This window comes from Cyprinus carpio, chromosome B3 (assembly GCF_018340385.1).
Source record: "Cyprinus carpio isolate SPL01 chromosome B3, ASM1834038v1, whole genome shotgun sequence".
Classification (NCBI taxonomy): Eukaryota; Metazoa; Chordata; class Actinopteri; order Cypriniformes; family Cyprinidae; genus Cyprinus; species Cyprinus carpio.
Genome location: NC_056599.1, coordinates 41,315,043 through 41,387,131, shown reverse-complemented (window position 1 = coordinate 41,387,131; position 72,089 = coordinate 41,315,043). Strand labels below are relative to the sequence as shown.

Here is a 72,089-nt window from a genome sequence, read left to right as displayed (position 1 = left end):
ATTATGCCATATGACTCCTCCAGTAATAATCATTATTGAATGCATTGATTAGTCTGCTAAATTGGAACAACTAATTTTGTAATTAATGCACTTTAATTGTGCAGAAGTAGTGCTAAAGTACTATTAAAGATATACTGCGGTATATGTGATTGTGCTAAAGTGGAACTATTGCAAGTACACTTCAGGTACACTTGAAATATTTTGCATTTAAAGTCTGATATTACTCAAAGATCATACAATCCTCATCGAAAGTGACATTAAAACACATTTTAACTGCATCGGTATCATCCTCGGACTCGTATTGACAAGGTAATATCAATGCCATTTTTTAACCTCATTGCATATTTGTTCATCATTAACCCTCCGACACGCATTGTATATGGAAAGACCAATCACAACAGACTTGGCTAGCTGACCAATCAGAGCAGAGAAGGCTTATGGAAGGGAGGGGTTTATAAACCTTAAGCTCAGAACTGCTTCAAACTACTCATTTCGAAATCATTGAGAAATGACTCTAATATTAAACATATATTCTGAGAAAGTTACAATGTTTTCTGAGTTTAGATGCATTTAAACCTGTTGTAGGGGACTCTAACACAATATTAGGACACTTAAAAATACCATATGACCTGCTCTTTAGGTTGATGAGCTAACCTGCGTCCTCTGAAGTAAGTGTTAGCTAGTTGGACTAATATTCCTAATGAGTCTTATGAGTGTTGAAGAGATTACATGAGTTACTAAACTGATCAGATAACAGGTATTATGATTCTGTCCATGATGGAGCGAGTCTATTATTATTTAGCCACCAATTAACGGTAACCTATTTCAAGCGTGAAATCAGGTAACGATTTCTCCTATTAGAGTTTACGGGGCATAAAAAGCACTAATTGATCATTTACTATCAGTTACTTAGTGAATCATAGGGCTATTTAAATAAATCTCAATAAAACGATTAGATCCTAATGGTGTTAAGGTAAGGTATGCATTAAAATATTTCACCTTTGACTTTTTTTCTGCATGTAGTTAGGTTTCTGGCATGTCTGCCAGCTCAGAAAAGCTGACAAGAAAAGACGCAATCAGTTTGTTATGGGCTGTCTGAGTCTGAAACTGTGTCATCCAGTGAGCTGTTTTAATTTGCAGCCGGTGTCTGCGTATAGAGCTACTGTAGCTATTTGAATAAGACCACCTCTGAGCCATATACAAAATATATTCACCTGTATATATATAAATTAAAAATTGCGACAACCTCATTTTTATATGGTGAAAATTTTATGTGGTGTAATTATTCTGACTGTTTAAGTTTTATTAAAATTAACCATTGTTCTTCCATAGTAGCATACATTTAGATCACGATAACCAGAGTTAAAACCACACATACAGCACCTCAATACCATGGTAAAAATGCAACTTAAAAAAGTCTTATATTTAGTTGTATCAAATGTAAGGCCTTAAAAAGTCTTAAACTGTACAGGAAAGTCTTAATTATGATATCAAGAGGTCTTAAATTTGGCGACGGAGAAAAACAGAATTGCGATATTGTTGAATGTGACGATTAAACTTCAAAAGGCTAAGGTTATGATTTCATTAAATAAACATGAGGGCTGCACATTGAAAGTCTGGTGCTGTGCTGCTTTGTGTACAGCTGTTATTGGGGAAACAGTTATATTCTACCAAACACTCCACCACTATGTGCTATTTGATATTATCCAGTATATCGCAGATAGCAAACAAAACACCTACAGAGTGTGCGCATACATAGTGCGCATTTATAGTGCGTTTTTTCCACTGCATGAATCAGTCTATTAAAATGCATTTAGAATTATCACATACACACACATATACAGAAAATGTATATATTTATATCTTTTTAATATATTTAATGTTACATATCACCGATCACACGGAGTGTGCCATTTTTTCTCCAAAATTCAGCATGATTACAAATGTGATATTGATTTTATACAGCAGTTCAATAAACAAGAAGTTAATATTAAGAGACTTACGTTTTAGACACCGGTTTTTGCTCTATTTCTTCAACAAAAATCATTCCAACACAGCCACATGACGGTGTTTCGTTCTTGAATGAATCGCCCATGTAAATGATTCAGTTCAAACACAATGACTCATGAACAGTGACTTGCTGCCACCTACTGGTGGCTTTAATTTCACATTTAAGGTACATTTTCATTTTTTAAAAATTTAAACATAGGTTTTCAATGTTTTATGTTTAAAATATCAAAACATTATTTATGTATTAAAAGTTATAGTATTCCACGTCGCTCAGAGCTGCATTAAACAGTGTGTCGATGCATCTAAATGACACTTCTAATGCAGATTCTGTGTTTCCTCTGAATTGCAAAGATCAATTTTACTGATACTGATTTCATCTGCTTGGTAAAAGCCCAAATGCAAGACTGAAAAGATGGGGTACAATTTTAGAAAAAAATGGCTTAAAGGTAAAAATGGCCATAAAACTTGTTGGAAATGATTAATTTCTATTACTGCTGTGAACTGACCACACAGAAGAATATCAAGAAATTCAGGAGTCAGCTGTCCACTGTAGTCCTTGAGTTTATTAGCACAATAACACACTCAGCAAAATATTATCTAATTACCGTTATTGATAAAATCACAGAAAATTATCAAGATATAATTTTTTTGTTGATATCACACACCCCTTATTTATTTTATTTAATTGATATAGTATTTTATTGATAATAATTTCTTAAAAATGGTTTATAGGCTGAAATGTAAAGTTTAACTAAAACTATAAACGTTTAACTATAAACTATAAACGTTTTGTTTTTGTGAAAACTTGTATCTAAACTTCAAATGAATACAGTAATTTTACAGTTTAATATGGTACTATGGACACTGCCCTACCCCACTCATATGGTATTAATTTTATTTGTGCAGGTCTTATAAAGGTCTAAAATTTGAGCTTAAAAATCCTACAGAAACCCTCTTTCTAGGTATTTGTGTGAAAAACAGTAGTCTAAATACATTTAGTATAAATGCACAAACACTATAGCTTAACCACAAAAATACTGAAGCATTATAATATGACAATCAAGTATTATTTAATGATAGAACTATAGCAATTAGAATTAAAACTTGGTAACCATGTATGAATGCATATTAGTCATTCTAACTGAACTTAGGACTAGTGGTGGTGCTTTTTTGGTCATACAGTGTTTCTGTAAAAAATGGGAAAAAACTAACAAAAATACTGATGATAATAATAATAATAATAATATAAAATGCACTAAGGATTAATGAGCTGCTGGATTCATGAATATTTATCATGTTGCCTGCGTTCGCTTGAACTGATTTGCTAAAAACAAAACAGGGACGATAATAGGTGAACGCCAGCCAATGAAATTGCCGTTTCCACATTAGCTCCACCCACTACGGAAAACCCGGCAGTTCTTAAAAGCTGAAGAATATTAAGCGATAACCTCCCGCTCTCTCTTGTGAAGCCAACAAGGAAGTGACTAAAACTGCAATTCATCACTCCAAAAGGGGTCAGTCCCATAGACTCCTCATGTTAAAATACCCAACTTTACAGCAGAAAAAACATGTTTACAGCCTGGTACAAAAAATGATTTTGGTCTATACAGCTAATTTTGCCCTTTATGACAACTGTGAGGGGGGTGAATTTTTTTTTATAACGCATCCATTTAAATTATATTAAGCCTTAAAGTTCTCCATAATTAAGGGCGTGGCCACTTGAGTGACAGGTGGATTGCCGCTGACACTGATGTCGAGCTTAGTGGGTGTGGCTTCAGCAACCAGCTCCCGCCTTTTTGCCTATTTTCGATTATCTGGGACAGTGACATGCTGCCAAGATGGCGATGGCCTGCTCCGCCCACTTTGAACTTCAAAAATGCTCTTCAGAAAACGGGTGACGTCACGGACACTACGTCCATGTTTTTATACAGTTTATAAGGTATTCCTAAAGAACTCTCTTATTTTGACGGGAAAATAAAACAAAGAATATCATTTACATTTAGTGTGTCAATTCTACATGTTATGTAAGACTCTCTCGCTCTGTCTTTTTCTATGCATGTGTGTGATATAAAGCGACGGCGAGTTGTGCGCCTTCACACTAGAGTTTACGGTACGTCAAATACGGTGCGCTGCACATCCATTGAGATGAACTGAAAAACATCATAGATTGATTGACGGAGAGTGAAATTCTGAAGCGCTCAGTCATAGAGAGTTCTGTGAGTGATAATATATCTGTGCTAAAATTATACTTAGCCTCCCAACTCACACACTGGTGAGCAAAATCTAAGAATTTATTAGCCAGTGGCTAATATTAGACATCATTTAGTCACCCAGACTGAAGATTTAGTTGCATTATGTGAGTGATTTACTCGCAATGTAGAGGCTTGTCTGACATTGCCTCTATTTTTTCCAGCTTCGTTCACTTTCTAAAATAAAACATATTTTGTCGAAGTCAAAATACTTTTACTTTTTGTAAAAGTCTTTCGAGACAATTATCCATGCTTTTATAACTATGCATTTGTATTATTGCAATTCTGTTTCACAGTGTCTCCAAGTCTCAGGTAGCTCTTAAAAATGGTTGCAAATATGACCACGTCACCCCCATTCTGCGAGCCCTCCATTGGCTTTAAAATTCTTCTATTTGTGTATGAATGTCTACATAATCTTGCTCCAAAATACATGTCTGGTTTACTGTTTCCCTATAACCCTCCTAAAAGTTTAAGATCTGGCAGTCTTAACTTATTAACAATCCCTTGCTCAAGGCTGAAACACAGAGGGGATCGAGCCTTTTCGGTGGGTCCTTCCTTGGCTGTGTTTTCCATGAAAATCAACAATTAACACACGTTGAAGGCTGTTTCAAATTTGGTGTGTGTGTATTCTGCTCATGAATATTATTATATCGCACTTGTTACTTTGCTCATGTACAGCAAATTGATCAGCTTCTAGGCTATGTTAAAAGTGCTTTAATTAGGTTTGGAGCTAAACTGCAGGATGATGGCCATCCTTGAGGTGTGTTTTTAACACAGTTCCCTACCACAACCATTGCTCTATACAATGAAGTGTAAACAGAGCCTTCAATTGATCCATTTTTAAATTGAAGAACCACTTAAAAGTCTTTCCACATAGAGAACAAATATAGGATCCTCCTGTGGTACTTAAGGGTCTCTATACTTTTTTAACGGCTTCTCTCCTGTGGAAGTCTTCACGTGAGCCTTAAGATTTCCTTTTTGTGTGAAGCTCTTTCCACACAGTTTGCAGGTGAAAGGCTTCTCTCCGGTGTGAAGTTTCATCTGAGTACTAAGGCTACTTTTATGACTGAAGCTCTTTGCACACTGATGACACATAAAACAGTTCTCTCCCGAGTGAATCCTCAAGTGGGAATTGAGGGTCACCTTGCGTGTGAAACCCTTACTGCACTGATCACATGTGAAAGGTTTGTCTTTAGTGAATGGTTTCTCTCCCGCGTGAATGTTCATGTGATACCTCAGGTTCAGTTCTGTCGTGAAGCTCTGTCCACACTGATCACATAAGAACGGCTTCACTCCAGAGTGCATTCTCATGTGGGAACTAAGGGTGTTATGGTGTGTAAAACTCTGTCCACACTGAGAGCAAGTATAAGGCTTTTCTCCAGAGTGAATTCTCATGTGGACTTCAAGGTTTCCTTTCTGATTGAAACTCTTTCCACACTCTTGGCATGTGAAAGAGATTTCTCCAGTGTGAATCCTCATGTGGACGTTAAGGTTTTGTTTTTGAGTGAAACACTTTCCACACTGTTGACAGGTGAAAGAAATTTCTCCGGAGTGAATTCTCATGTGGACGTTAAGGTTTTGAGCTTGAGTGAAACCTTTCCCACACTGCTCACAGGTGAAAGGCTTCTCTCCAGTGTGAACTCTCATGTGGACCTCAAGGTTTCGTTTTCGACTGAAACTCTTTCCACACTCATGGCAGGTTAAATGACTGTCAGATTTGTTCATCTGAGCTCTGTTTTGTGAGGAAGTCTCTTCAGTCTTTGTGGACTTTTCTCCAGTTATGAAATCATAATGTTTCTCATGCTGATCTTTCTCTTTTTTCATATTGTTCAGTTGTCGTCTCTCCTCTTTCAGCGCCATTAGGTCTAAAGCGAAAAAAGACATATGGGTCATTCCTGTTATACAATGACTTTTATGTCCCAATGATTTATTTACTCATATTTTCTCTAAAATGAGTCAGATATTTATAAGAAATGGCTTAAATTGTATATTTAGGTCTTCTTTATCACTTAAACAGAGATAATATACATTATAAATACATTTTTGTATTTTACACACCTTTTTATTGATAGATGCATTCAATTTTATTATGTCCTCAAAATATGTTTTAATTATGTTATAGACTAGGCTAAACTGCCTCTAATCATATATATAAATCATGTGGAAATATAGTTATTGTTTTTTTTCAATTTTCTTCAATTACCATGTCCCTGAAGTCATCTTCCACCCTGTTAGTACATACTTTCTCGCCTTCCAAAACCGACTGCAATTTCACTGAAACCATTTTCAAGAAGTGACATCATTTATTTGTCCCACTGTAATTCAACTGTACAAACTGAGGTAAGCTTCAACTCCCACTCCTAGCTTTTTTTTTAAGTTTTTGAAATGTTATCTTGCTTGTCCCACCCTTAAAGTTCCACCCTGTTAGGCTATATTATGGAGAATGTTTATCATATCAAAAAATGTAAAAACAAATCTGACATAGTTATAAAAGTTCTGTTAATCTGTAGAAGGGTAGCTAGCTAAATGTTGATCACTCAAACAGCTATGGCTAACTTAGCTCAAACTTTTCCACGCTGTTAGATTCCACCCTGTTAGGTCTATAAACAGGGTGGAATATGAAACTAACAGGGTGGAAATTTCTAATAGAATAAATGGCCCCACAAGGACCCAGCAGCAGTATTTAGTGTATATAGCAAATTCTATATGTGTATGGCCCCATATATATATATATATATATATATATATATATATATATATATATATATATCTGTGCAGAACCCTTAAGCTCCCAGGTCACTCACTGGTAGAGAACTTGAGCTTGGTGGTAAAAAAAAAAAACAATAAAAAAGACCACCCACTAGGCTGAGCGGGGAAATATTACAATATTTAATACAATTAACGCAGCATCCATTTTTTCCATCATAATTATCATCATAATAAAAACCACAAAAAATGGCATCACTGTCTATTACTGTTCCTTCTTGTGATGGTTTTTGTGTTTGTTTGTTAATTTAGTTAATCCAAATTAATTATTACATCTTTATTTTTAATCAAATATGAATAAAAAATAATTTATGTCTGTCCTCTATAATTTGTAATTATTTCTCTAGCCATCTGAACAGAGAACTGTTTTGCCACCATGATTGATTGTGATAAGGAAGCACTTAGCTATTCTTGTGTCCCTCCCCCAAAAGGAAATCTGGATTTTTTTTTTATTTTTTTTTTTGGTATTGTTTTGAAACAATATTATATAGGTGCAGTTCCACATATTACAGACAGGAAACCATACAGGACAATGACGGAAAGCTTGTCCACCGTTAGAACCTGTTAACACTGGTGTTCAACCCTGTTATGCTCCTTTCCACCCTGTTAGACAAGTCATTTTAAATAATAATTTGACAGCAACGTTAAATGTTTGGCATACTTTGGTCTTATTTTGTGAGGTGAGGAGCACTAACACTAACTAACAGCATATATATGTTTTTGAGCAAAATATTTTTATTATTTTCCAACCTATTGGCAAAAATTGATACAAAAAAGTACCTGTTCTTAATAATTAAGACATTTTATTTCTTTAATAATTGTTTTATTATTGTTTTTAAAATAAAAAAAATAATAATTAGATGGCATAAGGGGCATATACTATCCAAGAAAAGCTCATTATTGTTTAAAATTTACATTATTAACATGTTGTGATAACTATCTATATGTTCCTAACAGGGTGGAATATTTTCATGGCCAGTCTCTGACCAATCTACCTATAATTATTATTTTTTGAGTCCCCGAGCTTGACCAATATGTATTCCTAATAGTTAAACATGTCACTATTTTGGTAGTAGAATGCAAAAAAAAATAAAAAATCATATACCTTTTTTTTTCCAACACACTTGTGAAGCCAAATGTTACCGCATACCAGGAATGACCCATATACAAGTTAACACCATTTTGATGGCACAAAACAAAACCTACTGACCAGAGAGGTTTCAAACACAAACTGAGCAGGGAAGTGGTTTATTATCAGGGTTCAGAAAGGCACCATTTCATTAAAATCCAAGATTTTCAAGCACTTTTTCCAGCACCTTTTTTTTTTTCTTCTTCCTTCATAGAATATAAACACAATATGTGACCCTGGACCAGTCTTAAGTCTCTGGGGTATATTTATAGCAATAGCCAACAATAAATTTTTTGGGTCAAAATAATTGATTTTTCTTTTATGCTAAAAATCATTAGGATGTTAAGTAAAGATCATGTGCTATTAAGATATTTAGTAAATTTCCTACCATAAATATATCAAAACTTAATTTTAGATTAGTAATATGCATTGCTAAGAATTCATTTGGACAAGTTTAAAAGTGATTTTCTCAATATTTTGATTTTTTTGCACCCTCAGATTCCAGATTTTCAAATAATTATTTCTCAGCAAAATATTGTTCTATCATAAAAACTATACATCAATGGAAAGCTTATTTATTCAGCTTCCAGGTTATATATAAATCTCAATTTTAATTTTTTTTAATTTATGACTGGTTTTGTGGTCCAGGGTCGCATATAAACGACACAAAGAGAATGCAGCATGTGGGCAGAATATAAACTAATTACAAAATTAGACATTCAACTATTAAATTAAATAAAAACAACCTGTAGGTGGCAGCCTTGAACATTCTGTAGTGACGACAAACACTGAACCCTTCAAAATAGTAGTCTTCGAATGATTCAGTGTTCTACAGTGAAGTGAATTCTTTCATTATAAACTATTATTAACCTTCTGTCTTTTAAACACTGGTTTCATTATGCATTGCTTAAGTGAATTCACACTGAGCATTTATAGCACATTATCACCAAGTTTAATACGTACTAACACTTGATTCATTGTCTTTGCAAATGAAAGTAGTAATATTACTTTTATGTTGCGGATATTTGCAAAATCACTCAAGTGTTAGTCACTCTATGCATTATTATTCATTATTTATGTTAAAATTGGTAACTGGTAATGCGGTCAAGAGTAATAGAGAAAATAAGAGAAAAGAAAAAAATAACCGAGAAAATAACCGCACACCTCAGATCATTCGACAGCCAATCAGATTCAAGCATTCAACAGCCCTGTAGTATACGTTGTAATAATGAACGCCAGCTTTGAGAATGAAACCCACCCTGTGTGTTCCTCAGTATCTTCTTGTTTGACTCTGAAAGTGTCTTCAATCTTCATGTCTTCACTCTCCTCTTTAATAACTGCCATCTTTATAACAGGATCTCAGCAGGAGTCTCTCCTCTGTTTAACACACATGATTAAGAGATTAATTAACAGAAAGACAGTCTAAACTGGATCTCTGGATGAGTCACAATCAGCTCCATAGTTCAGTGATCTGTGGAGAGTCTTTACAGATGTTTGTGTCTGTTATTGTCGTTTTGTCCAGCATGTGTGTCGTTAGCGCGAAGTGATTCAGAACAGAGAGTCATTTGATTAAATTGACTCGGAGCTTCAGAAAGCTCCGTTTCCCCCTTCACTGTTTGCCAGCGACTGAATTCGGGTTTATAATGAACTGATTCGTGATATAGAGAGAGATGAGACGCAGCTTTTCTGTTAACTTACTCACGTGCGCCTTACTTTCACAAAACAATACAAGTCACTAAACCATTTACATCGATTTAAACAGTTGAAATGAATTAAGATTCAAACCGTTCTTCAGCCGAATCACAGACGCAGAAGCGCGGCGCTGCCGTATGACGTCACACCAACACGCCAAAATAAAAGTCCCTAAGCACATTCCGTCGCTCTTGTTCTTCACAGTCTCTCGGAGTGACTAGAGTAGCTTCAAACTGGAAATATAACACAACATATTGCTTGTAGGGACTAAAGAGAAACATCTTATTATTCTGAACCCTAAACAAACTTATCCAATGTCAAAATGACTACTGAGTTTATTTACAATAGGCCTACACAACAGATATAAAAAACAATATTTACTTGACAAAAAACGTCCATGGTGTTATTTCATATTAATTTAATAATACTAATAAAACGATGATTCCTTGGACTGAAACAAAATATTTGATCAATTACCAATTTAGTGTTTTATCTATTTTCATAGATTTAAAATAGATTTAATCATTTAGATGTGATTGTGTGAATTTACACTATTGTTACTTTATTCTACAGCTATAACGTGAGGAAAACTTTAAGGATATATATATATATATGTATATATTATTTTTAGGATTTGAACCCTATATGGCACTTCATAGTCTAGTTATGCAGAATAAAGAATGAAATATAAGTCATGCAGGGTGTGATTTGTTCTGGTCTATACATCCCTGCCTCTGCTGAATAATTATATATATATATATTATTTTAATATATTCTCCAGGTGATGCTCCTCCATCAACCACCAACAGAGCATATAAAATACCTAAAATAAAATTATATTTTAAAACGTTAGCAAGTAAAATACTGCAACATGACGATACAAACAATAAAATCAGAAAGCGTCTGGGTTTCGTGAGCTGCAGATAATAACCTGACACATAAGTTATGTATTATGAGACAGAACGTATTATGATCAACACAATATAACTGATGGATCGGCAGAGGATCGTCTTTCTGCGAGTCATTAAGAAATCATGCTTCTGTTGAAAGAAATATGAGGTAAGCGTGTGAATAAATAATATGTAGTATTAGCATATGTAATAGTTTGTATGTTGTGTAGCGAAGCGCTGATCAAAAATAAATGGATTGAATTATGTACAAGTTTGAAATAAGAATAGTGTCACTGTAACCAAATATGATCATAAATAGTGGTCAAGTAGTGGTAACCTGATTAAAAATATTTATTGTGAATATGTTACCAGTCAGACATTTGAATTAGGATTATTTAAAATGCTTTTGAGAGGAGTCTTTTCTGCTCACCAAGGCTGCATTTATTTCATCAAAACTATAATAAAACAGTAATATTGTCAAATATTATTACCATTTACAACAGCTGTTTTCTATGTGAATATGTGTTAAACTGTCATTTATTCCTGTGATCAAAGCTGTATTTTCAGCATCAGTCTTCAGTGTCACATGATCTTCAGAAATCATGTCCCATGGAAACTGTGATTAAAATACCATTTAAAAATTTATGGTGAGCAAGAATGAATACTACGCAGCTCGCTCTGTTCGCTCATCAGACACAAGATGACCTTGTCCTGACCTGCACCCATAATGCACTGCAGCTGTGTGAAGAGAGCTGCTTATGTTCTGTGATAACCATAACGTTTTACACTGCAATAAAAAAGATTTTCTAATTTAATATTTTTGTCTTGTTTTCCAGTACAAATATATCAACATCTTTAAATCAAGATGCATTTAATTGGGAAGCGACTAAAAATATTGAGCCTTGTTTTGTTGTTTCTTCAAAATGAAGTGAGTTCATGATTAAAATGAAATGAAGGGAAAACAATTATTTTTGTTATATTTGTTTTAAGCACAAACTCACTTGATTTTGATAGATTTCTCAGAAAGTGGGACTTGTCCAGTAAATGTGCCTTGATTTATGAATTTGTGGAAAACAAGACAAAAATGTTGAGGAAACAAATCAGTTTTTCAATGTAGTAATGAGTTCCCAAAGCTTTAAAGGGACAGTTCAACCCAAAAAATGAATCATCATTTACTTCCTCTCATGTTGCTACAAACCTGTGTATCTTTCTTCTGTTAAACACAAAAGAAGATATTTTGAAGAACGTAGGTAACCAAACGGTTGCTGGTCTCCTTTAGTATGGAGACAAATTCTTATGGAAGTCAATGGAGAGCAGAAACTGTATCGGGATTTACTTTTTTCACACTTAAAAGGTGAAAATGTGTGTCTGCATTGGCCGGGAATCGAACCCCGGTCTGCCGCGCGGGAGCCGAAAATAGTTAAGCTTAACTTCCCTTAACTTTTCCCATTCATTCTCTATGGTAGTGCTTATCACTACGGATGCAATATATGTGTGGCCACGCGTAGATTTCGTGGCGCTGTTTCGCCTCTTCCGTGGCGGGGAATTCAAACAGCGGACAGTCATCTGGGGGCCAGTCGCGGATAGGTGTAGAACGCTGACTAGCCAATAGGAACGAAGGAAATTCCAGGGAGGCGGGACGAGTAAAATACACACAATTAGAGGTTCGAATCCCGCCTCGGCCACAAATACCATAAAACGAATTTGTATTCGTTTTTCCGATTAACATATAATAAACGAACTTTGTGAACAAAGAAAAAACGAATCTTGTAACAATTGTTCATTTGTAGGATGTACAAAATGTGCAACGATCTTAAACATTTACATTATAATAGGGAATAGTTATTTTTAATATAGAAAAAAATTGAATAATTAAAAAGAACATTTTGATAATGTTTCAGGCCTTTATATTTTAAAGAGAGACATCTTCATTTTACCTTATTTGTATAACATTTTGTGTACAGAAAACCCATATGGTATGTTAAAATAAATATAACTAAAACTCACAAAAAGTAAGTTTTTCATTTTATTTTTATAGTAAAAAATTTAATATACTTATAAAAAAAAAAAACCTAACCAAAAATATATAATTAAATGCTGAAAAATCAAATATACATAAAAAAATTATAAATTAAACAACAACAACAAATATAATACAAATAAAGATGTGGAGAACTAAGAAAAAAGAAACAAGAAAAATATTTGTGACATTAAATAATTATGTATGTTTAATAGTAACAGTTATTAACATTTTGTGTTTACAAATCTGAGCAAGATATTAATGCAAGTCAATAAAATGCAATATCAATAAAAAAATAATCAACAAAATGTATACATGTTTCAATCAATAATAATAAAAAACTTACACAGTTCAATACAGTTCAAACAAGGCCAAATACTTTTGGTATTTTAATTAACAAAGGGAAATAAATGAAACTATTTAAATGTATAGATTCAACAACAGCAACAACAACTACAATAATAAAATGTAAAGTTGTGGAGAACACAGAAAAAAAAAAAAAAAAAACAAGAATCAATGTACACTACCAGTTAAATGTTTTTGAACAGTAAGAATTTTAATGCTCACCAAGCCTGCCTTTATTTGATCCAAAATACAGTAAAAGCAATAATATTGTGAAATATTTTTACTATTTAAAATAACAGCTTTCTATTTGAATATATTGTAAAATGTAATTTATTTCTGTGATGTGCAGCTGTATTTTCAGCATCATTACTCCAGTCTTCAGTGTCACATGATCTTCAGAAATCATTCTAATATGATGATTTGCTGCTCAAGTAACATTTATTATTATTATTATTATTATTATTATTATTATTAAGAAGAGACTTCTTTAAAAAAAAACATTAAAATCTTACTGCTGAAAAACATTTGACTGGTAGAGTATTTTAAATTAAATAATTATTTACAGAGTTTAATAATAGCAGTTACTAACATTTAGTGTTTACAAAACTGAGCAAGATAAAATAACAATGCAAGTCAATACAATTAATTTAAAATATAGTGTTTAAGTACAGTGCAAATAATACTTATGGTATTTAAATTAACAAATTGGTTGAAATAAATTAATTTAAAATTTTAGATTAAACAACAACAACAACAACTACAATAATAGTAAAAATAAAACAATTTAAAGTTATAGAGAACACAGGAAGAAGAAAAAAAAACAACAAGCCATCCACCTGTTTAAGAAGATCCTTGCTCCCATGGTGTGTTACCAAGTGATGATCATGGGCAGTTCTCATCAGATCTGTCCATTTATGGTCCAACACAAAGGCCACCCGTTCTGAGGGGTCCAGTGCAAGCTGAATGGGGGGACGCAGCTATGGCCAATGGTGTTGTGTTCTACATAAGATTAACATGATTACTTGAATTATTTGTCTTTGTGTTGTGTGCACATATGAGACTGACAGTTTACACACATTAGTGTCTGTATGCATCTGGAAGTAACACTTCTTACCTTTGATCCTTCACTGTCAAAGTGCCTGGTGTGATGTTATGGTGAAGTGAGACAGTCTTTTTTTTTCCTTTGCTTTTGTGGGATGCTTCTTCTTGTCAGAGCATTAACATTCCTGAAATATAGATTCAAATAAAATATATCAAATGTATTGTTATATCTCATAATATATAATATATATATATATATATATATATATAATATATAGCATTGTAATATTATATTTCTAGGAATATATATGCAACTGTGCAATGCATTTTTTTATTTTCAATTTTAATGAATGAATACCTTTACATTTCAATATATTTCCTAATTATCGTAATTTATTCCTGTGATGCAAAGCTGAATTTTCAGCATTATTACTCCAGTTTTCAGCATCACGTGATCCTTCAGAAAATAATGTGCTTTCATCCTTGTAGTGGCAATGATAATATCAACATTGATAAATGTTTTGTGAGCAAGTAATCATATAAATAATGATTTCTGAAGGATCATATGACACTGAAGACTGGAGTATAAATTATGCTGATAATTCAGCTTTTCATCACAGGATAAAGTTCATTCAACATAGGGAAACAGTTATTTTAAATTGTACCACACAGTAAATGTTGAAAATAATATATAATATATATACAATAATATAAATAATATATAATATATATACACACACACGTTATTTTTATAGAACAGCACATATGGTTAAATTAACTGAAGAATCATTAACTACACACTACATATTATAGATATAGCAAGACATCTATGAACATTCATCTTTAAAAACAAAGATATTACAATAAAGTACAGCAGTTGCATTTTTTATAAAGAATTTGGTCTACGTGGTGTACAGTATTTGCACTAAAGACTTGAAAATCACATAACATTCAAAACAATTGCTATAATTAATCATATAAATATGATTATAGGATAATATAATAAGTAATTATTTTTTTTAAGTTTTTTAAAAGAAGCACAGAATTTGCTTGTGTGAGAGTATCGCGCTGATCTCTGAGGTAAAAAAACAAACAAACAAACAAAAAACACATATTGAGGTATAATCCTAAGACTTCTTGCAACAAATAACATATCAATTACGTAATAGTTAAAGCCGAGGTAGTTTAGCAGCGTATGTTGTTCAAACAAAACAATTTTGTGAAGAAATCTCCGCTCGTAAGACGCGTCTCCTCTCCTTCACAGCGAATGATTGACAGATGACTGTCCGCTGTTTGAATTCCCCGCCACGGAAACGGCGAAACAGCGCCACGAAATCTACGCGTGGCCACACATATATTGCATCCGTAGTGATAAGCACTACCATAGAGAATGAATGGGAAAAGTTAAGGGAAGTTAAGCTTAACTATTTTCGGCTCCCGCGCGGGAGGCCCGGGTTCGATTCCCGGCCAATGCAGACACACATTTTCACCTTTTAAGTGTGAAAAAAGTAAATCCCGATACAGTTTCTGCTCTCCATTGACTTCCATAAGAATTTGTCTCCATACTAAAGGAGACCAGCAACCGTTTGGTTACCTACGTTCTTCAAAATATCTTCTTTTGTGTTTAACAGAAGAAAGATACACGTTTTTTTAGCAACATGAGAGGAAGTAAATGATGATTCATTTTTTGGGTTGAACTGTCCCTTTAAAGCTTTGGGAACTCATTACTACATTGAAAAACTGATTTGTTTCCTCAACATTTTTGTCTTGTTTTCCACAAATTCATAAATCAAGGCACATTTACTGGACAAGTCCCACTTTCTGAGAAATCTATCAAAATCAAGTGAGTTTGTGCTTAAAACAAATATAACAAAAATAATTGTTTTCCCTTCATTTCATTTTAATCATGAACTCACTTCATTTTGAAGAAACAACAAAACAAGGCTCAATATTTTTAGTCGCTTCCCAATTAAATGCATCTTGATTTAAAGATGTTGATATATTTGTACTGGAAAACCAAGACAAAAAATATTAAATTAGAAAATCTTTTTTTATTGCAGTGTAAAACGTTATGGTTATCACAGAACATAAGCAGCTCTCTTCACACAGCTGCAGTGCATTATGGGTGCAGGTCAGGACAAGGTCATCTTGTGTCTGATGAGCGAACAGAGCGAGCTGCGTAGTATTCATTCTTGCTCACCATAAATTTTTAAATGGTATTTTAATCACAGTTTCCATGGGGACATGATTTCTGAAGATCATGTGACACTGAAGACTGATGCTGAAAATACAGCTTTGATCACAGGAATAAAATGACAGTTTAACACATATTCACATAGAAAACAGCTGTTTTAAATGGTAATAATATTTGACAATATTACTGTTTTATTATAGTTTTGATGAAATAAATGCAGCCTTGGTGAGCAGAAAAGACTCCTCTCAAAAGCATTTTAAATAATCCTAATTCAAATGTCTGACTGGTAACATATTCACAATAAATATTTTTAATCAGGTTACCACTATTTGACCACTATTTATGATCATATTTGGTTACAGTGACACTATTCTTATTTCAAACTTGTACATAATTCAATCCATTTATTTTTGATCAGCGCTTCGCTACACAACATACAAACTATTACATATGCTAATACTACATATTATTTATTCACACGCTTACCTCATATTTCTTTCAACAGAAGCATGATTTCTTAATGACTCGCAGAAAGACGATCCTCTGCCGATCCATCAGTTATATTGTGTTGATCATAATACGTTCTGTCTCATAATACATAACTTATGTGTCAGGTTATTATCTGCAGCTCACGAAACCCAGACGCTTTCTGATTTTATTGTTTGTATCGTCATGTTGCAGTATTTTACTTGCTAACGTTTTAAAATATAATTTTATTTTAGGTATTTTATATGCTCTGTTGGTGGTTGATGGAGGAGCATCACCTGGAGAATATATTAAAATAATATATATATATATATAATTATTCAGCAGAGGCAGGGATGTATAGACCAGAACAAATCACACCCTGCATGACTTATATTTCATTCTTTATTCTGCATAACTAGACTATGAAGTGCCATATAGGGTTCAAATCCTAAAAATAATATATACATATATATATATATATCCTTAAAGTTTTCCTCACGTTATAGCTGTAGAATAAAGTAACAATAGTGTAAATTCACACAATCACATCTAAATGATTAAATCTATTTTAAATCTATGAAAATAGATAAAACACTAAATTGGTAATTGATCAAATATTTTGTTTCAGTCCAAGGAATCATCGTTTTATTAGTATTATTAAATTAATATGAAATAACACCATGGACGTTTTTTTTGTCAAGTAAATATGTGTTTTTTATATCTGTTGTGTAGGCCTATTGTAAATAAACTCAGTAGTTCATTTTGACATTGGATAAGTTTGTTTAGGGTTCAGAATAATAAGATGTTTCTCTTTAGTCCCTACAAGCAATATGTGTGTGTTATATTTCCAGTTTGAAGCTACTCTAGTCACTCCGAGAGACTGTGAAGAACAAGAGCGACGGAATGTGCTTAGGGACTTTTATTTTGGCGTGTTGGTGTGACGTCATACGGCAGCGCCGCGCTTCTGCGTCTGTGATTCGGCTGAAGAACGGTTTGAATCTTAATTCATTTCAACTGTTTAAATCGATGTAAATGGTTTAGTGACTTGTATTGTTTTGTGAAAGTAAGGCGCACGTGAGTAAGTTAACAGAAAAGCTGCGTCTCATCTCTCTCTATATCACGAATCAGTTCATTATAAACCCGAATTCAGTCGCTGGCAAACAGTGAAGGGGGAAACGGAGCTTTCTGAAGCTCCGAGTCAATTGAATCAAATGACTCTCTGTTCTGAATCACTTCGCGCTAACGACACACATGCTGGACAAAACGACAATAACAGACACAAACATCTGTAAAGACTCTCCACAGATCACTGAACTATGGAGCTGATTGTGACTCATCCAGAGATCCAGTTTAGACTGTCTTTCTGTTAATTAATCTCTTAATCATGTGTGTAAACAGAGGAGAGACTCCTGCTGAGATCCTGTTATAAAGATGGCAGTTATTAAAGAGGAGAGTGAAGACGTGAAGATTGAAGACACTTTCAGAGTCAAACAAGAAGATACTGAGGAACACACAGGGTGGGTTTCATTCTCAAAGCTGGCGTTCATTATTACAACGTATACTACAGGGCTGTTGAATGCTTGAATCTGATTGGCTGTCGAATGATCTGAGGTGTGTGCGGTTATTTTCTCGGTTATTTTTTCTTTTTCTCTTATTTTCTCTATTACTCTTGACCGCATTACCAGTTACCAATTTTAACATAAATAATGAATAATAATGCATAGAGTGACTAACACTTGAGTGATTTTGCAAATATCCGCAACATAAAAGTAATATTACTACTTTCATTTGCAAAAGACAATGAATCAAGTGTTAGTACGTATTAAACTTGGTGATAATGTGCTATAAATGCTCAGTGTGAATTCACTTTAGCAATGCATAATGAAACCAGTGTTTAAAAGACAGAAGGTTAATAATAGTTTATAATGAAAGAATTCACTTCACTGTAGAACACTGAATCATTCGAAGACTACTATTTTGAAGGGTTCAGTGTTTGTCGTCACTACAGAATGTTCAAGGCTGCCACCTACAGGTTGTTTTTATTTAATTTAATAGTTTAATGTCTAATTTTGTAATTGGTTTTTATTTTGCCCATATGCTGCATTCTCTTTGTGTCGTTTATATGCGACCCTGGACCACAAAACCAGTCATAAATTAAAAAAAATTAAAATTGAGATTTATATATAACCTGGAAGCTTAATAAATAAGCTTTCCATTGATGTATAGTTTTTATGATAGAACAATATTTTGCTGAGAAATAATTATTTGAAAATCTGGAATCTGAGGGTGCAAAAAAATCAAAATATTGAGAAAATCACTTTTAAACTTGTCCAAATGAATTCTTAGCAATGCATATTACTAATCTAAAATTAAGTTTTGATATATTTATGGTAGGAAATTTACTAAATATCTTAATAGCACATGATCTTTACTTAACATCCTAATGATTTTTTAGCATAAAAGAAAAATCAATTATTTTGACCCAAAAAATGTATTGTTGGCTATTGCTATAAATATACCCCAGAGACTTAAGACTGGTCCAGGGTCACATATTGTGTTTATATTCTATGAAGGAAGAAGAAGAAAAAAAAGGTGCTGGAAAAAGTGCTTGAAAATCTTGGATTTTAATGAAATGGTGCCTTTCTGAACCCTGGTAATAAACCACTTCCCTGCTCAGTTTGTGTTTGAAACCTCTCTGTTCAGTAGGTTTTGTTTTGTGCCATCAAAATGGTGTTAACTTGTATATGGGTCATTCCTGGTATGCGGTAACATTTTGGCTTCACAAGTGTTGGAAAAAAAGGTATATGATTTTTTTTTTTTTTTGCATTCTACCAAAATAGTGACATGTTTAACTATTAGGAATACATATTGGTCAAGCTCGGGGACTCAAAAAATAATAATTATAGGTAGATTGGTCAGAGACTGGCCATGAAAATATTCCACCCTGTTAGGAACATATAGATAGTTATCACAACATGTTAATACTCACGTGCTGAGTGTGTGCTCTAATCAACTAGGAGAACTGTTGAATTGTTTGTTGTTGCTGTGGAGAAAACGATGTCATGCCGCCTAAAAAGTATCCAGCGCATGCCGAGGAGGTTGACGATTTCTGTTGTAAGACAACAACAGAAAACCATCATGAGCTTGGTGGAGGAAATTAAAGCTCTCAGGCTTCAAAACATTGAAAAAGAAAAGCGGATAATATCACTGGAAAACCGAGTGGCCGATCTGGAACAATATACCAGAATGAATGACATTATACTCACTGGGTTGGAAATCAAACCTCGCTCTTATGCAGGAGCGGTGGCGACACGGAATGAAGGAGAGACGAGTGATCAAGACGCTGCATCGGTGGAGCAGCAGGTGACGGCGTTCCTCCACTCATCGAGGATTGAGTTGGACAGGGACAACATTGACGCTTGTCATACTCTCCCACGGAGAAATAAGATGGACAAACCAGCCATAATAATTCGGTTCACTAACAGGAAACATAAGATGGAACTGTTGAAACAAGGAAGAAGGCTGAAGGGCACGGATGTGTATCTGAATGAACACTTGACAAAGAAAAACGCTGACATTGCCAGTAAGGCCCGTCTCCTTAGAAGACAGAAAAAAATACAATCCACATGGACATCCAATTATAAAATATTCATCAAGACGAGTGGAACACCAGTGCAAGCCAAAGTGCAAGTTATTAGGGATCTGGAGAAATATCAGTAAGGAAAAGGAGACAAGGTAATGCAAATTACCCAGGAGTAAAGAAAGAATGAAAAGATCATAAAATGACAACTATGTCAGCTGTTGAAAATAAAAAGTTAGGTACATTGGGATTAGAAAATTTTGTATATACTGAGTATAAAATGCAAGATATAACATTAAACCGGAAAATAACTTACTTATTAATATTAATAACAGTTGTAGATATTATACAGATGAGCAATTCAATATAAACTTCCAACTAGAGCAAGATATTTCAATAATCCACTTTAATAGTAGAAGTCTATATGCCAATTTCCAAAGCATTAAAGATTATTTAAGACAATTAAAGTTTTAAAGAATTTATTCAGCATCATAGCGATTTCAGAGACATGGCTTAGTGATGAAAAAGGGGTGGACTTTGAGATTGAGGACTATGAATTGAATTATAGAAATAGAGTGAATAGAAGTGGAGGAGGTGTGGCAGTATATGTGCATAATAGTCTGAAGTATAAGGTGGTGGAGGGTATGACAGTAATTGTCGATGACTTGTTGGAATGCATTACAATAGAAATTTGTAGGGAAAAGTCAAAAAACATTGTTGTGAGTTGTATATACAGAACCCCTGGATCAAACATTGTATTATTTAATGATTGGATGGAAAAACTATGCACAAAAACATCGCAAAAGACTATGTTCATATGTGGATACTTTAATGTAGATTTATTAAATTCAAAAAAGCACAAATTGACAGAAGATTTTATTAATATAATGTATAGCATGGGTTTGTATCCAACAGTCAGTAGACCCAGTAGAATCACATCTCATAGTGCCACATTAATTGATAATATATTTACAAATAGTATGGATAACAATATAGAGAGTGGACTATTGTATAATGACATTAGTGATCATTTTACCTGTTTTTATTGTTTATCATTGTAAGTATAGAAAACCTAATGATATTAGTTATGTCACATCATACAAAAGAGCAAGAACGGTAGAAAACATAAATGCGTTCAAGAGTGAATTAATGGAACAAAATTGGAATATAGTATATGAAGAAGATGACATTGATAAAGCGTATAATGAATTTCTAAATATTTTTACATCATTGTATGTTAAATATTGTCGTTTAAAAGTTTTTAGTAGGATGATTAGTTGTGAGAATGATAGTCAATGGATCACAAAAGGTTTATTAAATGCCTGTAAGAAGAAAAACACACTTTATAGACATTTTATTAAATACCGCACCCAAGAAGCTGAGAATAAATATAAAAAGTATAAGAATAAATTAATTAGTATTATGAGGAGGTGTAAAAAAGAATATTATAATAAAATATTAGAGATTAATACAAATAATATGAAAGGTTTATGGAACATCCTAAATGGTATAATTAGAAATGATACAAAAAATATAAATATAAGTTATCCGGATTATTTTGTTGATAATGATAAGATAATAAAAAACAAAGAAGATGTGGTTAATGGTTTCAATTATTTTTTTGTAAATGTGGGACCAAATTTAGCAAAAATAATAAATGATTCAGAAACTACAGCAGGGGTGGTGGAGGATCTTTAGGATAGAAACCCAAGCTCTATTTTTCTAAGAGAAGTGGAAAGGAACGAGATAGTAGTCATTGTAAGAAAGTGCAAAAATAAATCTTCTGTGGATTGGAATAATATTGATATGAGTTTAGTAAAAAAAGTGATTGAAGAAATTTCAGAACCATTAACTCATATTGCTAATTTGTCTTTTCAACTTGGTAAATTTCCAGCCAAAATGAAAGTAGCGAAAGTAATACCATTATATAAAACAGGAGATAAACACCTTTTCACAAATTACAGGCCCGTTTCTATACTTCCACAGTTCTCTAAAATCCTAGAAAAACTGTTTAAAGAAAGATTAGATTATTTTATTGAAACACACAAATTGCTTGACGAGAGTCAATACAGATTCCGGACAAACAGATCAACATCTTTAGCTTTAATGGAATTAATTGAGGAAATTACAAATTGTATAGATACTAAAAAATATGTGTTAGGAATATTTATAATTTAAAGAAAGCATTTGATACCATAAATCATGATATTTTAATACATAAATTAGAGAGGTATGGTATCAGAGTAGTTGGGATTGAACTGGGTGAGTAGCTATTTGAGAAGCAGGAAACAATTTGTGGATTGCTTGAGGAGAGTCAATACGGATTCCGGACAAACAGATCAACATCTTTAGAGATCGGTCCTTGGCCCAAAACTCTTCATAATGTATATTAATGATATTTGTAGAGTATCAAATATATTAAAATTTATCTTGTTTGCTGATGATACAAATATTTTTTGTTCAGGGGATAACTTACAGCAGCTTTTGAATGCAATAGCAAATGAAATGATTAAATTAAAACGCTGTTTTGATGTAAATAAATTATCACTAAATATAGCTAAAACAAAGATTATGTTATTTGGAAATTATATTAAACCTGAAATAGAATTGAAAATTAATATTATTAGTATAGAAAGAGTTTACGAAAATAAATTTCTTGGTGTTATTTTAGACCACAAAATTAGCTGGAAACCACATATAAAACACATTGAAGCAAAACTGGTAAAGACTATAGAAATATTAAATAAAACAAGATATATTTTGAATAATAAATCACTCTATATTCTGTATAATACATTATAGTGCCTTACTTAAGTTATTGTGTGGAAATCTGGGGAAATACCTACAAAACCAACCTACAGTTGTTATGCACATTACAAAAGAGAGCAATCAGAATTATAAATAATGTAGGATATCTTGAACACACAAATTCACTATTCTTGAAATCATATATACTAAAGTTTATTGATTTGGTTAAATTTAAAATGGTACAAGTCATGTTTAAAGCAAGAAATAATTTACTTCCGGGAAATATACAAAAAATGTTTATGGAGAGGCAGGGTGGGTATAATTTGAGAGATGAATTAAACTTTAAAAAGTTCAATATAAGAACTACTCTGAAAAGTATGTGCATCACTATATGTGGGGGTTGTGGAATAAGTTGGAACAGGTGTTAAATTACTGTACAAACTTTAAACAGTTTAAAAAGTTGTATAATATTGAGTTACTAAAAGGTTATGAGGTGGAACAAGAATAATGAGGGTGGGTTAAAAGATTGATTATAAGATATTTTTTCTAATGTTTTATTTATTTAATGTATTTGTTTAATGGTTGTTGTGCAATAAGGATGTGTTGTATGTGGTGGGATAATTCATATATGATGGAATTTTGTATGGTTATATAAGGGGTGGGAAAATAACAAGCTTTTTGCTTCAGCCCGCTCCTTTTCGAACACATGTAATTTTATTTTTGATATTGCATTTATGTGGTAACACAATTGTTGTATGTTCATATTTTACTTTATTTTTTTATTTTATTGGTTGTTGTTCGAAATAAAAAATAAAGAAAGAAAGAAAATAAAGAAAGAATAATGAAAATGTTAAACAATAATGAGCTTTTCTTGGATAGTATATGTCCCTTATGCAATATTATTATTTTTTTGTTTTCAAAATAATAACGAAACAATTATTAAAGAAATAAAATGTCTTAATTATTAAGAACAGGTACTTTTTGTACCCATTTTTGCCAATAGGTTGGAAAAAAAAAATTGCTCAAAAACATATATATGCTGTTAGTTAGTGTTAGTGCTTCTAGAGTGACAGAATGAGAGGGAAGTGTGCCAAACATTTAACGTTGCTGTCAAATTATTATTTAAAATGACTTGTCTAAATGTACAGTACATACATACAGAGAATTGAAATTAATTGTTTTAAGGTTCTAACGGTGGACAAGCTTTCCGTCATTGTCCTGTATGGTTTCCTGTCTGTAATGTGTGGAACTGCACCTATATAATATTGTTTCAAAACAATACCAAAAAAATTTATTAAAAAAATCCAGATTTCCTGTGTGGAGGGACACAAAAAATAGCTAAGTGCTTCCTTATCACAATCAATCATGGTGGCAAAACAGTTCTCTGTTCACATGGCTAAAGAAATAATTACAAATTATAGAGGACAGACATAATAAATGATTTTTTATTTATATTTGATTAAAAATAAAGATGTAATAATTAATTTGGATTAACTAGATTAACAAACACAAAAACCATCACAAGAAGGATCAGTAATGGACAGTGATGCCATTTTTTGTGGTTTTTATTTTGATGATAATTATGATGGAAAAAATGGATTCTGCGTTAATTGTATTAAATATTTTAATATTTCCCCGCTCAGCCTAGTGGGTGGTCTTTTTAATTTTTATTTTATTTTATTTTACCTCCAAGCTCAAGTTCTCTACCAGTGAGTGACCTGGGAGCTTAAGGGTTCTGCACAGTTATATATATATAGAATTTGCTATATACTCTAAATACTATTTATTCTATTATTCTATTCTTTATTATTATTTATTCTATTAGAATTTCCACCCTGTTAGTTTCACATTCCACCCTGTTTATAGACCTAACAGGGTGGAATCTAACAGCGTGGAAAAGTTTGAGCTAAGTTAGCCATAGCTGTTTGAGTGATCAACGTTTAGCTAGCTACTCTTCTACAGATTAACAGAACTTTTATAACTATGTCAGATTTGTTTTTACATTTTTTGATAGGACAAACATTCTCCATAATATAGCCTAACAGGGTGGAACTTTAAGGGTGGGACAAGCAAGATAACATTTAAAAAACTAAAAAAAAAGCTAGGAGTGGGAGTTGAAGCTTACCTCAGTTTGTACAGTTGAATTCCAGTGGGACAAATAAATGATGTCACTTCTTGAAAATGGTTTCAGTGAAATTGCAGTCGGTTTTGGAAGGCGAGAAAGTATGTACTAACAGGGTGGAAGATGACTTCAGGGACATGGTAATTGAAGAAAATTGAAAAAAACAATAACTATATTTTCACATGATTTATATATATGATTAGAGGCAGTTTAGCCTAGTCTATAACATAATTAAAACATATTTTGAGGACATAATAAAATTGAAAAAAGGTGTGTAAAATACAAAATAGTATTTATAATGTATATTATCTCTGTTTAAGTGATAAAGAAGACCTAAATATACAATTTAAGCCATTTCTTATAAATATCTGACTCATTTTAGAGAAAATATGAGTAAATAAATCATTGGGACATAAAAGTCATTGTATAACAGGAATGACCCATATGTCTTTTTTCGCTTTAGACCTAATGGCGCTGAAAGAGGAGAGACGACAACTGAACAATATGAAAAAAGAGAAAGATCAGCATGAGAAACATTATGATTTCATAACTGGAGAAAAGTCCACAAAGACTGAAGAGACTTCCTCACAAAACAGAGCTCAGATTAACAAATCTGACAGTCATTTAACCTGCCATCAGTGTGGAAAGAGTTTCAGTCGAAAACGAAACCTTGAGGTCCACATGAGAGTTCACACTGGAGAGAAGCCTTTCACCTGTGAGCAGTGTGGGAAAGGTTTCACTCAAGCTCAAAGCCTCAAAGGCCACATGAGGATTCACACGATTCACACTGGAGAAATCTCTTTCACATGCCAAGAGTGTGGAAAGAGTCAATCAGAAAGGAAACCTTGAAGTCCACATGAGAATTCACTCTGGAGAAAAGCCTTATACTTGCTCTCAGTGTGGACAGAGTTTTACACACCATCACACCCTTAGTTCCCACATGAGAATGCACTCTGGAGTGAAGCCGTTCTTATGTGATCAGTGTGGACAGAGCTTCACGACAGAACTGAACCTGAGGTATCACATGAACATTCACGCCGGAGAGAAACCATTCACTAAAGACAAACCTTTCACATGTGATCAGTGCGGAAAGGGTTTCACACGCAAGGTGACCCTCAATTCCCACTTGAGGATTCACTCGGGAGAGAACTGTTTTATGTGTCATCAGTGTGCAAAGAGCTTCAGTCATAAAAGTAGCCTTAGTACTCAGATGAAACTTCACACCGGAGAGAAGCCTTTCACCTGCAAACTGTGTGGAAAGAGCTTCACACAAAAAGGAAATTTTAAGGCTCACGTGAAGACTTGCACAGGAGAGAAGCCGTTAAAAAAGTATAGAGACCCTTAAGTACCACAGGAGGATCCTATATTTGTTCTCTATGTGGAAAGACTTTTAAGTGGTTCTTCAGTTTAAAAATTGATCAGTTGAAGGCTCTGTTTACACTTCATTGTATAGAGCAATGGTTGTGGTAGGGAACTGTGTTAAAAACGCACCTCAAGGAGGGCCACTGTCCTCCAAACCTAATTAAAGCACTTTTAACATAGCCTAGAGGCTGACCGAAGTGCTGTACATGAGCAAAGTTACAAGTGCAATATAAAAATAATCATGAGCAGAATACACACACACCAAATTTGAAACAGAAATAAAAATCAACAATTAACACACATTGAAGGCTAAGGAAAACAAATGAGTTTTAAGAAGAGATTTAAAAACTGGGAAAGGTAAGCTATTCCACAGTCGACCCACCACCGAAAAGGCTCGACCCCCTCTGTGTTTCAGCCTTGAGCAAGGGATTGTCAATAAGTTAAGACTGCCAGATCTTAAACTTCTAGGAGGGTTATAGGGACACAGTAAACCAGACACATATTTCAGAGCAAGATTATGTAGACATTTATACACAAATAGCTGAATTTTAAAGCCAATGGAGGGCTCGCAAAATGTGGGTGACGTGGTAATATTTGCAACCATTTTTAAGAGATATAGCCACAGCATTTTGAATCAGTTTTAGTCGAGCTACCTGAGACTTGGAGATACTGTGAAACAGAATTGCAATAATCCAAAGTTATAAAAGCATGGATAATTGTCTCAAGAGACTTTTTTTTTTAGACGAAATATGTTTTATTTAAGAAAGTGAACGAAGCTGGAAAAAAAAACTAGAGGCAACGACAGACAACCCTTTATCACTCACATATGTGACTAAATCTTCAGTCTGGGTGACTAAATGATGTCTAATATTAGCCAATGGCTAATAAATTCTCAGATTTTGCTAACCAGTGTGTGAGTTGGAGGCTAAGTATAAGTTAAGCACAGATATATTTTCACTCACAGAACTCTCTATGACTGAGCGCTTCAGAGTTTCACTCTCCGTCAATCAATCTATGATGTTTTTCAGTTCATCTCAATGGATGTGCAGCGCACCGTATTTGACGTACCGTAAACTCTAGTGTGAAGGCGCACAACTCGCCGTCGCTTTATATCACACACATGCATAGAAAAAGACAGAGCGAGAGTCTTGCATAACATGTAGAATTGACGCACTTAGTGTAAATTATATTCTTTGTTGTATTTTCCTGTCAAAATAACAGAGTTCCTTTGGAATTCTTCATAGACTGTATAAAAACATGGACGTAGTGTCCGTGACGTCACCCGTTGTTTTCTGAAGAGCATTTTTGAAGCTCAAAGTGGGCGGAGCAGGCCATCGCCATTTTGGCAGTGCGTCACCACACGTCACTCCCAGATAATCGAAAATGGGCAAAAAGGCGGGAGCTGGTTGCTGAAGCCACGCCCACCTAGCTTGACATCAGTGTCAGCAGCGGCAATCCACCTGTCACTCAAGTGGCCATGCCCTTAATTATGCAGAACTTTAAGGCTTAATATAATTTAAATGGATGAGTTATAAAAAAAAATCACCCCCCTCACAGTTGTCATGAAGGGCAAAATTAGCTGTATAGACCAAAATCATTTTTTGACCAGGCTGTAAACATGTTTTTTTTTATGCTGTAAAGTTGGGTATTTTAACATGAGGAGTCTATGGGACTGACCCCTTTTGGAGTGATGAATTGCAGTTTTAGTCACTTCCTTGTTGGCTTCACGAGAGAGAGCGGGAGGTTATCACTTAATATTCTTCAGCTTTTAAGAACTGCCAGGTTTTCCTTAGTGGGCGGAGCAAATGCGGAAACGGCAGTCTCATTGGCTGGCTGACCTATTATCGTCCCTGTTTTGTTTTTAGCAAATCAGTTCAAGCATACGCAGGCAACATGATAAATATTCATGAATCCAGCAGCTCATTAATCCTTAGTGCATTTTATATTATTATTATTATTATCATCATCATCAGTATTTTTGTTAGTTTTTTCCCATTTTTTACAGAAACACTGTATGACCAAAAAAGCACCACCACTAGTCCTAAGTTCAGTTAAAATGACTAATATGCATTCATACATGGTTACCAAGTTTTAATTCTAATTGCTATAGTTCTATCATTAAATAATACTTGATTTTCATATTATAATGCTTCAGTATTTTTGTGGTTAAGCTATAGTGTTTGTGCATTTATACTAAATGTATTTAGACTACTGTTTTTCACACAAATACCTAGAAACAGGGTTTCTGCAGGATTTTTAAGCTCAAATTTTAAACCTTTTTAAGACCTGCACAAATAAAATTAATACCATATGAGTGGGGTAGGGCAGTGTCCATAGTACCATATTAAACTGTAAAATTACTGTATTCATTTGCAGTTTAGATACAAGTTTTCACAAAAACAAAACGTTTTATAAAATGTTAAACTTTACATTTCAGCCTTTAAACCATTTTTAAGAAAATGGATGAGTCAAAAGTATTAATTACTATATTAATTTAAACAATTATTATCAATAAAATATTATATCAATTAAATAAAATAAATAAGGAGTGTGTGATATCAACAAAAAATTATATCTTGATAATTTTCTGGGATTTTATCAATAACAGTGTGTTATTGTGCTGATAACTCAAGGACTACCGTGGACAGCTGACTCCTGAATTTCTTGATATTCTTCTGTGTGGTCAGTTCACAGCAGTAATAGAAATTAATCATTTCCAACAAGTTTTATGGCCATTTTTACCTTTAAGCCATTTTTTCTAAAATTGTACCCCATCTTTTGAGTCTTGCATTTGGGCTTTTACCAAGCAGATGAAATCAGTATCAGTAAAATTGATCTTTGCAATTCAGAGGAAACACAGAATCTGCATTAGAAGTGTCATTTAGATGCATCGACACACTGTTTAATGCAGCTCTGAGCGACGTGGAATACTTTAACTTTTAATACATAAATAATGTTTTGATATTTTAAACATAAAACATTGAAAACCTATGTTTAAATTTAAAAAAAAATGAAAATGTACCTTAAATGTGAAATTAAAACCATCAGTAGGTGGCAGCAAGTCACTGTTCATGAGTCATTGTGTTTGAACTGAATCATTTACATGGGCGATTCATTCAAGAACGAAACACCGTCATGTGGCTGTGTTGGAATGATTTTTGTTGAAGAAATAGAGCAAAAACAGGAAATACGGTGTCTAAAACGTAAGTCTCTTAATATTAACTTCTTGTTTATTGAACTGCTGTATAAAATCAATATCACATTTGTAATTATGCTGACTTTTGGAGAAAAAAATGGCACACTCCGTGTGATATTAACTATATAAAAAGATATAAATATATAAATTTTCTGTATATCTGTGTGTATGTGATAATTCTAAATGCATTTTAATAGACTGATTCATGCAGTGGAAAAAACGCACTATAAATGCGCACTATGTATGCGCACACTCTGTAGGTGTTTTGTTTGCTTTCCGCGATATACTGGATAATATCAAATAGCACATAGTGGTGGAGTGTTTGGTAGAATATAACTGTTTCCCCAATAACAGCTGTACACAAAGCAGCACAGCACCAGACTTTGAATGTGCAGCCCTCATGTTTATTTAATGAAATAATAACCTTAGCCTTTTGAAGTTTAATCGTCACATTCAACCATATCGCAATTCTGGTCTCTCCGTCCCTAAATTTAAGACCTCTTGATATCATAATTAAGACTTTCCTGTACAGTTTAAGAGTTTTTAAGTCCTTACTTTTGATACAACTAAATTTAAGACTTTTTTTAAGACCCCTAGAAACCATGTAGTTGCATTTTTACCATGGTATTGAGGTGCTGTATGTGTGGTTTTAACTCTAATCTAATCTAAATGTATGCTACTATGGAAGAACAATGGTTAATTTTAATAAAACCTAAACGGTCAGAATAATTACACCACATAAAATTTTCACCATATAAAAATGAGGTTGTCGCAATTTTTTATTTATATATATATATATATATATATATATATATATATACTGGCGAATATATTCTGTATATGACTCAGAGGTGGTCTTATTCAAATAGCTACAAGTCAAGTCAAGTCATGTCATCTTTATTTATATAGCGCTTTAAACAAAAAAGATTGCGTCAAAGCAACTGAACAACATTAATTAGGAAAACAGTGTCAATAATGCAAAATGACAGTTAAAGGCAGTTCATCATTGAATTCAGTGATGTCATCATGCAGCTCAGTTCAGTTTAAATAGTATCTGTGCAATAATTTGCAATCAAGTCAACGATATCGCTGTAAATGAAGTGTCCCCAACTAAGCAAGCCAGAGGCGACAGCGGCAAGGAACCAAAACTCCATCGGTCACAGAATGGAGAAAAAAACCTTGGGAGAAACCAGGCTCAGTTGGGGGGCCAGTTCTCCTCTGACCAGAACAAAACCAGCAGTTCAATTCCAGGCTGCAGCAAAGTCAGATTGTGCAGAAGAATCATCTGTTTCCTGTGGTCTTGTCCCGGTGGACGTCTGAGACAAGGTCTTTACAGGGGATCTGTCTCTGGGGCTCTAGTGCTGGTCTCCGCTGTCTTTCAGGGCTGTAGAGGTCCTTTCTAGGTGCTGATCCACCATCTGGGCTGGATACAGACAGACTGGATCCGGGTGACTGCAGTGACCCTCTGACTTGGATACAGACTGGATCTGGTGGCTACGGTGACCTCGGAATTAGAGAGAAACAGACTAATATGAGCGTAGATGCCATTCTTCTAACGATGTAGCAAGTACATCGGGTGTTATGGGAAGTGTTCCCGGTTCTGGTTTACCTAATTAATGGAGCCTAAAAATCCTTTAACGGATTAGGATATTAGAAGTGTATTAGTATGTTATGTGTAAGCCAGGTTAAAGAGATGGGTCTTTAATCTAGATTTAAACTGCAAGAGTGTGTCTGCCTCCCGAACAATGTTAGGTAGGTTATTCCAGAGTTTGGGCGCTAAATAGGAGAAGGATCTGCCGCCCGCAGTTGACTTTGATATTCTAGGTATTATCAAATTGCCAGAGTTTTGAGAACGGAGCAGACGTGGAGGACTATAATGTAACAAGAGCTCGTTCAAATACTGAGGTGCTAAACCATTCAGGGCTTTATAAGTAATAAGCAAGATTTTAAAATCTATACGATGTTTGATAGGGAGCCAGTGCAGTATTGACAGAACCGGGCTAATATGATCATACTTCCTGGTTCTAGTAAGAACTCTAGCTGCTGTATTTTGGACTAACTGGAGTTTGTTTACTAAGCGTGCAGAACAACCACCCAATAGAGCATTACAATAGTCTAACCTTGAGGTCATAAACGCATGGATTAACATTTCTGCATTTGACATTGAGAGCATAGGCCGTAATTTAGATATATTTTTGAGATGGAAAAATGCAGTTTTACAAATGCTAGAAACGTGTCTTTCTAAGGAAATGTTGCTATCAAATAGCACACCTAGGTTCCTAACTGATGACGAAGAATTGACAGAGGAGCCATCAAGGCTTAGACAGCGTTCTAGGTCATTACATGCAGAGTTTTTAGGTCTTATAATTAACACTTCTGTTTTTTCAGAATTTAGCAGTAAAAAAATTACTCGTCATCCAGTTTTTTATATCGACTATGCATTCCGTTAGTTTTTCAAATTGGTATGTTTCGCCGGGCCGCGATGAAATATAGAGCTGAGTATCATCAGCATAACAGTGAAAGCTAACACCGTGTTTCCTGATGATATCTCCCAAGGGTAACATGTAAAGTGTGAAGAGTAACGGCCCTAGTACTGAGCCTTGCGGTACTCCATACTGCACTTGTGAACGATATGATACCTCTTCATTCACTGCTACGAATTGATGGAGGTCATATAAGTATGATTTAAACCATGCTAATGCACTTCTATTAATGCCAACAAAGTGTTCTAGTCTATGCAAAGGAATAGTGTGGTCAATAGTGTCGAACGCAGTACTAAGATCCAATAGCACTAATAGAGAGATACAACCACGATCAGATGATAAGAGCAGGTCATTTGTAACTCTAAGGAGAGCAGTCTCAGTACTATGATACGGTCTAAATCCTGACTGGAAATCCTCACAGATGCCATTTTTCTCTAAGAAGGAATATAATTGTGAGGATACTACCTTTTCTAGTATCTTGGAAAGAAAAGGGAGATTCGAGATCGGTCTATAATTAACAAGTTTTTTGGGGTCAAGTTGTGGTTTTTTGATGAGAGGCTTAATAACAGCCAGTTTGAAGGTTTTGGGGACATACCCTAATAACAATGAGGAATTAATAATAGTCAGAAGATCTATGACTTCTGGAAGCACCTCTTTTAGGAGCTTAGATGGAATAAGGTCTAACATACATGTTGTTGGTTTAGATGATTTAACAAGTTTATACAATTCTTCCTCTCCTATATTAGAGAATGAGTGGAACTGTTCCCCAGGGGATCTATAGTGCACTGTCTGATGTGATACTGTAGCTGATGGCTGCATGGTTACAATTTTCTCTAATAGTATTGACTTAAAGTAAAGTAGTTCATAAAGTCATTACTGCTGTGATGTTGAGAAATGTCAACACCTGTTGATGCTTTATTTTTCGTTAATTTTGCCACTGTATTGAATAAATACCTGGGGTTATGTTTGTTTTCTTCTAAAAGGGACGAAAAGTAATCAGATTTAGCAGTTTTTAATGCTTTTTCCCTCCAAGCAATACGAAATACCTCTAGTTTTGTTTTCCTCCAGCTGCTCTCTTTAGGGTGCGAGTGTGCTCATTACACCACGGTGTCAGACTGTTTTCCTTAACCTTCCTTATGCGTAAAGGAGCAACTGTATCTAAAATGGTAGAAAAGAGAGAGTCCATAGTTTCTGTTACATCATCAAGTTGTTCTGAGGTTTTGGATATGCTAAGGAATTGGAATACATCAGGAAGATTACTTACAAAGCAGTCTTTTGTGGTAGAAGTGATGGTTCTACCATACTTGTAACAAGAAGTAGAATTTACAGTTTTAGCTATATGAAGTTTGCACAAAACTAAATAATGATCTGAGATATAATCGCTTGGCTGCATAATTTCAACACCATCAACATCAATTCCATGTGACAGTATTAAATCTAGAGTATGATTTCAACAATGAGTAGGTCCGGAGACGTGTTGTCTAACCCCAATAGAGTTCAGAATGTCTATAAAAGCTGATTCCAATGCACCTTTTCATTATCAACATGGATATTAAAATCACCAACAATTAAAACTTTATCTGCAGCCAGCACTAACTCGGATGTAAAATCAGCAAACTCTTTAATAAAGTCTGTATGGTGCCCTGGTGGCCTGTATACAGTAGCCAGTACAAACATCACAGGGGATTTATCACTAACATTTGTTTCTCTGGATAATGTTATATTAAGCACCAATACTTCAAACGAGTTATACTTGAAGCCCTCCCTCTGAGAAATCCTGAAAACATTGTTATAAATTGAAGCAACACCTCCCCCTTTACCTTTTGGACGTGGCTCATGTTTATTACAGTAATCTTGGGGTGTAGACTCATTTAAAATAATGTAATCATCAGGTTTTAGCCAGGTTTCTGTCAAACAGAGCACATATAGATTATATGATAAATCATATTATTTATAAAAAAAGTGCTTTCGTAGAAAGGGACCTGATATTCAATAAGCCAAGCTTTATCATTTGTTTATCAATATTGGTTCTGTTTTTTTTTTTTTAACCTCAATTAAATTGTTAATTTTTTTGGACGTTTTTTTTGTATTTTCTAGCCCGGGGAACAGACACAGTCTCTATAGTGTGATATCTAGGTGAAAGAGTCTCTATGTGCTGAGAATTAACTGACTTCTGTGACTGGAGGCGGCTAGCAGACCGTCGGTTTAGCCAGTCTGTCTGCTTCCTGACCTGGGCCCCAGTTAGTCAAGTACAAACTCTAAGACTATGTGCCATATTTCTAGAAAGAAGAGCGGCACCACCCCAGGAGGGATGAAGACCATCTCTTTTCAACAGGTCAGGTCTGCCCCAAAAGCTTGTCCAGTTGTCTATGAAACCTATGTTATTCTGCGGGCACCACTTAGACATCCAGCCATTGAGTAATGACAGTCTGCTGTGTATCTCATCACCACGGTAAGCAGGGAGGGGACCAGAGCATATTACAGTGTCTGACATTGTGCTTGCAAGTTCACACACCTCTTTAATGTTATTTTTAGTGATCTCCGACTGGCAAAGTCGAACATCATTAGCACCGGCGTGAATAACAATCTTACTGTATTTACGTTTAGCATTAGCCAGTACTTTTAAATTTGCTAAGATGTCAGGCGCTCTGGCTCCCAGTAAACATTGGACTATGGTGGCTGGTGTCTCTATTTTCACGTTCCGTACAATAGAATCGCCAATAACTAGAGCACTTTCATCAGGTTTCTCAGTGGGTGCATCACTGAGTGGGGAGAACATGTTTAATTTTTTGATCGGAACAGAAGAGCGGTGTTTTGACCCACGACTATGCCACCTCACAGTCACCCAGTTGCCCTGCTGCAAAGGCCCTGTTACCGAAACCGAACAATGTACAGGACTCCCTGAGCTAGACGCATCCAAAGCCGTATCTAGAGCCCTCACATTCTTACTGTCCTCAATTAAAGTTTGGATGCGTGTCTCTAATTCTGAAAGTCTTCTCTGTCAGCCTAACTATTTCCCTGCATTTATCACATGTGAATCCCTCATCACCGACAGAGATAGATAAACTATACATGTGGCAAGCAGTGCAAATAACAATAGCAGGAGAAGCCATTACTCACCGTGCTTGATGAAAGATTCTTACCACAGTTGTTTGATGAACTTGTGAAAACCGGAGAGAGAGAGTAGCGAGAGAGGAGAGGAGAAAAGAAAACAGCGATAGGCACAAATGGAAACGCTAATGACAAGCTAACGAGTGCTAACGCGATGCAGGTGCACTGCACTCACGGATTTAAAATAAAAGTGAACGATCAAATTAATCAGATTAGAGTGATAGATAGTGTCAGAAATATGGTGAGAATTAAGTTATATTTTATCACTTTAAACAACAGAGAGTGATAGTAATATAAAGATTCTACAGAAAAACAAAGCTACACGGAGCTATCACAAAACAGCAGCAAGGGAAGCAGGAATAACCTGTCTCCTGAGATGTCTTCATCTGGCCGATTTTTGAAGGCAGCATAGATGTATCCTTCGCTGCCTTTGATATCCCACAATCCTGTGCGTTCCATTCTGTAACCGTTAAGCCAAAAAATGAAGATGGCATCTGAAAGTTGTGGTCGGTGCTCAGTTTGTGTATATACAGGGTGCGATTTGTGAAAAAAACAGAGGGGGGGATGCTTTTGAAAATTTTAATGAAATGTTTTTAATACGACGGAAATTGTATTTAGTGTGATCTCAGTTTAATAAAAACATTGTAAGCCTACGTTAGGCCTATTAATTGTAATGATTTAATGTCCACGGTTATTCAAACAACGAATTACATAGAGAAAGCGAGCAAAGAACACAACGGATCTTTTTGAAACTCCGAATCAGTTTAACGTTTGCGTCGTAAAATGATTCACTGTTTCGAAGCACTCCAATCGGATCGCGTATCGCGAATCATTTGATTCAGATCTGGACGTCAGAGCCATAGACAGTAAAAGAAATGGACACAGCGACCCCATTGGAACTCAATTGAGACAAGTGAAGCCCATTTTTAGCGATTTTTAGCACTTCCGTTTCTGACGCGCAGACTCAAACTAAGCTTGATGACGTCAGCAACCTGTTTGACAGATGTAAATCTTCTAGTAGCTGTGCGTGCAAACTGCCATCGTTAATCTTGCAGAGACGGCGAGCTTGAGCGGGGAGTTCTTTGGCGTGAGTGAGCAGGAGTAAGTATTCTGATTAATTATTTTGTATAGTATTTTAAAATGTAACGCCAGTACGCCATATCTCTTGACGTCTCCCCGATTGCCTGCGGGCTTCTCTTCCTGTCTGTACGGTAATTTCTCTACTGTGCGACAGAGAGTCGAGTGGTTATGACGCAATTGTTAGCCTATTTTTACAAAAACTGTTTCTACGGGGCCATAATGTAACATAGAAGGTAATGGAGCCCTTTATACATTGATGTGTATCTTTAGAAATAAATAATGGACAAATGGAGTCTTTAAACGCCTCAGATGTAAAGTTATTCGCTGTCAAAGTGACGCAAAAATGAATGGGAGTCAATGGGATGCTAACGCAAGTGAAGTTCTGCTACAAGATGGCGGCACGCGGCCGACTTCAACTGCCGGTCGACTTCCTTGCCCCCTGGTCAGAGCGTGTATCGCGAATCATTTGATTCAGATCGGGACTTCAAAGCGTGTATCGCGAATCATTTGATTCAGATCGGGACTTCAAAGCGTGTATCGCGAATCATTTGATTCAGATCGGGACGTCAAAGCGGGTTTACATGATGTTTTTATCCCCACCGGGGATTAAAGTTATTCAGCAGAGGCAGGGATGCATAGACCAGAGGGGGGGAAATCCCCCCCATCCCCCCCGGCAAATCGCACCCTGTGTATATATGTATGTTTTTGATCAACGTTTTCCACTTTATCATTTCTAGCGACAAATTAACATTGCAGTAATTAAATATCCACATAGTTATAACCAAAGCTTTCTATATTTTGCTGTAGATAATTTAACCATTACTCTGATTTTGGACAGGCTTCTGAGGCAGTTTCATGAGGTGCCTTCGTGCAAAAACACTGCCTAAGTTTTCGGATGCAGCCACTGTCCATATGAAAGAGCAAGAGATTCACACCTTTATTTCAACCCCCACAAGCTATACAGGACTACCCCAAAACCCCCTCCAGCTGAACTGAGCTCGGTCTGTTTGTTGGCTGTGAGGAACAGTGTGTTCTCATGTTACTGGGCTGAAACATGCCTGCACTCACAGCAGCCTTACTCTTTTTATTCATTATTTTCCCGCAGCCCATATTATTGTTTTCACAAGACCATAATAATAAAAAAATTATCAATTAATAATTAATCATTATTTTTGCGAAAATCATTGTTATTTGTGAACGTAGCGTACGCGGAAGGCTTTAAGACCAAGCGGAGTCCTCCGTAAGCTGCTCCCGCTTCACAGCGCGTGCGAGCTCTAACTGACCCAACATTTAGCAAGACAGGAAAACATTCAGTCTGCCTGAAGGAAGACGTATTTCATTGTAAGTTAATGCTGTTAAACAGAGAGAGAGAGAGAGAGAGAGAGAGAGAAACGTAGTCTAGGTTTATTCTTAAACGTGGAGCTCATTATATTGAAGTAAAAATCCAAACACCAGAAGCACCCTACACTCTCAGTGTTCTTTCATTGAAAAGTAGGCTAGGCATTTTATTTATTCACACGCTACTTAATTCCTAAGTATATAATAATTATAATTACTGTTAAACCACAGTAACAAACTGTAAGGGATTAATCTTTTTGTTTTTTTAAACACGCTAAAAAATAAATTAAGTTTGTGAGAGCAAAAAATATATATATATAAGTCATGTATAAGTTGCATTTTATTACACTCAGAAGTAATAACGGCTGGCCTAATAATGTTATAATGTGCCAACAGGATATTTTTAGTTCCCTTCACTTTACAACAAGAACTTTAAATTTAACAAATTTATCAGAACAGAACAAGAATTACAAATATATAATTCTAATGGATAAATAAAATTGCAGTACATAATAATATAGGCTTAGCAATAAACAAACAAAAAAATAATAATAATAATTTAAAGCTAAGCATAAGGTAAGGTTAGGCTCTCTCATTCGGGACAAATCCAAACGTTTCCATATTTGTGATGTTGCCCATTTGAAGCTGAATTATTATTCATGAGGTAAAATAGGCTTTGTAGTTCACGCGTGTTTCAGTATTGACGAAAAAAACATCATGATGAGCAATATGCCAAAGTGGTCCGCTGCTCGTGCCGAATGGCACGGTGAATGGCTGCTGTTTCTAATGAATATGTGCGCGTGAGGCACCAGCGCGATCAAACAGCTGAAACAGAAAATACTCAATTTTCATTTTGACATAAGGTATAATTTAAGGATTAATTGTGTTATGATTTTGGTTTGAAAAATCAAGAATAATAACAGACTTAGTACTATTTTTTATGCTGGACCGTTCTCTTTTCGCTCTGCATATGAGACCTGAAGTTTTTTTTTAACCAAGAATGAACCGAAATGAAAATGAAATGAAAACATTTAGGCCTTATATTTCATTACTGTTTAAATAACAATAGCATGCATAAGATCCTTTGTTTTAATTTCTGATGAGTAGACTATAGCCTAAGACTATCCTATTTTTGTAAATAAAATTTTGTAATTTTTTTTTTTAAATGTTACAATGTTATATCATAATGTTATTGTTGTTTTACTTCCTCCTTTTATCTCATTTTACAATTACAGTCAGTTTGCAATCCGTCCCTTTGCGCCACATGGCGGTAGTTTCGCGAATGATTTTAACAGCGACTGACTTGCAGTTAACTGCGGCGGTATTACCCATTTTGGTTGTCTACCTACTGTATATTGAACTTTTCCGGCCTCTTATTGCTACCTGTCCCAACTTTTTTGGAATGTGTAGCTCTCATGAAATCCAAAATGAGCCAATATTTGGCATTTCAAAATGTCTCACTTTCAACATTTGATGTTATCAATATTCTATTCTGAATAAAATATGTTTATGAGATTTGTAAATTATTACATTCCTTTTTTTACTCACAATTTGTACAGTGTCCCAACTGTTTTGGAATCAGGTTCATATAAAAACACATTTACAACATATATTGTAGCAATTATATGAACAAGTGCTGTCTGAAATTTATTTCTAAAATGATCATTTTTATGAGACTCCAGTTTAAGTTTTAGTCATTTCACTTTGGCAGTGAATAGGGTCTTTTCTCTGTTTTACAAAGTATCATTTGGCCAAGAGTGTGCTTATATTGTAATGGTTTCACTTTGGCAGTGAATAGGGTCTTTTCTCTTTTTTGAATGGGGCCCTATACATTTGCACACATTTACCTAGATCAACCCTCGAGGTCCTTTTTTGTCGTGATGCTTGCTGCTGCACATTTTTTATGTGTACATGTTCTAATGGGATTCTTTAATTTACATTTATTCAAGCAGATACTTTTATTATTTCATGTTGTAGACCACGAAATAGCAATTGATTTACCGTTTTTTTTTTTTTCACATAAAACAAAATAAATTATAAAATGATAAACCTCACGACTGAAACTTTATATTTCTGGGATGAGTCAGAAGTATAAAATTCTAATATTATTTAAAACAGATTTATGGTGAGTGAATATTCGCATTGGTCTGAACAAAAACTGCAGATGGGAAAATGCACATTCATTCTCTGCCAGTAGGAGGTGCTTTTGGAGTCAGAAATATACACCGTAACAGCTCTTAAACAAAACAGCTCAGCTCATAAATGGTACTTTATCAGGTAAAATGAAAATGTGATTTACCAGCGTAAGCCTACATTTTATTTTAGTCATTTTAACTTAGGGCTGTCAATCAATTAAAATTTATAATCACGATTAATGGCATGATTGTCCATGAGTTCACTTGTGAATAATCGCAACTTAATTGCACATTTTTATTCTGTTCTAAATGTACCTTAAATGAATATTTTCCCCATGGTTGCACAGACAAGGCTTAAGCTAGTCCCAGACTAAAATGCAATGTTTGAGCTGTCTCAAAATCTTTAAAAATCCATTGTTCTGTGTCATCTGTAACACTTTCTTTTAAGGCATTTTTTGTAATGCAAAAATTAATTTATTCAATAAATGTTTATTATTAGTGAAACCAGTTAACAGAGCATGAAGAGTGACATGTTTTCATAGGTCATAGATGTTTTTTCAAAAGAACTCTGTTCATGTCTATTAGACACATGAAAAAAAAAAAAAAAAAACAGAAATACTAGCTTCCTATTACTTCTCTTTCTTTGGTGAGCACTTTACACAAACCTGTTTGCATTTTCGCATGACAGGGCAGCTTACTTCTGAACATGCAAAATGTACATTTATTATTTTATTATTACATTTGTTTGGCCTCTCTGTGCCACATACTGTATTTTGATTGCAGCTAAATTCTCAAAACTGTTTTCATTGATACATTTGACTGTTTTTTGTCAGACAACGGGATGAATATGAAATAGTAACTGAAAACGCGACCCATTAAGACTAACCAGCTCTCCCTTCCGAGAAGTTAATCTGCACATCGTCTTAAAAATCAAATAGGCTACAGAATAGCTTGAAGACAATAGCTGTGCTGTGATTTCAGCTATACTTTATTGTAAAATTAGAGAAGCAACATATCAGTGTTTTAACTGAAAAGCGCAGCTCCTTTCAGCCGCGCGCTGAACGCTACGAGAGAGAAGAAGTGTGCGCGCGCTGGGAAAGAGGGACCTCATCGTGCGGCAGTCAGCTTTAGATGCATAAAATTTTATTTTGCTACAAGCTGGATACAAAGAAGCGCGTTCAACTCGGACGCGCAGACGATTGTCGTGCATAAAACCGTAAACAGCAACCGTTCGCGTGTCCGCGCTTAATGCGCATCTCCTATTGAAAAGCATTAGGGGGCCCTTGGCTTTTGGGGGCCCAAGGCAGTCGCCTACCTTTGCCTAATGGGTAAGTCCGCCCCTGTTTATGTGTTCCTTTGATTTTGATTTGGCAAGGTGTTTGCTTATATTGGTCTTATGGGTAAGTAGGGTTTTATGAGTTATCAGAAATAAAAAAAATAAAAATAAAAAAAAGCATGGACTTGATGTAGAGCCTAAGTAAGTTTTTTTTTTTTTTTTTTTTTTTTTTAGTTCATTATGTATTTATTAATGTATCTGTAATGTACTCTTTGAAAAGCACAGAAATCCGCCTTTTCAGGTTAGGATTTCAGGAAAGCACACAATGAGTAAACATCTGAAGCGATAAATACATACAAAATTTGTAAAGCAGAGGACAAGTTTGGGAAATGCTGAACTTCCCAAAATAAGCCATGTGAGGATTGTGTGTGTGTGTTTCATAGCCTACAATTTCCCAACAATGTTCAGTGCTCATGTGTGTGTTTGAAACTGCTTCAGAAAAACATAGGACCCTTTGTTGTAAACCAACAATTGTCTCGACCTTTTTGTTTTTAACACATTTTAAAAAGTTGAATGTGAAAACTTTTATCACACAATACCTTGTACTACACATTTTATATATTTTTTAGCATTCTGTTGGTATTCTTCTATTGGGGTTTTTAAAAATATTTTTAAGTTTAAAGCACATTGTTTTTTGAACAGTTTCAAACATTTCTTCATGAATAAATGTGAAATGTGAACTTGAATTAACATTTCTTGGGCTGACTGTCAAAAGTGGATGGAGATATCTGTGCATTTGCTGTCTCTGGGCATGTGTGTGGTTAGAGTTTGATTTATCCTACATTAAAATCACACCATTTTGTAAGCTTTGATGTGCATTCATTACAGTCTACAGTCATAAATGTAAGATTAGATTAAAAACTAAGTTACTGCTTTGTGTAAAAATAAATACATAAATTGCAAATGATTTATAGATGCAAAAATGTTTTTATTAAGCTTTTTGTTTTTGGATACAAGTCATCAGGGAAAAAATACATTTTCAGCTGCTTTTAGTTTCAGAAGCAAATAATAAAGACATTCTTATACTAGAAAGTCTGTAGATTAGTAAGGGCTCAAAGTACAATCACAATCAATTTTCAAAGTCATATTTTAGTATTAATTGTCAGTCTAATTCTTCTGTACCTTGACATTGGTTTCAGAATTTAGGCTGTCACTGCTGATGGTCCTTTTCCGTGTGTTCTGCACATTCAAGCTCATTATTTCATTAAATGTGGCCTTAACGTCATCTGATTTATTGTCACCAAAACAATCATCCTTAAAAATCTTAATATCTGGGGACACACGATAGAGTTTACTGAGCTCCCTGTTCAGTTCTGAGACACTCATCAGTTTTATGTCATTTTGCGGTTGGTTTGTCCCCATATAGCCGAAGGAGAAAGACTCTTTGTCATCAGTGGAGTGTTCATAACAGACGGCCGTCCAGATGTGAGAAGGCACTGTCACCCGTTCAGGATCTTTGGAGATTTCCTTTTGTGGTATCCGTATATTTGCATTGGGTACCGTGCCTGTGACAATGTAGGCTGTAGCATGTATATTATTAAGCTTGCCTTGTAAAAAATCTCTCAAAGTGCTTTCCCAATCCTTCCAGTGGACACGGTTGAAACATGGGTCCATAGGTGCAGCGTTGGTCAATGTAGATGTTGCTGTACGGCCAACACCGCATTGGAAGCTGTTGGGGTTCAGGTGTCCACGATCATATCCGGATTTAGTGTAGTCACTGCTGATGGCTTGATTTAGTTTATAATTGTTTTGAAGCTTTTGTTTCTCACTGACCATGCACTGAGTTTCAGAATTTGGTTCAGAAATCTACAGAGGAAATATTATGTATGATGTTAAGTTTGATGTTTTATGATTTGTGAGAAAAGACTTGTTTACCATTTTTAAAGCTATTATTATATTATATTAAAGAGTAGAATAGAACAGTATATCCTATATTCTCATTCAATTTAGGCTTACTATCCACTTAATAATATGTTCAAGTTTCTAATTTTATGTATTCTGTAAACGCTGTGTAACTTTGACGTGTTGAACATTCGAGGCACATTTAAACTGGAGAGGAGGGAGTTACCATGGAAACAGGGCAGCAACTCAGCTGACAAGTAGCAAAACTCTGTCTCTCACTGTTGTTTTTACTGTCTTCACCTAAGTTTAGTCCCTAAATACAAAATGTAGTTTTTAAATGATGATTTCATTTATTAAGGAAAAACAGCTGTCCAAACCTACCTGGCCCTGTCTGAAAAATTAATTGCCCCTTCCTGTTAAATCATGAAAGAACTGTGATTAACCTCATTATTTTAGAAAGCGGAGTAGAATTTTACGAGCCACACCCAGGCATGATTACCTGTTGAATCATAGAACCTGTCTGACGAAGTGAAGCATGCTTAAAGAGCAACAGATCATGCCACGATCTAAACAAACTCAAGAACAGATGAGAAACTAAACAGTTGACATGTATCAGTCTGGAAAGGGTTACAAAGCCATTTCTCAGGCTTTGGGACTCCAGCGAACCACAGTGAGAACCATTATCCACAAATGCAGAAAACTTGGAACAGTGGTGAACCTTCCCACGAGTGGCTGGCCTACCAAAATTACTCCAAGAGCGCAACGACGAGTCATCCAGGAGGTCATAGAGCCCAAGAGCCCAGAACAACATCTGAAGAACTGCAGGCCTCACTCGCCTCAGTTAAAGTCAGTGTTCATGATTCAACAATAAGAAAGAGACAGGGCAAAAACGGCATCCATGGGAGAGTTCCAAGGCAAAGGCCACTGCTGACCAAAAACAACACAAAGCCTTGTTTCACATTTGCCAAAAAATATCTTGATTATCCCCAAGACTTTTGGGCAAATATTCTGTAGACTGATGAGACAAATGTTGAACTTTTTGGAAGGTGTGTGTCCCATTACATGTGGCGTAAAACTAACACAGCATTTCATAAAAAGAACATCATACCAAGAATTAAATGTGGTGGTAGTAGTGTGATGGTTTGGGGCTGCTTTAAAGCTTCAGGACCTGGAAGACTTGCCATAATTGATGGAAGCATGAATTCTGCACTCTATCAGAAAATCTTGAAGGAGAGTGTCCAGCTCAAGCACACCTGGGTTATGCAGCAGAACAATGTGGCCAAATTAAGTCCAGACTTAAATCTGATTGAGATGCTGTGGCATGACCTTAAACAGTCCATTCATGTTCAAAAACCCTTCAGTGTCGCTGAATTAAAACAATTCTGCAAAGAAGAGTGGGCCAAAGTTCCTCCACAGCGATGTGAAAGACTCATGGCCAGTTATCACAAACGCTTATAACTGTGGCACAACCAGTTATAAGATTTAGGGGCAATTACTTTTTCACGTAGTGCCAGGCAGGTTTTGACAGCTTTCTTCCCTTAATTAAATCATTATTTAAAAACTGGATTTGGTATATGTACCATTTTTTCCCCAAAGCACCTAAAAGCCATTTCACACTTGCCATACTCCAACAGGGTGAATACACTGACCAAGCAAAACAAAATAAGCATTTAAGCATTAAGAACACTGTGGCAGTGTGAAATGACCATAATGCTGTATGTTAGGTGTGAGATGTGCACCAGTGTGAATTATAATTCCCCTCACATTTGCTGTATTTCCATAAAGTGATTGAGTGTGAGATTCATTAAACATGGTTTGCTATAATACATCTAATAAGTGCACCAGTGTGAATCGTAACCGATTTTGCATATGATTTACAATTAATTATTGGAAGTGGGTTGGTTAAGGGCCTGATTAGCTGATGTATTACAATTCTTGATTCGGGTTTAATAGGGGAGCAAGTGATTAGTTGAGAAATTGTGCATAGTTAATGATGGCTCATTAACACTGTGTTGAATGCCTACTAAGACTTGCATATTTGTGCATAATGTTTTGACCCTGGATGCTTACAGAAGGATAATCTTTCATTTATGTCCCAGAAACATCATGAGCATTCATAATTTTTGTTGGTTCATGCTGAACAAGTGTTGATAAATCTACTCTTTATATTAAAAATTCAATTTATATTGTCACTGTTTTTTTAGTTACATTGTCTGGAGAGTTTAACAGTTTTTCTGTGTCCAAATTTTGTTTGTATTCTATTTATTATGAAGGGGCAAATTATAATCGATATAAAATGAAAACATTTACATGTATAGATATTTAATTTATTTACATAAAGTTTGAGTAAATGGGATTTTATTCTATTAAACATGTTAAAGTTAATTTATTTGAATATTTTAAAATATATTTACATTTATAGAAAATGTAATGTTAACAAATATTGCATATTTGTTATGGACATATTTTGGAATTTAATATATTTACATATGATATCTACATGTATTTACATATAAAGTAAATATATGTAAATATTTCTAATAAAAATATATTTACAATATATTTAAATCAATGTGACTTATGTATGGGTATTTTCTACATTGTCTCTCAGTGGATATATTTAAAAGTTTATAGTACAGTATATGAATGTTCCATAATGTACCATTCATCTAATGTATTTTATATTACTTGGAATGACAAAATAGAATGGAATGTAGAGCTTAAACTGCTAATGAAAGTCTTTTGTTAGACCGTGAAGTACATACCTGTGGCTCTAAATACCAAATGTTTGAACTTCCACTGTCCTTTTTGCAGTCAAGATCAAATCTGTAGGCGCTGTAGAGAGGAATCCTGTGATGAACAGAGTACAGTGTAGCATAATAAGGAACATCTGACATACACTGGCAGATTTTCTTGGCATTTTGATCCATTCCTGTTGGTTCTGTTTTTTTGAAGAAAAAATCTTTACAAAAATCGAAGTCATTGGATACTTTTGCCTGAGCACTGAATGCTCTCAGCACAATAAAGATGAGCAGACCCAGAGCAAACATGGTGAGAATCTACTCTTGTGTTATACAGCACAGACACCAGAAGTGCAGCTGCTTTAAATACACAGAGTCAGTGATGTTGCTGAGGGTGTGACTGAAATTAACAAATGAGAAGAAATTAGCAATATGATTGGACATGCTTATGGGATTCATTTTCGACCACGCATGTAAGGAAAACTTGATTTCACACAAAATAGAGCAAGGATCATTAAACTTATTTATTTTGAGAGCTACTTCCAAAAAAATAAACAAAAATAAAAATAAATTAAAAAGTGGCTAGGAGCTGCTCATACCATACACACATATCTGAAATAATGTATCGTAACTCTCAATTGAACGATACAAAATGATATACACCTGAAAGAGTTTTTGTATACACGTCACCCTTTAATGTCAGAGAAAAGAACAGAATCAGAGAATACAAGACTTTATGGAAAAAAGTACTCTGCATATTATATTGTAATTGTCCGCACATAACTAGTAGTTATTTTTATAGTGCATAACTAGAGATAAAACAGTATTATAGTGACAAAAATGTCCACGTGTAACCCTCTCTCCCGGGTTCTCACCGCCGCACCTCATCCTTGCTCCGAGTGGGCCTCGAACCCGGGTCTCTGGTATGGGAGGCAGATGCACTAACAAAGAGGCTAAATGACTGCAGCCACCTGCACAGCACCTACTTGCTGGCCTCTGTTACACACGGTTATTATGGTATTGTTAAAATGTGCCGAAAATGTTCAAAAAGTACTGATGCTACTCAATGAAATGAAATTTTATGTCGAAAATCAACAAACAAAATTAGCAGCATTATGCATAAACTTTCAAATCCTTAAAAGCAATGGCTGGATTTTAAATGGGTGTCTTACAACCAGGATGTGAATTATATTTGAAGGTAAAAGAGTAGCAAAACTCGAGAGGTTTTAATGGTTTTAATGCTGATTTTAATGTGAGAATTTAATGAAATAAACAAGCACACACATACCACATGAGGTGCAGGTCAGGAGACACCAAAGTTGCATGGAGAGGACATATGGCCACACACTCACTTGTAAAGAAAAACTAGCCTACTTTATTTACTTAACCACCAACATTTCGGCAGGAATCCTTTGTCAGGGTATTATTTCTTGCATGGTAAGGAGAGGTATAAGTAGACAGTTATTCACAGGTGTAAACAATCAATCTCAATCCAATCAACAATCAATTAACATAAAAAAACACAATCAGGTCTTACTAGATAGTAAATACTGAGCACAAAATACTTATACAGCAACTTCATTCTCAGTGTTCAACACACTTTGTCAAAATACATAGATATTCACACTGCATTGACATATATCTCAACCCGGGTTGCAATACACATTAACTTGGGACATATCACTTACAAAAAAACAGCATAAGTCAAATACACATTTAAACAATTTGGAGTTGAAGTATTAAATTTGTGAATACAATAAGCCTCCCATTTCAGCAGGATATGATCCAAATCACCTCCTCTCTTCAGTAAAAATTGTTGGTTAAATGGTTAAATGTAATAAAATGAACAGCTAATGAGACACATAAAACAGCTTATGTGTCACGGAGCAACACAGCACCAATCAGAATTAGACTAGTTGCACATGTGTTACCCAAAATGTCAACATACAAAGCAGCATCTCATTCTCTTCTCAGGGAACAGGGGTTACAGTTGCAACCTGAGATGATCAATTCAGCCCAGTATTGCTTCATTTCATTTCATGTATTTATTAAGCACCAATAAACAAAACAGCAGTTGACCATAGTGCTATACAAATAAGATAAAAAACAGGAGAAAAAATATGAATAAAATCCCCCCAAAAAATTAACATACAATATTTAAAAAGCCAAGGTAAGAAAATAAGATTTCAATTTAGTTTTAAACTCATAGACTGAATTTGAAGTTTTCACAGGCTATTCCATAGCCTAGATCACGGTTAAAGCTGGACTGAAGCTGAGACAAAAGCCCTATTCGCACGGGTTTATTATTACCTGGTGACCTCTAGTCATTGTAATAATTGCAGAGTTTGTCTGTAATCTTAATCCCATGGGAATCAGGTAATGACCTACCATATTTCGCCAAACACAGGTCCTGTGATAATATTAGTCCTGTGCGAATCGGCATCTCTGTGTTTTGACCAGGATTTGGCGGGTCGTATATAATTTTTTCAAGGTTTTTGTTTTCTTTGTGCCTTTTTATCCATCTTTCGTGAAGAATGGCAGCTTGATGGAGTGTTTTGATAGTACTTTGGGTGCTGGGTCATATCTTTGCTTATCCTGTGTGAATGCGGAGCATGAAATTCAGGTGTGGGGGGTAATTTCTAAATCATACAAGGTCCCCAGATAATACTAATCCCATGCAAACTGGGCTTAAAAGTACTTTTTTTGTAGATCTCAGACATCTTGTTGGCTTATGATGATTAGACACGAAATAAGAATGGTGTGGTAAACTGTATCAAATGCAGCACTCAGATCCAATAGAACTAGAATAACTGAAACCCCTGAATCGACCATTAATCAACTGAAAACATTTAGTACTCTTAGAAGGGCAGACTCAGTACTATGATTTCTCCTAAATCCAGACTGAAATGTCTCAAAAATACAGCTTGTGTCCAGAAATGTTTGTAATTGCAATAATGCTGATTTCTCAAAAATTGTGCTATAAAAGGTAAATTAGAGAGAGGTCTAAAATTAGATAAAACAGTTGTGTCCAAATTGGGTTTTTTCAAGATCGGTCTCACTAAAGTATGTTTACAAAAGCTTGGGACAGACCCAGTGAGAAAATTCTTATTTACAGTTTCTAAAATCCACGTTCCAAACAGTCAAAAGTATATTTAAAAAAATGTGTGGGAACAATATCCAAGTTCAGTTGAGTAACTGTAAAGTTAATCAGTGATGAGCCGAGCATAACTCAGTGATAAGCAGCTGTACAGAAGGCAGCAGAATGGGCATGTAAATGATATAGTCTGATATGTGCATTGCAGTCTTACCGCAGGCAACTGTACAGAAGTCAGCAGAATGGGCATGTAAATGATATAGTCTAATACACTGGTTCCCACCCTGTGGTCCACCATGGCGGGGTTGGCTGATGGGTAGGGCTGGGCGATAAAACGCTTTGAGGTAGGGCTGGGCGATAAAACGTTAAAGATAATTGTCTTGGTATAATTTTTCTTGATAAACCGATTACGAGGTTCATAAATGTGCAATATAATGTCTATGCGCCAAAAGCTAAACGGAACAGCACTACTTATTTGAACCCCACCAAACAGGTCATTCAGTTCAAAGTTCAAATGGCAGTGCAGTGGTTGCGAGCTCACTAGAGCAGATGCGTTTACTCACTGATGAATTTCAGTTGCGACACTGAACAGCGCTGTGAGATTCAGTGTGAAGTGATTGAATTCAGTGAAGAACACAAATGACTCCGTGATTTAAATTAGTTTAAAGCCAAATGAAACAGTGCTGACAAACAGCAGAAACACTGTGCGCAACGAATACAGTCAGAAGGCTTTTCAATCCAAAAATCGCCATCATTTGCCATGGATTTACTGCAGAAACACTAACGGCACCATGGTATAGGGACAGAAGTGTGGGATATTCATATATAATTTATTATATTATTAATGTAGACATTTATTAAAGGACTAATGGAATATAATTACAGTATTTATTGTGATTAAGCTGATTGTGCATTTATACTAAATGTATGTAGACCACTGTTTTTCATACAAATAGCTAGAAACCATACAGTTAAATTTTTACCATGGTATTGAGGAAATAGCAAAATGACTCCGGAGCTGATCCACCCCAGAGGTACCACAAGCTCCAGAATGGACCACAAAATGGGTCTGTATCGATGTCCACTTGCACAGCGCAACGGATCCCAAAAAGAAAATGATTACGGATCCGGCCCCGTTCATGAAGCAACTCATCTGGCCCGGATCTGATCTGGACCGTTCACTAAGTGGGTTGACAGTATACTTTAATCAAAATGAGTAATCTGGCCAAAACTAAAATATCTCAAATAGAGCTGACAAACATTATATGTAATAGATTGCTCTGTAAAAGCTTAAATATTCTATGTCTCCTTTTATTAATATTAATAAACCATAAAATCATTCAAACTTGAAAAAATCTAAACTTTCCTTGGTCAATAACAATAAACCACTCTATAAAAAAGTAGGTAATTGACCATTTACGCAAAAACCGGAAACACGTCAACGAAGCGTAAACCCAGTTCCGGTGTGAGCTTTGTTGGCGGAGAAATGGCAGCTAGAGTGTTTTTGACGAGCCTGAGTTGTCTTCCGAAGTTCACCAGCGCCGATGTGGTGAAGAGTGTGGAGATACATTCGTCCACTAAAGGAAACAAATTGGACAAGGGATATAAATTCTTCCACGAAGAGTTTATCCACAATTACCAAGGTAAGCTTTAGCTAGCTTTAGCCATAGCCGCATCACCGGTTATAACTCTGTTTACGTTAACTGTAAATCTTTGGTGTTGTGAATTTGTAATATAAGGTATAACACATCGCAGTGAATATGTTGTGTGTATGTTTAAGTGAGAAGGCATGAGATTAACATAACAACCAGTAATTTGGTGAAGCTGTACTAGGTAAATGTGAAATGTTACTGACATTGTCTTGTAAAGTTGTGTATTTCTATGTGAGATAACACGTAATGTTTTGTTGTTGCATGCGGTTATAGTATCAAATATACTCCAGGGACAGGTAGTAGTGAGAGGTAGATGCTTCAGGTCAATAAGAAAGAGCGAGGAGCCTCACAAACTGGAGGTTTGACTATAGACAGAATGCCGGTTGGCAAAAGTTGCCCGTTCTTGCGTGTTCATTCTTCTTGCTGCGGTTGCAGCACTTTCTTCACTTACTATTATTTTACTGAAAGTAGGTGACCAGACGTCCTCTTTTTCCTGGACATGTCCTCTTTTTTGATACCTATATAATAAAATAACATTGAACATAGATGAAATGTAATCATATTTGCTTTATGTACGCAGCTCTGCACACCAATTACTCTCGATGAAATATCTCACAAACTCACTTCACTCCTCTTTTTTACAAACTCAAATCTGGTCACCCTACTAAAAGTTATAGTTTCATGTTATTATGAACATTGATGTAGCAACATAAGTATGACTTAATTGTAACCTATTTAATCTATTGTGTCTAGATATCACTGGATGCAGAAAGTGCCAACCTGAAAGCTTTCTCCTGCAGTTGTGCGGCTGGTAAAGGATTCTGCAATCACATAGTTGCCATCCTGTACCAGACCGCACATTATTCACAGCTGGGTCTGCAGGCTGTTCCACCCGCCCTGGCCTCCACAAGTGGCTTGCAAAGATGGCACAGACCAAGAACACAGGTGGGTTTGTGATAAACATGTCATTATGATTTAAGAACTGATGTGTATCTATAACAACTGTAAATTATTATAAAAACACCCCCAGTAGTGACTACAGACTGTAATTGCTTTTTGCCTTTTACTTGTAAGGGAATCCATCCTGAACCGGTTAGTGAGCTGGTGGTGCAAAAGCCCAAAACAGTTGGCAAGGACGGTCTGAGGTCCACACTGTACAAGGCATATACAGGTGATTAATTTAACTTTTTGTTGCTTTGTGAGAGCAAGTTAAGTTTTTTTTTTTTATGTTATGACTAACCAAATTATGGTTACCGCAGATATAATGAATACAATTTAAATGTAGTTATGCACTCATGTCTAACTTTTCTTTTGTGTGACCAATAATCTTGTGTTTCTCTTGTGTAGGACCACTGCCAGATCCATATATGATGGCATCTGGAAGCAAATTAAGCCAGGTGCAGCCCCAACCTCTCATGGCTGTTGTATTGGATGGGGTTTCTGAGATGGAGCTGACGCCATCTAAATTTGGGTCTGTCCCTCGTGGATCCCCCATGTCCTATCACTGTCCACCCAAGAAGTCCAGTGACCTCCTCCTACACCACATGGCTCCAGAATATCCATCCCTTCCTGTGATGCAGCACACTTTTGCCAGGTTGCATTTCGTCCCGACCTTGCATCAGTTAATGCATCTCCAGTCTCTTGAAGTGTCACCGCAGCTGTCCTGCGAGATAGCAAAAGAATCTCAGCAGCAATCCAGATGTCCTGCATGGACACAGCTACGGCGACCAAGGCTGACTGCTAGTCGTTTTTGGGATGCTTGTTGTAGTAGGGCGTGTCGTGCAGAGCTGGAGTCTGCAGCTATTCAGATGATCAGAGGCTCCACAAAGCAAACAGCTGCAATGAAGCGTGGTCTACTAGTGGAGCCTGAAGTGCTGGCAAACTATGCTGAACTGTTGCGAGTTAATGTGTTACCAGCCGGATTCGTCATTCACCCTGACGCACCACATCTCGGGGCCAGTCCAGACGGTCGGGTGTATGACCCTTCAGAGTCGCCTCCTTTTGGCCTGGTTGAGGTGAAGAGCAGCACAAAAACCGATCCATCTCAGGTTGCTCACCTCAAGGTGCAGGAAGGCCACGCCAGTCTGAGGCGTTCACATAAGTACTGCTGGCAGGTTCAGGGCCAGCTGGCAATCACAGGACTGACATGGTGTGACTTTGTTACCGATACCCTATCAACTTTAACTGTGGAAAGAATTTGGCGTGATGACTCATTCATAGCGGAAATGAGAGAGAAATTGATATATTATTATGGCATATACATGAATGCATACCTTGAATTACACTAATCTAGTCTTTAACAATCAGTTCAGCCTTCTGTCTTACTGTTGATGATCTGTAATGTTATTTTTTATTGTAAATGTTTGATGTTATTTGAGTTGTTGTTAATCAGTTGATGTTACGCATACCAAAAAATTAAATGATGCACAATTTTGACCAAAATTGTTTTATTTGTTCATCTAATTTTTTTGTGAAGTCAAAGTCACATTTCAACAGAAAAATATTAAGAATATAACAATTATATTTAATTAGATTTTTAAGAATATGTGGGAACACTAAATTGTTTACATACTATTTACACATTATTCATTATTTACATACCAAACATTAATTCACTCTTCAAAACAAAAAGGTCCTTGATAATTTGCCAAAACACAGCAGTTAAGCCAGATCTGATTCACACTGCCAATCAGTGTGAGCGGCATGGGAGAGTCCCAGATGTGAAAGGACTTTATCCTACCGATCACTCTTTCCACTATAATTCTGAGGCGGGCAATGGCTTGGGTTTGTTCTGTTTCCTCCTTGCTGAATTGAGCTGAACGCTTAAAAGGTGGAATGATGAGCTTAGATCCAATGTCAGTAAGGAGGTCTTGAATGAGGAACCCTTTGTCCGCCATGACATCGTCTCCTGGCTCCAGCAAGGGAAGGACTCCACTGATCCTGGTGATCTCCTTATCTGAGATGCACCCAGTGTACAGGGGTGAGATGAATGTCACCAAACCATTGGGAGCAACTCCAATTAGCCCTTTCAATGTCGTCCTGTTTTTGTAACTTGAAAATGTTTCTGACTGTAAGGTCAGGGATGAGGCTGTCTCCAGGGCAATTTCTGTGCAGTCCAGTATCACTCTGACATTAGGACAGTACCTCTGGAATTTAAGGGGCATAGTGGACTTAACCTTTTCCCTGCTTATCCAGATGGGAAGTGAGCTCAGCATCATAAAAAGATAATTGGCCCAGGTGATGGTAACCCTGCTAACCCTGGCAATGCTCACATTAAACATGTCAGCAATGAGCTGCTCCTTCATGCCAACAGCAACCCGCATAGAGTACATCAAGAACTCATCTATTAATGGTATGCGTGGTGGGCTGGGATCTTCGCAGCCTTCCTCACCTGCCCTCTGTGCTTTGGTCCAGTACACCAGTCTAAGTGCAGATGGTGCAATCGACTCCCAAAAAATAGTAAAAACACTCTCGGATGGAAATTTGGTGTAGAAACGTATTGTCGGCTGAAGAGAGTAGGGGGTGGTAGACCAGTGTTTTGCAACTTGGCTTCTAAGTCATGGATGTAATCCAAAGCCTCATCCAGAGCACCTGTAAAGATAAAGAAATTAAAAACCAGTCTTAACATATTTATGCTACCTTTCAACGCAACACAGTAATCATGTTCCAAAAAGTACAGTAATCATTTAATTACAAATTACATTTCATTTATTTTTGTTAAGGAAAATACAAATGACAAAATACTCAAAAGTAATTAAATACATGTAATTAAAATAGGGGAGAGCGGGGCACAACCTAACACAGGGCCAGTTGTAACACACTTGTTTTAAATACTTCCAAACATGCTAGTATGATGAAACTTAGTGTATTTACTAGCTGCCACATCAATAAATTGTTTCATTATTTTTTTTTAAAAATTACATTATTTTATATGAACACTTAATAATTGTATTTTATTGAGAAAATATTTTAAGATTTCTTGTATATTTTTTTGATTAGATCATATTACATTTTAAACTGTTATATGGTCGTGTTATAAAATTAATTTGGGGGAAAAATAAATACTCTAAACCCAAAGTAGGTTTACAAAAATGGAGAAAGTCAAAAAGCGTTAGGTTGTGCCCCGCTCTCCCCTACTGCCCATCTCTGGCCCCTTACAGCTAGACAGCATGAGACTATGTTACAGATGTAGGCTAACGTTAGTTGAATTTCGTGAACAGCTTATATTATAAACATTAATTTGTTCAGGTAGAAATGCATTTATCCAATAACGGTACACATAGTTTGACTAGCGTTAACTAAACACTTTATGAACAATCTTACCTGCAGGTGGGTGTGTCACGTAGTCGTGATCCATCCTTACTGCCTTAGCCACCATGTCGCTATCTTCACAGCATAGCTGTATAGACTGACGTTTGAAGGTTCTGTCATATACTGACTCCCTTCTCAAAGGAGCAGTAAAGTTGTTCCAAGGGAATAGGCTCGGGACAACCCCTTCAGGCGACGAACGACGCAGCCACCACTGTAATCATCCGGAACGAAGTGCCGGCTGCAGACATCTGTGCTACCTGTTTTTACATTAAAACTATGCCCTTCCTCTCTTCGGATCGCCTGTATCCATTTGGGTTTCAGGTTTGGATCCACAGGAAAAGAATGAAATGAAAGGTAGGGCTGTTTTTGGTTGGAAGACGAACAGCCTGGAAAACAACAGAAACTGCGACTCTTCGACTCTGCCATTTTTCGTATCTGCCGCTATGATAACAGGAAGTTCTATTACACTTCATTGATGTATTTCCGTTCGAAAAATGCGGAAGTGCGTAAAAGGTCTATTACAGTAAATACATTAAATAGGTTTTACAGAAAAATAAAATGCCTTAAATTGTAAAAACCATAAATTGTAGCGATTAGTACTACTTTTTGTAGTAAATTGTTCAGTGACTGTAAGCATAAAACTGCGTTGTGGTCCTAGCAGCTCCTGCACTAAAAAAGAATGTTTAGTCAGTTCAACTTAGAAAATGTATTTCATGTGGTAACATCTACAAAAAGTGGTGTTTTGTTAAAATGAAATAAATAATTTAAGATTACTGATTATAACTGAATTCAACCAACCTAAAATAAACTATTTTTACTGAAGCATAACTGTCAGTAGAAGTAACCTGATTTCTCCAGTTAGGTAAAATTACTTAAGTTTGATATAATCTTTTAATTTTAAATTATGAATGCCCTTTTCCAAACTGTAAATAAAAATAAATGTAATAAAAAAAAAAAGAAAAAGAAATGCATGGCACCACAGGGTGCTAAACGTTTACCGTTAATATAAATATATTTCCTAAATTATTATTGTGAAACATTCTCTGTAAAATGTAAATATTTTGCAATTAACCATTAGCTAGCAACTGCACATATGCATGAGCTAATGTAACTATCACTGCATCAGTAACTACACAGTCATTGCATTAAAAAACAAAAAACAAAAAAAAAAGGCTACATGAAGCATAACATCAACGTTTCTTGGCCTTATCCTGGGGTCTCATTTATAACCGTTGCGTATGCACAAAACCTGCCCTGCAAGAGGTGTATGCCACCTACACAAAAGGAGGGATTTATTAAAAAAACTTGACTGGAAAATTTGCGCACCTGCACGCAAACTCTGATCCATGTGTACAGACTTTTTTCCTGGAGAGAGAAAATTAATGAAGTACACAACGATTTTAAACTGTTTTCATTTCATCATACAGTATACATTTACATTAAATATTCCACTCTCATTAATGGAGATAAGCACTGAACACTGAACTTTATTACATAAAGTCATTACGCAGAAATGAATCCAAAATTATATGAATTTAGACAACCTATTTGTAGTGGTTGTGCTTGATTACTTTTCTTGTGGTATGTTATGTTTTAATGACAGCAATGAGTGCTATAGGGGCACATTAATTTATCTTTAAAGTAAACTGCACATTTCATGTTACGAGAAAATATTTTCAGCGAGAGCATTGATCAATGATGTGCTTTTACTTCGATATTGTGGCGGACACTGCTGGATTCAGTGGAGCGGTCTATTGTCTGGTTAGAATAGGACCAATGATAATAGCTTACTGTACAAAACTGCACAGAAGTGTTGATGCTGTGTGAAGGCATCTCCACAACATTATGAAAAATACCACTGTATTTGAAGGATACAACTTGAAAAAATGGTAAGATTTGCGTGTTTCCTTTTAAAAATAATTTGACAATGACGCAAGAGTCAGATAATTGTATTTACACTGCAATAAATATAGGCCTATATTTTTCCACTAAAGATAGCTAAAAAATGTTCACATTATCAGCAAAACTGCATTCATTTAATTAAATCTGAATTATTTAAAACAAATGAAATATTATTGTGCCAGTTCTATTTAAAAAAAAATGTATGGATATTTTGATATATTTATTCTAAAACATAACAAGGATATTGGATGATTTTTAGAAATAAAAATTAATGTTTGGCACAAATGGCATTTATAGTCTGTATCTCATATTTCCTTAATGTCTTGTGGTGTTAAACATGGTGTCACATGGATGGGAATATGCATAGAAATGATATGCAGATGAGGTTATGCATAGTAAAACTAGGTGTTGTAAGCTCCATATACTTTGATTTCGGGGAGGAGTCGGGGTGGAGATGCATGTACACACAATTTTACCCTGACTGGAATTTATAAAGGGATTTTTGTGCAGGTTCTACCATACGCATGGTTTTATAAATCTGAAAAGTTTTGAGCATATGCAAAATCTAGCTTTTGTACCTAAGTACACTTGTAGGATTAAATCTATGGAGAATTTATAAATGAGACCCCTGGACTGAAGCACAGACTCTACTCTTCAACACAATGGTAAACCATAAAACTGAGACAACAGAAACCCTTTAAATCCAAACAAAACATTAAGCCTCTTATTAAGAAACCGCAACTAGATCCTAGTAAACTGGCAAATTACCGACCCATTTCAAATATTCCGTTAATGTCTAAAATTTTTGAAAAAGTAGTGTCTGCTCAACTGTGCTCTTTTCAGCAAAAAATGTTCACTATAAAGAATTTCAGGTTTCAGGCCCCACCATAGCATAGAAACTGCACTTGTTAAGATTACAAATGACTTGCTTCTTGCGTCAGACCAAGGCTGCATCTCAGTGCTAGTTTTACCTGATCTTAGTGCTGCGTTCTACACTATAGATCATGACATACTCATAGATCAATTACAAAACTATACAGGTATCCAAGGGCAGGCTTTAAGATGGTTTAGATCCTACCTGTCTGATCGATCGCTACTACTTTGTTTATTTAAATGTGTTGAGCACATACTGCAAGATTAACCCTGCATGTAAATGTTTGAAAATGATTAACAGTTGAACACATTCATTAGAAATGTAGAAAAGTAATCAAAAAGTAATCAAAAGTAATAATTTACATTAATGAATTAGAAAAGTTACACTACATCTTCTGGACCCATCATACAGTCTACCTAGCAGAAAAACACTGTCAAAAACTTTAATGCCTAGGCTGTAGGACAAGTTAAGAGGTGATATAATGGACAAAATGTCTCAGGTTACATAGGTAACCATGGTTCCTCGAGGGAACAATACACTGTGTCGGAAACACTTTGGGAATGCCTTCAGCGTGACTGGCTCTGAATCATGTGTGTAATCAGACCAATGGATGGGCGAGACGTCATAGGCGGGTGACGTCAGAGACCAGGAAACTTAAAAGCATGTGCAGTGAAACCGGCATTTAGCCTGTAGGAATGAAGCAAGCGCTGGCAGGAATGCCGAAAGTATGGCCCTGAGACGTAGCGTCTCGTTCACTCGAGGAACCATGGTTACATACGCAACCTGAGACGTTCCTCTTCACAAACCCGAGCTGCATCAAAATGCTTTGGGAACGAGAATGCCCACACTACCAGACTTTCAAATCTCTGCCTAGTGTGGAATAGCACAGCTAAAGTGACATGACATACAGCCAAGTATGGTAACCCATACTCGGAATTCGTGCTCTGCTTTTAACCCATCCAAAGTGCACACACACAGCAGTGGGCAGCCATTTATGCTGCGGCGCCCGGGGAGCAGTTGGGGGTTCGGTGCCTTGCTCAAGGGCACCTCAGTCGTGGTTTTGAGGGTGGAGAAAGCGCTGTACATTCACTCCCCCCACCTACAATTCCTGCCGGCCCGAGACTCGAACTCACAACCCTTGGATTGCAAGTCCGACTCTCTAACCATTAGGCCACGACTTCCCCAGCTCGACCCAGTTAACTGCCCGCTTGGTACAAATGGGCCAGAGAATGGGCCAGGATTCTGACAGTAATTGGGGACAACCTGTCCAATGGCCAAACTTCAGAAGGATATAGTCTTGACCCCCAAGAGAGGGGAGATCAGAGGACTCAAGGCTTTAAGATGGCATCCTGATCCACCGCTTAGCATAAGCTTCTTCTGGCAGGGGGTGTTAGATTGAAAGAATCGCAGAGGAAACATGTAACCAGAGGGTGTTTGCCCACTGACTGGCCACCAAGAGGGGTGCGGTAGGCCACAATGGCCACCACGTAGACCTTCAGGGTGGAGTGGGTCAACCCTGCGGGGAGAAGGGCCTGAAGGAACTCCAGATTTGTACCAATCGGGCAGTTAACTGGGTCGAGCTGCGGTCTCCGCACCAAGAAGTGAAAAGCTTCCACTTCAAGGCGTACAGTTTCCTCATTGAGCGAGCTCAGGATTGGAGAATGGTCTCAACAACCTCGGTTGAAAGACCGGAAGCCTCCTCAGAGACCACACCTACAGCCTCCAAGCTCCGTGCAGGGGTGCGCCCTCCGCCTGCGAGAGGAGATCTCTCCTGACGGGAACCTCCCATGGAGTGCCGTCAAAGAGAGAAATCAGGCCCAAGAACCATACCCGGCCTGGCCAGAATGGGGCTACTAAAAGCAGCCGGACTCCATCCAAGCGCTCACTCTCCAGAACACCTGGGAGCAGAGCAATTGGGGGAAAAGCATACAGAGGAAGCCTTGGCCACGTCTGTACCATGGCATCCAGCCCAGTAGAGCTGGATGAGTCAGAGAGAGAACCAGAGGTGACAGAGAAGAGATGATGCCAACCCCCCCAGGAGACCTCAGATGATGCCAACCCTGAAACAACATACAAAACTACCAAATTTTGAGATAGTTTCTGAGATAGTTACCACGGATAAGCTATTACTAAATATAATGTAGAAACTTTAGTTTTCTGTAGAGCTGCTTTGCAACGATTTGCATAATGAAAAACGCTATACAAATAAACTTGAATTGAATTGAATATCATATACAAAGAGACCAATATTTCAAAAAGACATCAATGTTTCAGGAGTTTAGAACAAAGAATATGACACATTCAAGTTTATTAAATTCAAGTTTATTTGTATAGCGGTTTTTACGATACAATTCATTGCAAAGCAACTTCACAGAAAATTAAGTTTCTACAATATTTAGTAGTAGCTTATCAGTGATGACTGTCAGTTTATGTGCATATGGCAGAGATGTTAAGAAAAATCAATAAAAGACGTAAACAAACAGACGATTGACACTATTAACAGCAATTATGCAATCAAACTTATAGCAAAATGTGGTAGTTCTGTATGTTGTCTCTGGGTTAGCATCATCTGAGGTCCTCTGAGGGGCTGGCATCATTTCTTCTCAGGTGCTCTGGATCCAGACTGGAGCTTGTGTAAATCCTAGTTACCACGGTTTTAAATTAGAGTGGTTTTATAGAGAAACAAATAGAGACATAATTAGCGTAGCTGCTGTTCCAGCCAAGTAAAATTAATAAGTTTAACCCAAGCTAAAGAATAATAATGCGCATTTGATCATATATAACTGCAGTCCAAAATTATGAGATGCATTATTTGAATGCTTGGCCAAAGAGGGTGTGTTTTTAATCTAGATTTAAACAGAGGAAGTGTGTCTGAACCCTGAACATTATCAGGAAGGCTATTCCAGAGTTTGGGAGCCAAATGTGAAAAAGCTCTACCTCCTTTAGTGGACTTTGCTATCCTAGGTACTATCAAAAGTCCAGCGTTTTGTGACCTTAGGGAGCGTGATGGGTTGTAGCGTGGTAGAAGACTAGTTAGGTACACAGGAGCTAAGCCATTTAGGGCCTTATAAGTAAGAAATAATATTTTGTAACTAAACTATTTAACAGTGAGGGAATATTTAGATCGGGTGGCGTCTGGTTATTTGTTAATGTAGCCACTGTGCTAAATAAAAACCTTGGATTGTTTTGGTTGTTTTCTATGAGTTTGTGGATATGCTCGGCCCTGGCAGTTTTTAGAGCCTGTCTATAGCTGGACATACTGTTTTTCCATGCAATTCTAAAAACTTCCAAGTTAGTTTTTCTCCATTTGAGCTCAAGACTGAGTTTCTTTCTTGAGAGCGTGGGTATTACTGTTGTACCATGGCACAGTACATTTTTCTCTAACCTTTTTCAATTTGAGGGGGGCAACAGCTTCTAATGTATTAGAGAAGATAGTGCCCATGTTGCCAGTCATTTTGTCTAGTTCATGTGTATTTATGGGTACACAGAGCAGTTGAGATAAAGCAGGCAGGTTATTTGTGAATCTGTCTTTGGTGGCTGGAACAATAGTTCTGCCCGGACGATAACGCGAAGCTATATAGTTATTATCATTAATACGCAGAATGCACGAAACAAGGAAATGGTCAGTAACATCATCACTTTGAGGTACGATATCTATATCAGTAAGATCGATTCCATGTGATATAATTAAATCTAGCGTATGATTAAAACGATGAGTGGGCCCGGTGACATTTTGCTTTACTCCAAAACAGTTTAATAAGTCAGTAAACGCAAGCCCTAATGCATCATTAGGACTTGTTTTTGTCACTCTGATTGTTTTTGTTGTAGAATACGATAGAGGATATATTCACACGTTATAGAAACAAAAATGATGGTGTATAAAATAGATTTCAACAATAAAAAATAGACGATACAGAAATAACGTGACGGAGCTCAAACTAGAGGCATACGACAGCAACAACCAATCAAATAACAATGAGGAAAAGATGCTTTTTCAATGGAAAGGTATTAATGTGGACAAGGCTTGAGGAATTGTCAAATCAGGCAACAAATTGCTAAGCCGGCAACACTGTAGGCTACCCAGGCATTTTTAGCTTGTCCCATCAAATGTTACTAACCCTTCTACTTTCCCGGAGCCTACATCTACAGCAGCCAAAGCAAGCATGAAGCTACTTCTACTTGCAACACTGGTCCATACATCTCAGTATTTCCATACTGTTACTTCTAACCCCCTTTTTTCTTTTCAGTGTCCTCCAGCTCCCGTAGCAGACCTTAGCATAAGGCTGCCTCTGCTAGCAGTGCAGGCTACACAGGTTCTTCAGGACATCACACACCCCAGCCTCTTCCCACAGCCTACAGCTATAGCAGCTGAAGCAAACGTGAGGCGGCCTCCATTTGTAAACATGCCCACAACTCTTCCGGTCCCTCATGCTATTAATAACCATTTTTCTGTTTAGTGGCCTCCAGCTCCCGTAATAAATGCTAACGTGAGCATGGCTCCGATAGTGGCGCAGACCCATCCACACCCCTTTTCTTACAACCCCGTCCCCTACTCATGGCCTGCAGCCCCACAGTCTTACCCCAGTGTGAGGTTGCCTCCGCTAATTGCGCAGGCCCAGATGCCCACCATTCCCCCCTCTTTCCCCCTCTTTCTTCCACTCCTAGAGCCATCCCAAGCATGAGCATGCCTCCGCTAATGGCGCAGGCCCCGATGCCCACCATTCCCCTCTTTCCCCCTCTTTCTTTTACTCCTAGAGCCATCCCAAGCATGAGCATGCCTCCACTAATGGCGCAGGCCCCGATGCCCGCCATTCCCCTCTCTTTCCCCCTCTTTCTTCCACTTCCGGAGCCATCCCAAGCATGAGCATGTCTCCGTAAGTGTGAGCACATCTCCGCAGGCCGTTCCAGCAGTTATCTTTCCTCCTCCTCTCATGCTCCCTCTTCCTTCTCTATGTTCCGCCACACCCTACCCATCCCTCCGAACACTCTCACCTTGGAACCACCCCCCGTAGCCAGCAACATTAGGGCACAGATTTTGCCCATCTAATTCCCACACTGCCGCAGCACTGTCCCCTCCTGCAGGATCCTCTATCTGTATTTCTCCACTGCCACAGCAGTGACCGCTCCCGCAGGAGCCTTTTTCTGGATTTTCCCACTGCCGCAGCAGTGTCTGCTCCCGCAGGAGCCTTTTCTGTATTTCCCTACTGCCGCAGCAGTAGCTGATCCCACAGTAGCCCATTTTGTATTTCTTCACTGCCGCAGCAGTAGCTGCTCCCGCAGGAGCCCATTTTGTATTTCTTCACTGCCGCAGCAGTAGCTGCTCCCGCAGGAGCCCATTTTGTATTTCTCTACTGCCGCAGCAGTGTCTGCTCCCGCAGGAGCTTATTCTGTATTTTCCCACTGCCGCAGCAGTGTCTGCTCCCTCAGGAGCCTTTTTTCTGTATTTCCTCACTGCCGCAGCAGTGTCTGCTCCCGCAGGAGCTTATTCTGTATTTTCCCACTGCCGCAGCAGTGTCTGCTCCCTCAGGAGCCGTTTTTTTTCTGTATTTCCTCACTGCCGCAGCAGTGTCTGCTCCCGCAGGAGCCTTTTTTTTTTCTGTATTTTCTCACTGCGCAGCAGCAGTGTCTGTTCCCGCAGGATCCTTTTCTGTATTTCCTCTCTGCCGCAGCAGTGCCTGCTCCCGCAGGAGCCTTTTCTGTATTTCCCCACTGTCGCAGCAGTGTCTGCTCCCGCAGGAGCCTTTATATGCCTCTCCCACTGCCGCAGCAATGTCTGCTTCCGCAATAGACTTTTTTTCTCTGTTTCTCGACTGCCGCGGCAGTGTCAGCTCCCGCAGGAGCCTTTTCTGTCTTTCCCTACTGCCGCAGCAGTAGCCACTCCCACAGGAGCCTTTTCTGTATTTCCCTACTGCCGCAGCAGTAGCCTCTCCCGCAGGAGTCTTTTAGCTGTCTTTGAGCAGTGAATGCTTCCACAGAAGCCAAATTCTCTTCCTAGATACCGCTGCAACAAATGTATAACAAAGGATGTCCAGCTTCCCTCTAAAATTAAGCCTTGCTTTTTGGGGGGCTGCAAATGTACGTATCTGGCTGCTGTCCTGTTCTAATTGCATTTGGGGGAGCTCGGGACCCCTCTCCCCGGACAGCATGCCAAATACGCATAACCCTTTACCCAGTTTATTATATGTAAGTGTGAACTTGTGAATATTTGTTTCTTGTTTTAATTAGGCCTAAATAATGGGAGCGAAATTATACAGTGCCTCATGATTTACTAAAATAAAGGAAATAACTTGTAAAACGTTCCTGTAGCTCAAGTGGTAGAGCATTGCATTAACGAGCGCAAGGTTGGGGGTTCGATTCCCCGGGAACACATGATAGGTAAAAATTGATAACCTGAATGCACTGTAAGTTGCTTTGGATAAAAGCGTCTGCTAAATGCATAAATTTAATTTTAATTTAATTTAAAACACGAAACAATTTCTTAATCAGTATACACACAGATGTCTTTAAAGTTTTATTAAAATATGTAAGAATATTGACATTTTGCATAAAAATCCATGTACCCTAGCTCACTAAAATAGGCTACCACTTTTAATGCTTTGATGCAAAGTAAACCATCATTTCTTTAGGATAATATAACACACAATTCATATTATATAAATAATACTACACACCTATTAAATCTTTCAAATCTAAAATATGGTGTAATACTGTGTAGCTTAGATAAAATATAAGCACAGGCTCATAGGCTTGACATTTATCCTGCTTGAATTCGTTCTAAGAAACGCACATAACTTCATAAGTACTAAACTTTCATCTGTGAATATAAAATATTTTTACTACAGTGTTTTTTTTTTTATTTTCCCCGACTGCAGCTGTCAAATATAACACATTGGTGAGGCAAAGCTGACGGCTATTTGTGAAAATGTGCTTTGATGCACTTGTTTGATAAATTGTGGTTAAAGCGCCACTCAGCGCTCAAAAACTGCAAATGCTCTTTGCAGACGTGGCAGCGGCAATTTTGGTTGGCCAGCTACTGTATGCTTTAATTGTTTAATATCTACAGATTTTATTTTAAGCAAGATTGCTAAATTGAGCAAATGTGATCAACTGAGCTGTCTGCTGCTGAAATTTAACAAACAAAAATGTTCCAAACATTTTTTAAATTAATTAATTATGAAACATTAAGAAATATAACTTTGCAATTAAAAACAAAACTGACCTATTTTAACGGCTGCAACAGCTGTGTAATTATAGGAAGCAAAAAAGAGAGAGAAAAAGACATGGGCTCCAGTTGGACTCGGGCCAATGACAATGGTAAGCTGTCGGCCAAGGGCTGCTATAGAGACCAGGTTTGAGGTCCGTGCAGGTCTATACCAGATTTATGCATTTGGAAATGAATGTTGTGAATCAGGGGTTGTTTTCTAATTAAATAAAAAAAATCTTAAGCTTTATTTTGTTGTCTAATAAAATCTCTTGCACGCCCAAACTTTGTATGCAAACTGTATTATATTCAGTATTATTATTATTAAAAAAATGTTTCATTATTATTTAAAAATGTTTTAATTAATACAAAGGAACGATAAAAAGTGATACATTTCTTAATACAGCAACATAATTTTCGGCATGTCATGAGTTCTGTATACAGAAATGAATGTGTTAAAAAAGTCCAGATAACAAATAAGTGTGTGACCTGCTGAAATACCAGAGAATTATTAAATGTAAGTTTCAAGCCTTTCGTAATTTGTGGCATTAATGTGAGTGCCAAAATATGTGTTAGAACAAGGGCTAGCCTATAACACTCAGCAATAATCCACATTTTCAATAGTTTTATTTTTTTATGGCATAGGCTAATGCACACCTCTTTAAATCTAATCTAAATATTCTACTTTTTGTACGATTTCTAGGCGTTTTTCATGTTGCAGTTTTAACCTATTAATATTGATTTCTCACAACTTATTTTTTTTATCTTATTTTTATTGTGTGAGTCAGAGTAAATTGCGAGAATATAGTGTCATGAATGTGCAGGCTTGTACAGAGAGGACCAACGGCAAAGGTGAGGATTTTTCATTCAAAAACCTGAAGCTGAAGATTGAAATGAAAGGGGCTTAATACAACATAAGAAAATTGTGTAGTTTTAATGGTTTTCATGACTGTTTAATAATAATAACAACATGCATTAAGAGCCTTTATATAATTTTAATAATTTCTATTTTTATTTTGATGCATTAAGCTGCAGCCTACGACTATCAGACATTTTGAAATTAACTTTCTTAAAATTAATTTTAAATTAATTTTCTGATTTTTAAGGATGTTATAATGTTGTTGTTTTATTTCATTATTTAAAATCTCTGTTTACAAAACAAAATATTTAATTTCAGTCAGTTTGCATACTGTCCCTTTGCACCACCTGGCGGTAGTTTCGTGAACAACTTCAACACACAACTGAGTTACACACACGGCTGTAATAGGCATTTTGCTTGGCCACTTACGGTACTTCTGCATTAGTGAGTGCCAGGGTGGAGATGATTGGATCTTTGATTTCAGTAAATCTTTTCAACATGTAAAATGTTGAATTCCAAATTGTGGCCACATCCGGTTTTTACCGCAACGCCTTTTGACACTTCTGTTTTTATGTGGCCTTGAGCTTGTCTGAAGCAACTGTACTTCTATGATAGTATTCAGGAATGTCTTGACCTTTTGACCTTACTATTGCTTGGACCTCCTTCAATGCAGCTCTGACAATGAGGTTCAGCATATGGGCAAGACAAGGCATGTGGTCCCAGGGGAGGTGGTCTTCCAGGACTAAAATAATGTTGCTGGCATTGTCTGTGACACAAGCTACAGTTTTCTCTCCCACACCCCATTCATTTGTAACCCTGGTCAGCTCCCTTGCCAGGTGAGCAGCAGTGTCTGTCTGTCAAAATAAAGCAGTCCAGGAGATAGGAGATCATCTGAAAGTCCTCTTTGAAATGTCAGAGTCATGTAACTTCTTGCAGTCAAAGAGGTCCATCAGTCTGTTGTGTGACAAACAGCAGATGTACTCTTGATTTTGTCCATTATATCACTTCTTAACTTGTCCTACAGCCTAGGCATTTCAGTTTTTGATAGTGTTTTTCTGCTAGGTAGACTGTATGATGTGTCCAGAAAATGTGAATTCTCCTTAAAGTATACTTCTTAAAATGTCCATATTCACCACTGTTATCAGTGTTGGGAAGGTTACTTTGAAAATGCAATAGGTTACAGATTACAAGTCACCCTGTTTAAAAAGTAATAGTAGTGTAACTTGTCTAATTACTTTATTAATGTAAATTATTACTTTTGATTACATTTTGATTTCTTTTTCTAAATTTCCAATGAATGTTTTCAACTGTTAATCATTTCCAAACCTTTATACCATGCAGGTTTAACCTTACAGTAGTGCTCAACACTGTCAGACTTTCAAAATCCTTCATCACTTGAATAAAGATGATAATAATTGAACACATCCACCACAAAATCATACTTTAGTACCTCCTCTTACTTTGAGATTGATCTGAAGTTCAGTGCAGATTTAAAATCATAAGAAATACAAACCTGATTCCAAAAAAGTTGGGCCACTGTACAAACTGTGAGTAAAAAAGGAATGGAAAAATTTACAAATTTCTTAAACTTATATTTTATTTACAATAGAATATAGATAACATCAAATGTTGAAAGTGAGACATTTTGAAATGTCATGCCAAATATTGGCTCATTTTGGATTTCATGAGAGCTACACATTCCAAAAAAGTTGGGACAGGTAGCAATAAGGCCAGAAAAGTTAAATGTACATATAAGGAACAGCTGGAGGACCAATTTGCAACTTATTAGGTAAATTGGGAACATGATTGGGTATAAAAAGAGCCTCTCAGAGTGGCAGTGTCTCTCAGAAGTCAAGATGGGCAGAGGATCACCAATTCCCCCAATGCTGCGGCGAAAAATAGTGGAGCAATATCAGAAAGGAGTTTCTCAGAGAAAAAATTGCAAAGAGTTTGAAGTTATCATTATCTACAGTGCATAATATCATCCAAAGATTCAGAGAATCTGGAAGAATCTCTGTGTGTAAGGGTCAAGGCCGGAAAACCATACTGGATACCCGTGATCTTCAGGCCCTTAGACAGCACTGCATCACATACAGGAATGCTACTGTAATGGAAATCACAACATGGGCTCAGGAATACTTCCAGAAAACATTGTCGGTGAACACAATCCACCGTGCCATTCACCGTTGCAGACTAAAACTCTATAGGTCAAAAAAGAAGCCATATCTAAACATGATCCAGAAGCGCAGGCGTTTTCTCTGGGCCAAGGCTCATTTAAAATGGACTGTGGCAAAGTGGAAAACTGTTCTGTGGTCAGACGAATCAAAATTTGAAGTTCTTTTTGGAAAACTGGGACGCCATGTCATCCGGACTAAAGAGGACAAGGACAACCCAAGTTGTTATCAGCGCTCAGTTCAGAAGCCTGCATCTCTGATGGTATGGGGTTGCATGAGTGCGTGTGGCATGGGCAGCTTACACATCTGGAAAGGCACCATCAATGCTGAAAGGTATATCCAAGTTCTAGAACAACATATGCTCCCATCCAGACGTCGTCTCTTTCAGGGAAGACCTGCATTTTCCAACATGACAATGCCAGACCACATACTGCATCAATTACAACATCATGGCTGCGTAGAATAAGGATCCGGGTACTGAAATGGCCAGCCTGCAGTCCAGATCTTTCACTCATAGAAAACATTTGGTGCATCATAAAGAGGAAGATGCGACAAAGAAGACCTAAGACAGTTGAGCAACTAGAAGCCTGTATTAGACAAGAATGGGACAACATTCCTATTCCTAAACTTGAGCAACTTGTCTCCTCAGTCCCCAGACGTTTGCAGACTGTTATAAAAAGAAGAGGGGATGCCACACAGTGGTAAACATGGCCTTGTCCCAACTTTTTTGAGATGTGTTGATGCCATGATTTAAAATCAACGTATTTTTCCCTTAAAATTATAAATTTTCTCAGTTTAAACATTTGATATGTCATCTATGTTGTATTCTGAATAAAATATTGAAATTTGAAACTTCCACATCATTGCATTCTGTTTTTATTCACAATTTGTACAGTGCCTACTTTTTTGGAATCGGGTTTGTATTCTGTGTCTCTCCATATCACCGTATGCCCTTCTGTATCAGCCGCGCCACAAGGACGCGCTGTTTTCTTTCAAATCAAAGTTAAATTCACGTAGAAACATTGTGGCGCAGCTGATACAGAAGAGCATACGCAGCATATGGTGATATGGAGAAACACAGAGGAGACTGCTGACAAAGAAATTGTTGAATAAAGTCATTATTTTTGTTTTTGTCACGTACAAAAAGTATTCTCATCGCTTCATAACATTACGGTTAAACCACTGATGGCAGTTTTCTGATGATGTCTTTAATACTTTCCTGGACCTTGACACTGTTATTTACTTAGCAGTCTATGGGACAATCACAGGCCTCCCTGTTTTCGTCCAAAATATCTTAATTTGTGTTCTTATGGGTGTAGAACGACATGAGGGTAAGTAATAAATGACAGAATTTTCAACTAACCCTTCAAATGTTTTTACCCATCAGAAATGTATCACTGTCTTCATAAAGTCTCCCTAAATTAATAAAAGTGCCAACATTTTATGATAACTGTTAAATGTACAAATGTGTTTCAGAATATTTAAGTGTCGCTCTCAAGACATTACTTGTTTCATGTCTTTTTTAACAACATAATCTAAGTTTGTGCTCTTGGTTTACAGGCTTGTAACATTAAGGAATTGTAATGTATTGTTTTTTTATTGCAAGATTTACAACTACAGCTACTCCAACATGCAGTGGACTGTGATGAACCCAGATCACCAGCATCTCATGATTGGGCATTGAGGCAAACCTTGTCTGAAGAATGCTGGGAGGAAGCAAGGCCAAAACTCCTTGACAGTTTGCTTGGTTCAGACTGTGTGCAGCGTGGTCCTTGTGATCACCGCAGCTTGAAAGAAGCAGTCATCAGGTGCAAGGACTGTTTGCCGAAACCCCGTTACTGTGGCAAGTGTGATGTTTCTATGCATCAACATCTAGTTTTTCACAACAAAGAGACTCTTATAGATGGGTTCAATAAACCTCTCCCACCATCAACTGCTGTGCAAAATCTCAGTGATAAAATGTAAAGTATGAGCAAAGTAAGAAGTACTTAAAACCATGTTGTTATTTATTTCCTTTTTTATAGTTAATATATTTTTCCTTTCATCTAGTGTGTTTGCTGCCTATTACACAACTTGACAAAATTTGTGATTGTGACCCTCAGAACCTGTCTGTTGTCGCTGGACGATCAGTTGTACTCAGTGTTTTTTGTTGTATTTGTCTATTGGCGTAACCTGCTGACAGATGTCTGAAGAGTGTCGAAGTGTGTACTATTTTTTTTCTTTTGAAATTTTTGCAGGTCGCTGTGACATGTTCCTCCCAGTTATGAATTGCAGAACATGTCTTGCATCATGGACACCTGAGGTGGGGGACCTGCTGTTTAGTGGTTACTGGCCAGGCACTGTCAGGTTTCAAACCATATACCAGGTAGACCTTTTCACATCTTTTGAGGACCTGAAAATTACTGCACCTGAGTTCCAAGACAAGTGTAATGTGTGTGTTGCTTTAAGAGAAACGTGATTACGTTGTTGTTCCAAGAAGTAGTTCGGCACATGCTGAGTTCACGGCTGAAGACGAGAATAAAAGGATTCTGTTGTCCCGTTAAGACCAGTGTTTTCATTAAAACCTTTACATGGTGTCAGAAGTGCTTGACGAGCACACGACCTAGGAAGAATGGCAAAATTCAACCCCCCGGAGTGTTTTCCATTTGATCGTCCGAATGACTGGGCTGACTGGAAACAACGTTTTCAGCGCTTTCGGAGTGCTACTAAATTGGATAAAGAAGATGGGGAAGTCCAGGTCAGTTCATTAATCTATGCCATGGGAAATGAAGCCGAACACATATTTAAATCATTTGCCTTTATTGAGGAGGATGACAAGAAGAAATTTGACATTGTGTTAAGAAAATACGACGAGTATTTCTTCCCTAAACGAAACGTGATCCATGAGCGAGCCTGCTTTTATCAAAGAGTGCAGCGTCCTGGTGAAAAGGCTGAAACCTTTATTAGAACTCTCTATGATTTATCGGAACACTGTGACTTTGGTGAACATAGAGATGAAAACATCCGGGATCGGATAGTCGTGGGCATACTTGATAAAGAACTGTCGCGCAGATTACAGTTAATGTCCGATCTGACGTTAGCTCAAACTATTCAAACTGTGCGCCAGTGTGAAGAAGTAGCGCTTCAAGTTCACCAGCAGGAGGAGGCGTGCGCTGCGATACAAGATATCGCAGAAGGAAGAGCAGCAGACAGAGGGAAACAGAAATGGAAACCTAAAAGGAAAAACGACAAAGAGCAAGGAGAACCAAAATGTGGTAGATGTGGAAAAAATCAAACACAGACGACAAGAAAACTGCCCAGCAATAAAATCAACATGCAACAAATGTAAAAAAGTGGGACATTGGGAAAGAATGTGTCACAGCAGGTCAGTCAGAGAAGTGACAGAGACCGTTGCACAAACACAATATTTCCTTGGTGCTGTTACAAATTCACATAGAAATGATGAGCAGTGGTCCGTGAACATTTCAATTGGAAAGACACCAGTTAAATTTAAAATTGACACTGGCGCAGATGCAAACATCATGTGTGAAGAAACATTCAGCACGCTTAATCCAAAAAGAATGTTGGAGCAGACAAATGTTACACTGTGCAGTCCTGGAGGTCAACTAGAGTGCGTGGGGAAATTTCAAGCCAGTACCACATATAAAGGAAGTGTGTACACATTCCCAGTGTATGTCATCCATGGACAAAATGTGAACAATTTGCTAAGCAGATCCACTGCATCCTCAATGGGTCTGGTGAAACGCATTGAGGAAGTTCACAATGCATTTGGTGAGCATGGAACCCTTAAAACAGAACCTGTTAAAATCCAGCTTAAGGAAAATGTTCAGCCATATGCGGTACACACAGCACGCAGAGTTCCATTACCTCTTATACAAAAAGTAAAAGAAGAGTTGCGGCGAATGGAAGAAAACGGAGTCATAGAGCCAGTAACAAACCCTACAGACTGGTGCGCACCTATGGTGCCAGTACCAAAGCCAAATGGAAAGGTACGAATCTGTGTGGATCTGAAAAAATTGAATGAAGCCGTTAAAAGGGAAAGATATGTTCTGCCAACCGCAGAGGAGATAATCGCAAAACTTAGTGGTGCAACAGTCTTCTCATCTTTGGATGCTGCCTCTGGGTTTTGGCAGATACCCTTACA

The 72,089-nt window shown here is 36.5% G+C and overlaps 4 protein-coding genes across 4 annotated transcripts; 2 read left to right on the top strand and 2 right to left on the bottom strand.

Moving 5' to 3' along the window:
- Nucleotides 1-3,846: 3,846 nt before the first annotated feature.
- On the bottom strand, nucleotides 3,847-6,879 carry LOC109100697 (gastrula zinc finger protein XlCGF8.2DB-like). The gene has a single exon (XM_019114132.2). The coding sequence runs from the start codon at nucleotides 6,150-6,152 to the stop codon at nucleotides 5,166-5,168; it is 987 nt and encodes a 328-aa protein (XP_018969677.1). The 5' UTR covers nucleotides 6,153-6,879; the 3' UTR covers nucleotides 3,847-5,165.
- Nucleotides 6,880-26,066: 19,187 nt separating this feature from the next.
- LOC109090884 (gastrula zinc finger protein XlCGF57.1-like) lies at nucleotides 26,067-27,390 on the top strand. Its single transcript, XM_042721026.1, has one exon. The coding sequence runs from the start codon at nucleotides 26,111-26,113 to the stop codon at nucleotides 26,597-26,599; it is 489 nt and encodes a 162-aa protein (XP_042576960.1). The 5' UTR covers nucleotides 26,067-26,110; the 3' UTR covers nucleotides 26,600-27,390.
- A 14,805-nt stretch (nucleotides 27,391-42,195) lies between these two features.
- Nucleotides 42,196-46,557, bottom strand: LOC109062890 (endonuclease domain-containing 1 protein-like). Its single transcript, XM_019079960.2, has 2 exons — nucleotides 45,903-46,557; nucleotides 42,196-43,101 (listed from the first exon to the last, which is right to left on the bottom strand). The coding sequence occupies exons 1-2, from the start codon at nucleotides 46,185-46,187 to the stop codon at nucleotides 42,403-42,405; spliced, it is 984 nt and encodes a 327-aa protein (XP_018935505.1). The 5' UTR covers nucleotides 46,188-46,557; the 3' UTR covers nucleotides 42,196-42,402.
- Nucleotides 46,558-50,455: 3,898 nt separating this feature from the next.
- LOC109062891 lies at nucleotides 50,456-53,056 on the top strand. The gene is made up of 4 exons (XM_042721021.1): nucleotides 50,456-50,615; nucleotides 51,378-51,569; nucleotides 51,699-51,795; nucleotides 51,972-53,056. Exon 4 carries the CDS (start codon nucleotides 51,992-51,994, stop codon nucleotides 52,910-52,912), a length of 921 nt encoding a protein of 306 aa, XP_042576955.1. The 5' UTR covers nucleotides 50,456-50,615; nucleotides 51,378-51,569; nucleotides 51,699-51,795; nucleotides 51,972-51,991; the 3' UTR covers nucleotides 52,913-53,056.
- The last annotated feature ends 19,033 nt before the right edge of the window (nucleotides 53,057-72,089 follow it).

Bases quoted from the DNA above. Each gene is read 5' to 3' on its own strand.
- LOC109062890 (XM_019079960.2), bottom strand. From the start codon at position 46,187: ATGTTTGCTCTGGGTCTGCTCATCTTTATTGTGCTGAGAGCATTCAGT. The intron at 43,102-45,902 runs GTATGTACTTCA...TTTCCTCTGTAG, and splicing joins TTTGGTATTTAGAGCCACAG to ATTTCTGAACCAAATTCTGA.
- LOC109090884 (XM_042721026.1), top strand. From the start codon at position 26,111: ATGAGAATTCACTCTGGAGAAAAGCCTTATACTTGCTCTCAGTGTGGA.
- LOC109100697 (XM_019114132.2), bottom strand. From the start codon at position 6,152: ATGACCCATATGTCTTTTTTCGCTTTAGACCTAATGGCGCTGAAAGAG.
- LOC109062891 (XM_042721021.1), top strand. From the start codon at position 51,992: ATGATGGCATCTGGAAGCAAATTAAGCCAGGTGCAGCCCCAACCTCTC.